This window comes from Vulpes vulpes, chromosome 14 (genome assembly GCF_048418805.1).
Source record: "Vulpes vulpes isolate BD-2025 chromosome 14, VulVul3, whole genome shotgun sequence".
Lineage (NCBI taxonomy): Eukaryota > Metazoa > Chordata > Mammalia > Carnivora > Canidae > Vulpes > Vulpes vulpes.
This window is the reverse complement of record NC_132793.1, coordinates 19,288,898-19,360,986: the sequence shown is the minus strand read 5'-3', so window position 1 is coordinate 19,360,986 and position 72,089 is coordinate 19,288,898.

Below are 72,089 nucleotides of genomic sequence, written 5' to 3'. Positions count from 1 at the left end.
CTCTTGTGAGCATTGAGAATCCATAGGAACAGTGATCGGTTTAAATCACAGATGCCATTTGGTTTGTGTAGGCAGAGCCTTTTTCTTTCATCCCTGGATTTCAAAGCCACGCATGGCCATTAATTAGTTGTAAGCAATTCAGGCCTGTCAACTTTTCACACCTAATCAAGGGCTGATGTATGTCACCCCAAGGGATCCGATCGATACCTCCTCTGCACTCTCGACCGCCCTTTACCCTTCTCCCAGGTCAGTCTTTATTGCAAGTCCGGGCCCCTTCTTTCTCTCACAGTATCTGATCCTCTTGCCCTGTGTCCACCCTTCCTGTTGTCTTCCCAGAGTTCCCCTTCCTTTTCATTTCCCTAGATGAGTTAACCGGGGGAATGTGCAAACCTAGGGATTTGAGGCCAGGGTACAGAAGTCAGTGAGCCCCAGGCTTTTATAGCAAAAAAGCCCAAATGAAGATGAATTTGCGATCATGATTTTCCATTTCTCAAGGGAGGTGTTGGCCTATGAGAATGTGTGAATCTGATTCACTGGTCAGATGAACCATGGTCAACCCTCAGGCCTCCATTGTGGAGATGTCCGTCCCTCTCTCCAGAAGGACCCCGGTTAGAAAGGGAGGTAACAAATACAGCTCTGTGTTCTTAAACTGGCTCAGGCCCTTCCCAGCACCCTCATAGGGATAAATCACAAGGCAAAGCTCCCTTCTCCAGGGGTAAATCACGTAAAGCAGGCATGATAAACCTATTGCACGTGTTTTGTCACCCATTGCCATTCCCATGCAGATGTCACTAATGGAGTGTTGTGCTTTCTCCTGAAACAATCTCAGACCCAGAATTCCTCTCCTAAGGAAACGTGAACCCTCTTTGCCGCCTTTGACCTGGACACTTCTATGTGGCTGCTCACCCAGCTCATAGTCCAGTCCCTTTCTTGATTTTAAGTTTAAACTGGATTGTTTTTCCCATCTTTTTACTGTAGTGTGTGCTATCCTTCAGTGTAATGGGTAATACAAAATTCTAACAGTTTTATAAGTCATGAAGCATAATCATGACATGAATGCCCGTTAACTTACTAACCTAAAATAAGAACTGAATATTAGCAAAAAAAAAAAAAAAAAAGAACTGAATATTAGCAATGATTTGCATCTATCAAAAATTTCCCCCTCATCCCAAACATGACCTCCATCTCTGAAATCATGGCTGTCCTGAATTTTGTGTTTATTATACTCATGCTGTTCAGTTCATTTTATATTTACTATATGTATACAGGTTCCCCCGCTCTCCATAAACTAGAACATTCCTATGAAATCTTGTAAGCTGAAATGGCACACAGTGAAGAGGCAGTTACCATAATTTATATGGAAAATTTTCTGAGCATACCAGACCCCCAAAAATCCTCTCTTAGGCTTTTCTGATACCTTTTGGCCACATCTTGCTGCTGGATGCGCAAAATAAATGGTGATAAAGCACAGATGCTCACAGACCAGCTCGGAGCTGAGGGCTGGGATGCTGTGTGTGGCTCCTGGGGCAGCCGCTGGGGGTGCCACTCACGCTGCTCCACTGGGTGTGGGCCTGGGCTGCCTCTCTGAAGGCTCCCTGCCCAACCAGAGCCAAATGCACTTCCACTTGTCCTGCTTTGTCATAAAAGCAAAAATCCTCTTTGGATTTCTGCGGGTTACCCAAAACTTGTCACCTATTAAAATAGGTCTGTCATAAAGGCCGAGTGGCCTAACGCAAACTTTCGAAAAGTGGAGCGGGTGAACAATTTTATCACAAAAGTATATAGTCTTATAGCAATATTTACTTTAGGTTTGCTTTCTTTTCTGAACTTTTAGGTTGTGGATACGGCAACGGTTCATGTATTTTCACAGATGTGAAATATTTCATTATGTAAATGCCATTCGTTTGGGGTTTTTTTTCGGGTATTAGTAGTGTCATTAGGCCTTTGCAATCATTTAGAATAAGAAATGGATCTGTAGTTCCTGGCTCACAGCTCCCAAACCCTTTGGAATTTCCTAACCCTTGGGAGCAATAAAGTTGTCCTTTGTTATGTTAATGAGGTGACTTTTGAACCACACCTTAGGTGGAGAGCTGGTTGCCAGGATAACCAACCAAGCCCTTAGAGTCCTGGGACTTTCTCTCCTCACCTCAACCTCCCCAGACAGGAGAGAGGCTGTGGGTTAAACCAATTGCTAATGACCAACAATTTAATCCACTGTATGTAGGTAATGAAATCTCTATAAAAACCCAAAAGAATGGGGTTTGGAGAGCTTCGGCTGGTGAATACGTGGAGATGCTGGGAGAAGGGTGTCCTAGGGAGGGCATGGAAGCTTCCCACCCCTTCCCCATACCTTGCTGTGGGCAACTTTTCCATCTGGCTGTTTCTGAGTTGCATCCTTTTATAAAACACTGGGAATCTAGTGAGTAAAATGTTACTTTGGGTTCTATGAGCTGCTCTTGCAAACTAATCAAATCCAAGGAGGAGATCCTCTTATAGCATGTCAGTCAGAAACACAGGTGCCAACATAGGCTTGGAATAGGCATCCAAAGTTGTGTAGGTGGAGAGACTTGTAGGACTGAACTCCCAGCCTGTAGGATCTGATGCTGTCTCCAGGCAGATGGTGTCAGAATTGAGCTGTCTTCTAGCTGGTGTCCCAAGAATCACTTGGTGGTCTGAAGGAACTTCCCACCTACACACATTCGAATTGGGTTCAGGCACCCAAAAGACTGGCTATGAAAATTCTCAAACATTTTTTCATGGTTCAAACGTACAAGATTATTTTTTTAAGGTACATACTTCAGAATTGTTTGGTTCTAGAATTAGAGAATGTTCAAATTTGCGTATTTTTTGCTTTGTTCATGCGTTTTTACTTTGTTCTTTTTTTTTTCTCTACTGATTTACAATTTATAACTTTATTTCTAGGATTTTACTAGTTACCCTTAGAATTTTAGCATCTATTCAGCTATATAAATATTAAAGGTAACCAATATATTAAGTCTTGCAACTAATAAAAGGATCTTAAAACTCCTGCCATCTCAACTTAAATACTGCTCTTGTTCATTATTTAAATTTGCTGTCTTAAACCCACAAATTTTGTTATTATTGCATGGAGATAATCATTGCTTATATTTTTATGCATATCTATCATTTTGTTTGTTCATTATTATATCTTACTCCGAAGACAGTCCTCTGGAATATTTTTTTCCCCTAAAGTGCATTCTTTATCAATTCCTTTCTCCATGGTGTGTCATGGTCCTCACTTGTCTGTGACTGTGTTTGTGTGTATGTGTGTCTTCTTAAAAGTACCTTTATTTTGTATTCATCAGCAGGCTGAGGGAAATGCAAACACATGATCAAATTCTAAAGGCAAAAATCAAGCCAGAGCTTGATATTTAAACAAGAGAATAAGGTACAATAAAAATAATGCGATTTTAAATAAGAAGACTGGGGTTAGGTTTAAGTTCTTCTTTTGGCCTTGGATAAATTATTCAGTAATATTCATTAATTTATGTGCGAAATAAACATATGGTGTCTATCTGCTAATTGCTTGGCTCTGTCCTAGGTGTTAATGATTAAAAACAGAAAGCATGGTTTCTGGCTACAGTGAGCTCAGTCTATAAGGAGATTCAATCACATTAATCAGATAGATAAAAGATTATTTTGTACACGGAGACCTATTTATAGGTCTTCCTATTTCTAGTGCCTTGAGAAAACATGCATGGGGACTTCTATCTAGGTTTGGGGTGGAGAGGATTGATGAGGATTGGCTTCCTGGAGGCCATATAAGTAAGAATGGGAAAGTCATTGCTAGGAGAGAAAGAAAAGAGAGAAGAAAAGAACAAAAAAAGGAGAAAGGCACGGCAACAAAAATTAGAACAACGTGTATAGTTAATTAATAACATGAACGTAGAGGCGTAAGTTTGAGGCAGGAAGCTGTTAGAGACAAGATTGGAGATTTAAGCATAAACCAGGTCACCAAGGGTCAGCGATGCTGTGCCAAAGTGTTTAGACTTTATCTCATGGGTCATGAAGGCTCATTACAGAAGTGAAATGGTAATGACAAGGTCATATTTGTGTTTCAGATGGCTGACTCCAGTGAGTGGGAAGAGGACACATGGGGGGTGGGGAGGCAAGACTGGTGTCCCATCTGGCTCTGAAACCATTTTATAGCCCAGGCAAGAGCTGACGAAGGCTTTCAGTGAATCAGTGATGTTGATGGACAAGGAGAATACAGATTTAAAAGTATAACTAAGAAACTCTGTAGACTTGACTGCTAAGCCATATGAGTGGTAAATAAACAAGAGAAGGGGTGAAGAGTAAGTCACTGATTTCTAGGTCTGGTATTGGGTAGACGGTGTTGCCACTAACTCACCATCTAAGAGAGTCAGGAAGAAAGGCAACTTGAAGATAAAGAAGTGGAGTTGAGTTTGGAACATCTTGAATTTTAGCTACCTGAGCACATTAAAGTTGAAAACACTGAATCTGAAATTCTGGTCTCTAAGGCTTCTGTTTTCGGTGTAAGAAACCATATAACATTAGCCAATCCCAGAGCACAGCTATGGCATTTGAATGTAAGAGCACACTGGAATTGTAAATTCTTGGTAGAATATTCCCCATGACAAAACCTAGAGTGTCAAAAGCCAAGGCTTAGGCTCTCAAAACACTTAAAATAACAGGGCAAGGAGAGAGGTATTTTGTCGGTCAACACAGAGGTAGTATTTTTTTTCTATCATAGTCTCTTTTCTTGGAGAACTAAAGTTAGTCCAGTTTAAGATCATTTCCATTATACACACTGGGGTCTCAGGCAGTGCGTACTCTCTCCGGTGGTTTTACAGGCAGGAGCTTTACCTGCCATTGTTGTAATTGGGCTTCATGAGGAGTCTTCACCCACCTGCTTGGGAATGTTGCATCATCAGTATAACATGGACAAAGAACGATTTTAAATGTCTGCCTTTATCTTCCCTAAATGCCCCTAGTCCCTGGTCACCAGGACAACTCATGCCATTTTTCTCTGAGACATTGAAAATATTCAATCAATCAATGAATACATCCCCCCCACACACACACTCATGTATACACAGGGAGTTACCCAGAGCCCTCCCTATTATATTGTCTGTATGCTTATTATGCTTATTAGACTACCTGAAATCCTTCCTCTACCCACAATTTCTTCCAGTGGAGTAATCCAAGACTTAGAAAAAGGGAGCGCTGTCTCTTCCCTCAGGAGCAAGTGCATAGCCCTTGGATCTTTACTGTCGTTGAAGCATTACCTCTGGGAAAATCTCTGTGTGCCTAAAGTCACTCCTGGACATGCTTTTCTGGCAAAAGCAGATATGACTCATTCTTATCTTTTGGAAACCAGAACAATGCAAAAGGAATGGGAATTTGATGCCCCAACTCATGTTTTATCAGACCAGCCTCCAAGCAAGGGTTTATCCACTTAAATATTGTGCTTTGATAAAAGCTGAGAATCTGTGATTATTGAAGTTTTTTACAGGGTACTTCATAAGCCATTACATAAAACACTAATTATCCAATATTTCTACCAGCGGGGTCTCTTGTACTAATTAAATTAACACTGAAAACTGCTAACATCATTGATTAAGAGTCCAAAGCACTGTATATCAGTAACAATTAGGACAAATTCATTTTGGGCAAAAATTAAATCTGCCCTTCCCTTATCCTGGGAGATTAATTATCATCTTTTCCTAATAACCAAGGGCCTCACCTGGGAATAAAGGCTTTTTGTGATTTGTCCCCATTTTGGCTCCCATTGTGGAGCCTAGTTTGAAGATGGCAGTCTTCAGTTTCAAATCTGACTTTAGAGTTAGCTGAACTTGTTCAAGCCCCAGGCCTGCCACTTAGCAAATATATAATCCTAAGCAAGTTAGTACCTACTATTGGGCTCAGTTTCCTTTTCTGTAGTGCGTTAACAAAAATAATCCATATCTTAGAGTCTATGACAATCACTAAATGAGGAAAATCCTATAAAAGAGTTACTTCTGAGCCTAGTACATGAAAAGCGCTGAGTAAATGGTGGTTATCATTATCATCATAATCAGCTATGTTTCTTATTCTCATGTGCTAATGATCTAAGACAGTCCTAGAATCTCTTCCTAAAACCGTAAAGTTGGAGAAGAAGATGCAGAGGATTGCCTTAACTAATCCTAACTTTTGCTGAAAGGCAAAAGTGCTGACATTAGTATGATCCAAGAGAGACTCCAGTGGTGGATCATTATATCTGGCTACTTCCCTTTCTGTAAAAGTTCTGTGGAGAACATTGCACAACAAATGACTATAGGGAATCTAGGGTCAAAGATTCTCAGAGCTGCTATGGAAAAGGAGAAAAACCATGGCGGTCACTTCCAACCCAGCCATTGTGTGGATAATGCTTATAGTCCTTTAAGACTTTTGCTCACAGATATGAAGAGCCCTTGGAGGTGTTTTGAAGTTATTTTTGAGAATTATCCTCATATGAAACATCAAAGAAAATAAAAAGCTAAGTTTAATAGATCATCCTCTCTGTGCCAGTGCTTGTGCTGAGCACAACTACATTATCACATTTTGTCTCTACAGGAAGGAAGTAGTATAATCGTTTCCAAGGAAGTATAATCATCCCCATTCTACAGATAAGAAAACAAACTCACAGAGTGTGAGTCTTCCAAGACCACCCAGCTAACACGTGATCAAGATGGGATTTAAATCCACATCTTCCTGAATCCAGAGTCCATGCCCTTAACCCTGAACACACACCTCCATAGGAGAAACCTGCTTCCTTCCTGTGGGTATCCCTAGAAAGCAACACATCTGGGAGCTCCTTGAGTACCAGTTCCATGGCCACCCTGATGCTCGTCTTTTTTTTTTTTTTTTATAAATTAATTTTTATTGATGTTCAATTTACCAACATACAGAAAAACACCCAGTACTCATCCCGTCAAGTGTCCCCCTCAGTGCCCGGAATGGGTGACGGGCACTGATGCTGGTCTTGAAGGAGATTCAGACATGCCTGAGCCAGTGTGAGACTCTTCACAAAACCCCAAGAGCTCTGCTGCAGAATTCAATGCAAATGACAACAGAAATGATCATTCAAACTCTTCAGCCCTACCCCTGGCCTTTATTCTTCTTGGAATTTGCTTATGAGAAGAAAGTCAGTATGTACCCAGGTTTGCAAATTATTGAGTCCCCTTCCGGCACACCCACTATTATTCTTTCAGGGACCCTCCCTCCTCACACCCCATTATCAGTTTCATCTGGGGCCTCCTTTCCAATTTTCTTTGCCCCAGAAACTCCAAGAGTCTCCTTCTACCTACCCCTGCCAGCCCCCAGTCCTCCCCTGCCCCTGACTTCCACCCCTGCTCCTTCCTAGGGCCTACCTTCCTCAGATGCCTTTCCCCCAGCATACAGCATACATATTGCACACTCTTACTCCAGCTAGCCTCCCTTTCTAGGCTTCTCTGTCCACCCCTCCCTTGTGCTCAGGCCCTAGAACTTAAGCACTCCATCTAATGGACCTTTCAACTCAGCCTCAATATTTGCTTTCCAATACATTGGATTTATAGAGTGTTTGCCTGAAATAAAATGAGAAATTTTAGAGCAAACCGAGGCTTCTTGGCTGCTAAGCTCCATCATGTACTTTAAATAAAGACAGGGGGGTAGTGTGTATGGAGGGGTGCTTGATGCATCCTCCTACTCCCCCATTACCATTTCATCCCAGGGTGCTCTCCTGCAAACCCAGCTGGTGCCTACCTGGTCTGGCTCACTTCCCCCAGCTAAGTTAACAAAACAGTCACCGCTCATCCACGGAGCTCTCTCTAATCAACTCTCAGTGAAATAATATTTGCTTTCCATGCCTACTTTGAATCCCACTCACTTTGTTAAAAGATTGCCTCTGGCTGTCTCTGCTGGCCTAATCTAATAGTTTCTAGTTTGTACAAGCAAAGTGTTTTCAACCATCTATATAAATAGCTTAAGCAGGAGAGGACACTTGTGTGGCCCCAACACAGTGGTATAGGACATGACAGATCCCAAAATGACGCCTTAGTGGAGCTCCTGGGAGAGCCCCCCTAGCTGAGTGAAAGCAATTACCATACTGTATCAGGCTGAAAGGACAGTCTGTCTTCCTACAGAAAGGCTGATGGAAGAAGACATTCCTGTCTGATTTCTCCAATGCCGGAGACCATCATCCCAAGTGACTCTACCTCTTCTGTGACACCCTATGCTCCTACATCTGAATAAGGAGAGGTAAAAGGAGCTGAATCAAACTATTTTTTCCTGTAAGATATATGATGCAAATAACTTCAGTTTTTAAAGAAATTGTGGCAAAATATACATCACATAAAATTTACCATCTTAACCATTTTTAGGTATATGATTCAGTAATGTTAAATAAATCCACACTGTTGTACAACCAATCCTCAGGACGTCTCATCTTGCAAAAAGAAACTCTATACCCATTAAATAACAACTCCCTATTCCCACTCCCTCCAGCCCTTGGGAACCACCATTCCAATTTCTGTTTCTGTGAATTTGACCTCTCCAGGGACCTCGTGTAAGTGAAATCAAACAGCCTTTGTCTATTTGTAACTAACTTATTTCACTTAGTGTAACGTCTCCAAGATCCATCCCTATTGGACCCTGAGTTAGAATTTCCTTCCTTCTTAAGGATGAATAACCTTCCGTTCTGTGTTTCTCCGTGCACCCATTGGGTTCTTGAGTTGCTTCCACCTTTTGGTTGTTGTGATGTTATTTAGTTGCTGTGAACACAGGCATACACAAATATGTCTTTGAGACCCTTCTTCCAATTCTTTTGGATGTATGATCAGAAGTGGAATTGCTGGATCATATAGTAATTCTATTTTTAATTTTTTGAGGAACTGCCATATGGCTTTCCATAGTGGCTACACCAGTTTCCATTCCTGCCCACAGTACACAAGGGCCCTGATTTCTCAACATGGTACCAAAGCATGTTACTTTCTGGATCTTGGTCTGTTTGTTTGTCATCATCCTGGTAACTGTGATCAAATTATTTCTTTATAAAGTCTATTTTCTTTTGGGATGAAATGACAAAAAATGGCAAACAGGTCAGGTTGAGGATATTGTTTGTGATGAAAGGGAAGGGGCATCTCTTCCTTGAGAAAGAGTCATCTTCTAAAACAGGGGTTGGCACACTGCAGCCCCAGCAGCCTACTTTAGTAAGTAAAGTTTTATCACAACACGGCCATGTTCATTTGGTTTTCTACCGACCGTGGCTACATCCACACTACAGGGTAGAGTAAAGGAGTTACAACAAAGACCGTATGTAGCATGTGAAGCCCAAAATATTTAACATCTTGTCCCTGTGTAGGAAAAGTTTGCCAAGCCCTGCTCTGGATCACATAGAATCTTGTCATAGACCCTTTGAGAGAACTCCCATAATTTCTTCTTGCCAGAGAATGAAGAGTAAAGTACAGCTCAACAGGATGACTCCCTTGACATTCCTATGTGTGTGTCCAGGAAACGCTAGAGGGAGAGTGGGAGCATCACCATCCAGCTGAAGGTGCGGAAGGAGAATCAGAGAGCCCAGGAAATGTTGGTGATGGAAGAGCAGTCTTGGGCTAGAAGAGTAGCACAGGCTTCTTGGGGAGCTGGAGCAACAGAGCTAGAGCTTGGGCAAAGCTGCCAAAGTATCATGTTTGGGTGGTTGGGGAGAAGCAGATCTGGCCCTTCAGGGTGGGATAGTGATGGCCTAGGTCAACAGACAGAGGCAGCAGCTCTCAGAACAGGACTGAAGAAACAACATGTGTCTGGGACATGTGTCTGGGACACGATGATGAGAAGACCACAAACAGTAGGCCGGCTCAACAGCGGTGGGGTGGGGGTGGAGGGGCAGCAAATGGCATATGTAGCATTAGGCCTTTGGTTTTGGCCTTGAGAGTAACTGAGTGTCCTAGAAGCTTTCATGATCTGTGAATTAGAAGGGACCCCATTTTAACTGTGGTCACCCTTCTTTTTGAGAGTCAAGACAAAGTGGTTCAAACCTCCATCTAATATTTGGTGGGAGATCAGTGTCCCTTCTGATCCCTCCAACACCCTGGGGTTGGGAGTAGGGAATTTTGACCTTTCCTAGCAGTTTGGACTCTCAGTTTATGTGTCCACTGAATTAGCTTCATTTGCATATCATCTCACACCCTACATGTTTAATCCATTTTTTTCTTGCATGGCAGCGCTCCACTTCTGACATTGCCAGTCCCCCAATTCTTTTATTCTCCAAAATACCATGTGCCCAACATAAGGCTGCATAATGACAATACAATAACAATATTTATGATAACAACAGTAATAGTACATGTCAAGAGTTGTTATATATTAAATCACTTCCAACAAACTGATGTTTGTCGTGTTTACCTAAATAGCATCGAGAAATCACTTAAAATTGAGTATTAGACAATTTGGTCACGTTTTTCAAGAGGAACTTAGCATGCTGCATGCCTGGCATTTTTCCCAGATCTTTTTTCTCCTCTTACATTTGCCTCTCTCCTTTTCTCCGCCTCAGAGATTCCCAAAATCTTGTTAATTTCTTATCAAGAGAATCTTAACTCTTTTTGTATAGCACGGTCTCCTCTCAACAACTTGCCTGAGGTCTGCCCTTCCACATCTAAACCAAGACTGGTCAATCTGTCCTTAATCCCCCAATGCCCCTTCAATAGGAGATCCAGGGACCAGCTGGATGATGGCAGATGTTTCGTTCCTGTCCTTACATAATAGAAGCTAGGCTTTTGGAGGATATATTTTGCAGGGTATATAACATGCATTAAAGACTAAGGGAAGTGGCCCCCAATTTCTGTGTCATTCGTGAGAAAGCAAGCACATGGCTTCTGCCAAATGGAGAGAAGAGGTCAGGGAGAGTGAAAAAGAATCCAACAGGTGTTAACTACTCACTGTGTGTCCCAGGCACTGTGCTACACTCTGTACGATCATTCTGTCTTCAAGAACACCCCATGAGGTCTATACTATCCTCCAAATAGTACAAGTGAATAAACCAAGGGTCATGGGGGTTAAGCAAATGTGAGCCCAAAGTCACACAATTAGTTAGCAATCTTGGCTCTTTCTGCTTTATCACGTTACTTCATCCAGATTCACAGGAGAGAAGAGTCTGCTTCAAGGTTAAGCACAGCCCTTGATCTGCTGTGGCTGTCACCATGACCCTTGGACTGCAAACATCAAGAACTCTTACTCTATGTGTGACTCAGACCACCACTCACACCAACTACAGGAGTGAGTCTATCAACCCTCCAGTGGGACTTAATAGCAATAATTTGCAACAACTTTTATTTTTCTAATTTTCCTTTAAAAAAATCAATAAGCGGTTAGTGATGCCATTAATAGAATGAAAGCAGATTTCTCCCTATTATGAGAATTGGTATTTGTAGCATTCATCACACACGCCAAAAATAGAAAAGACCACTGAGTTTGTGAAGCCCCACATATCTGAGTTTAAATGCGTGTAACCCAAAGAGAGGGTGATGTAGAAAAGAGCTCTAACACAAAGGTCAGAAAGGTCCAAGTTCAAGTCCTACTGTACTTCTTCCCATTTCAAAGGACTGTTTTGAAGAGTAGATTAATTAGGTCATTAAAGGCACAATGTCCTCTCCTGGGAGGTGGGAAATGCTTTACCAGGGTAAATCAGATGCAGGTCACCTGATTCCCTTCTCTGACACTTAACTCCTTGAGCACCCAGGCCATCTGCCCTCTTCTCTGAATTCCTGTGCCACACCTGCCCAGAGTGATGCCCGCGTGGCCAGCAACACTGCCACTGCCCAGGCCCCAAATCCTTCCTCCCCCCAACTCGCAGTTAGGGAATCAGTTCTTTCTACTTTATTAGTCTTCCCTTCTCATATTCCTTATTTCACTGAAAGGGACACCCCAGAAATGAGTTTATAAATCACCAAGCATAACTTCTTTTTTTTCTTAAAAGATTTATTTATTTATTTATGATAGATATACATATAGAGAGAGACAGAGACACAGGAGGAGGGAGAAGCAGGCTCCATGCTGGGAGCCTGACGTGGGACTCGATCCCGGGACTCCAGGATCATGCCCTGGGCCAAAGGCAGGAGCTAAACCACTGAGTCACCCAGGGATCCCCACCAAGCATAACTTCTAATCTTCCTAAAACAACTCTTGACTCAAGATGAGAGGCTTTCATTCCAATCATGAACAAAGCACCATCTTTTGGGGCTGGTTTTTGTAGTCTGGTTCTAGGAAAAGGCATGGCTTCTGATGAAACTTCAGAAATATTGAGTCCACAAAGAAGGTCAAGTGATTTCAAAGGGCAGAGCCCTCCCTGGTTATGGAGCAGCCTCTCAGCCACCTGGAGAAGGCTACACAGATGTCAGGGCTGGATCAAGCAGCAGGATTGTTCCTGAATGACCAGACCTGGGGAGCTTGTGTGTGGGGGGGAGGGGGGGAATACTGGATGAGAAGAGCCAAACAGGTTCAAAGGTCATAAAGCTTGAGGAACACGAACCATATTGGGGAAGAGAGCAGGAAGGAGGACACAGTGCCGGGCCCAGAGGAGGAAGATGGGATGAGATGGCTTTCATATTTTTTTTTCCACTCTGGTTAGAGTAAAACTGACACTCTCCCTCAGGCCTTTCCCTTCTCATACTCTTCAAATGCAGACAAAGAGCCCAGGAAACCTGGGTTTCCAGGTGAGGACTCAGCTTCTGCTCTCCCCCAGAAGACTGGACCTCCTTTCCTGGTCCTCTGCAAGGAAGGCACTCCTGAGTTAGCATCTACTGAAATGAAGTCATAAGACACCTGCTTCCTTCCCACTCAGAATCTACTGTTTCCTAGGTGTGGGGGAGGAAAGCAGGAAAATATCACCCAAGCCCCACTGGGAGGGATACATCCACATCTGTGATACTGTGATGAAACAAGAAATACGTATATTTGGTCTTCATCCCTGACACACAGCTTCAAAAACCCCTGCCCTTTACTAAATGATAGGCAGGAAAGGAACATCTTTTGCTCTCATGTTTGATTTTAGGCCCTGGTTCCTGACACAAGGGCTTCTAAGACCCTTCAAATCTCCAGGGCGATAAGAGTATTTTTTATGTGTTCTAAGGAGATGATGGCAGGTGGCTGGGAGCTGCTGAAGCTTCAGAATGATGCCTACCACTAGAAAGGCTAAGACATGATTAGAAGGATGGAACACTCAGTACCACCATCTGACCTTTAGGAAAGGAAGAAAAAGAAAAAAAAAAGAAAGAAAGAAGGGCTGAAGACTGAGCTCATCACCAACGACCAATGATTTGAACCCATTATGTTTATGTAATGGAACCTCCATAGAAACCTTGAATAGTGGGTTTTGGAGAGCTTCCAGGTTGGTGAGCACATGGAGGTGCTGAGAGAGTAGTGCTCACAGAGAGGACATGGAGATTCCATGCCCCTCTCCCAGTATCTTGCCTTATGCCTCTCTTCCTGGCTGAAATAAGACTCAACATAGCCAGTGCCATGTGGCTCCATAAGGACTAAACTGGAGCTATGTATAAGCTATGTGGGGTTAGAATGGGATGAGGACATAGGACATAGCCCTCTCAGGTACTGAGGGGAACAAATGTCAGGATGGTTCTATGGAGGTGACCCCTGATGTGAGTATTCAGTGAGTAAGTGTTGAAACAGAAAGAGGGAGTGAGTATTTTAGAGGGAGCAGAAGCATCAATAAATAATAGGCTGGACATGTAAGGGGCATTATCGGAAATTCAGGCTTACAGACCAGTGACCCTGAGGCCCCAGAGACAAGAGTTTAGAGAAGCCAGCATAAACCAGATCATGTAGGACCATATAACCTAAGGAAGGGTGTGGATGCTGTGATCAGGACAGTAAGGAGCCATTGCCAAATTTAGCAGAAGAACACAGTCAAGACCCTCCATCTGTGACTGGAGGGGCCCATGTCTGGAGGCCAGGAGAATATTTAGGCTAGTGTTGCTGGGTCCAAGTAAAAGATGGTATGGGCCAGGCCCAAGGAGGTAGCTGAAGGTGTAGGGAGGAGGGGGCAAGCCCAAGCGATGCAAGGAAGACAAAAAAGATGGGGATGCATGGTGGCTTGGGCATAGGGCTGGAGGTGAGAGGGAATTGATGGTGACATTTGGATTTCTAACTTGGGAGGCAAGAGGGTAAGACAAGGAAGGGGCACAGGTACCCCCATGGGGGTGACCAAGAGGTCGCCATTGCAGCTTTCCTCCACCTGTCCCCTGCCTTCCCTCCCTCTGCACCTTCTGCATCATCCTCCCTGCAGGGCTGCAGCCCGCCTGAGAGGCTCTGGGTGATGGTGCTTGCATAACTAACGATGCTGAGTTAGAGACAGCTGCAGCTGGGAGGCTCCAGCTGTGGCCCCAAAGGGTGATGGGATTGCCCGGAAGGAGAAGCTTCAGTGAAAGAGGGAAATTCGTCACGGGGTCTCAGGGACTTTCAGAATTTTCTGGTCTAGAAGTCCCTCTATCAGGCCTTGGCATGTGATCAGTTGACTGAGAGGACAAGGTCCCGAGGCTTCCAGATATCACAGGGAAATGTCCAAGAAATGGCTCCAGAGTAGCCCTGTGGGTTGTCAGGAGTTCTTTCTCTGGCAATGGGACATGGTCCACACTGAGAGGCAAACCCAGAAATTGGCCAAGGGGGACAAGAATGGGGAGAGGGAATATTTCTCACCTTCTAGTCAACCCGTAATCCTGAGGACATGGGCATAGTAAGGGAGGACACTTCCCTCTAGGGTCTCCTAAAGATCTCCAGAACCACTCACTGTACTGATCACATTGGGCTGGCTACTGCCCTCTTGTCTCCTGACTACTGGGTGGGTAGAAAGAAAGGAAGTCATATGGCACCCTGCAGTGAGCAGGGTTTTTTTTTTTTGACCCCATTTCAGACCAGCTCTGATACCTTAAGCAATAGTTCTACTCTCTGGGACTCAGGTGGTTTTGTTTGTTTTGTTTTGTTTTGAACCTGCTGGGGATTTACCCCAAAGATACAGATGCAATGAAACGCCAGATCACCTGCACCCCGATGTTTCTAGCAGCAATGTCCACAATAGCCAAACTGTGGAAGGAGCCTCGGTGTCCATCGAAAGATGAATGGATAAAGAAGATGTGGTTTATGTATACAATGGAATATTACTCAGTCATTAGAAACGACAAATACCCACCATTTGCTGCGACGTGGATGGAACTGGGGGGTATTATGCTGAGTGAAATAAGTCAATCGGAGAAGGACAAACATTATATGGTCTCATTCATTTGGGGAATATAAATAATAGTGAAAGGGATTAAAGGGGAAAGAACGAACTAATGAATCTGCAAAATGGGGTGGCGGCAGTGATCTTTGTTTCACTGAAGAAAATGTGTCTGGCAAAATTAGGTTCTCAGTAATTAATAATACAGTTATTATTCAGCACACATTGATTAAGTGCCTACTAAGATTGCCATCTATGTGGAACTTCTATCGTAGTATGTGTATGGAGGGAGCAAGGAAGGCAGGTAACATTCAATAAGAAATAAGAAATAGATCATCTAATTTGTTAGAAAATGGCGAGTCCTATGAAATGAAGAAAAAGCAGAGCAGGGAAAGAAAAGTGACCTTGAACAAGTCCTTCTACTTATCTAAGCATTTTGCTTCATCTGTAAATCAGATATAGTATCTACCTCCCAGGGCCATTGTGCAGAATAAATGAATACAAATCATCTAGAATTGTACCTAGACCTTGATAAATGCCCAAGAGTAATAGTTGATATCATCACGATGTTGCAGGATTGGTGGATTGGGTCAGACCTTATTGAGAAGAGGACATCTGAGAAAAACCTAGAAAGAGATGAGGGAATAAGCCATGGAAGCCTGGGGAGCATGCTCTGGGCATGGAGACCACCTATCACCAAGGCTCTAAGACAGGAGCTGGAGTAGCAAGGAGCTGTGCCCCTGGCGGTCCTCCTCGGGACCCCATCAGAGAGATTGGAGGAAGCTCAGATAGTCATTCCTCTAGAAAAAGTTGAGGAAGGAGAAGAAGCATTTGGACGAGGACAACCCTGAGAGTATAGTATCAGGACACTTGACTGTTTCTGCAGAAAAAGAGAGACAGAGAGAGAGAGAGAGAGAGAAAGGGAGCAAATTTCTCCCAGCCGCGGTGAACTAACACTGGAACTTGTCACCAAGCTAGTTGGGATGCAGGCCGCCTTCATGCTGGTGGACCCCAGTCTCTGCCCAGGTGTATGTGAGTGCTTCTTGGGCGTGCTTTTCTGTGTCTGAGGTCAGGCGAGCGTGTGAGCAAGTGTGTATCTCCTTTGTCAGTGTGCATCCTGTGTGCAGCTGTGTTATCTGCTTGTTATGTACTATGGATGTGTATCCCTGTTTGTTGATGGGAATGCACCTGTGTCTCTGGCCCGTGTGTGTGTGTGTGTGTGTGTGTGTGTGTGTGTCTGTGTGTGTCTGTGTGTATATACACACATATATGGAGAGGTGTGTGCATGTGTATAGTGATTTGTGGCAGGAAAATTCTCCTTGCTGGAGAGATATGTGTGCAAAGGAAAAGGGAAAGGCTGGATCACCATGCTTTATTTCGCATCCATATGTGACTTTCCACAGTGAAGTTTTTCGCCTTCGGGGGCCTCGTGCTCTACCCCACCACCCTCTCAAAAATGCAATACTTACCGGGTGCCTAAATACACTGCCAGAAATTTACATAGTCACATTAGTTGTCATTTATGGGACATTGGGGGTAATGAATTTCCTCTTTCATCCATTCATCATAGTATTACATGATGCTGTAGTGCTACACCCCATGTTAGGTTCTGGGAATGCAAAGGCAAGGGGCCATTGAAGGTTATAGGTTTTGGGGACAGGTGCAGGTTTAATTTCAGCTGCTGCCCTTTATTGGTTGTGTGACCTTGAGCGAGTCATTTTATTTCTCTAAGGGTTTTTGCATTAGATGCAAATCAGATAAAATGCCTGCCTCACAAGGCTACTGTGAGAAATAATGAATGCAAATATTTACAGTGGTACTGAGACCCCAGTGGATGCTCAAGAGTAACAGTCAATACCTCCACCACCATCATCATCATTTCTGTTATTTCTGACTGAAGTGTCTTCCACACACGGCACACGTATAAAGAGGAGCTACTATTAAACTGCCAGTCTCTGGCCCCGGATTTTTTAAGACCTGTATCTTAACTCTGCTCAGGTCATTTAGGCCATTGTTCATAAAACTCTCAGAAGGGTTTCCCTCACCACCCACCAACCTGCTTTATCCTCCTTCCTGTGCATATTGTTACCTGAAATTATACCATTATGGTTTTTCCCCCTTATTATTTATTGTTTATTTGCCTGTCTCCTCCAGTCAATGTTAACTCCACAGGAGAATCAGAAGACCTGATTTTGCTCCTTTGCTCTAGAATCAGGTACAAATTATATCTTCTGTGTCTAGGAGAGTGCCCAGGAAGTGCTCAGTGAGCATGTGTTGAATGAATAAGTGAGTGAATAAATGAATGGATGAACTAACAGAATCTGTGCCATTACAAAGACTACCTGCCGAAATTAATTCATTAATATGGAAAGCTTCTCAGAGCAGACAACATTTGACCTGAGGGGCTGAGAACTTTCTAGCTAATGAGTATACTAGGCAGAGGAAAGAGCATGTCCTTGTGACTGCATCATAGGAAAACAACCCAGAGTGGTCAGCCTTGCTTCCAATCACCCTGGTGATACTACTGAAACTCCACACTTGGCCTGGGAGTGCATAGAAAAGAAGAAACACCCAAAATTTATGACTCTGTGTGATCCTCTTCGGGTTCCAGAAGCTTTGGACAAGCCCTCATTTGCATATAAATGGTCATAATTTTTTAATCATAGATAAATGCCATTCTGTTTGCTTGTCCTTGTGCCTCCCTTGATGGAGAAATAAGAGTGACTTATGGTTCATGTGTACCAGCAATTAAAACATATACACACAACACTTCCTTGCTTCCTGTATCTCCCTCCTCTCACCCCGAGTGGTAAGTGGCAGAAAGAATGCTACCTTGGTTGAGAGGTCGTGGTTATAAATAAGGGCTCTGGATTTAAATGGTTTTCTTTCAAATTTTAGGTCCCTATTACTTTCTGTGCAGCTTTAGATAAGTCATTTCACCTCTCTGTACCAGTCTGGTCATTTGTAATACGGGCAAAATATAAAGGCACATAGGTGTGTTGCAAGGATTAAAAGTAGTGATGTGCCTTAAGTACTAACCTAAAGCAAGTCCTCAAAATGGAAATTATTATTATTGCCATTTCTTTAGTATTATAACCATTATAGCCATATTATAGTCACAGCCATATGAATGGAGATACAGAGATAGATATGCCTCAATTCAAATCAGCAAGAGCAATTGAAGATTTTACTCTTATCAGAGAAGAACTGAGATAAATGAAGGCACCATATTGCGATGTTGATACAGATTGGAGCTCGGTGATGCTCGTATTGAGAAAGTCAATATTTCACCCCTGGAGAAACCTTTATTTGGAAAACAGACTGGCTGCAACTCAAGAGAAGTTCTGGTCCCTGAATCTCACCAACACTTGACTCCAACAAGAACTGGACAAGCCCTAGAGAAATAAACTACCAGTGGACAGAGATCCCTTTGATGCTGGTTTTAAGGAGAATTGTGTTGGTTTCTGTTTCAGCCCTTTGCTTCTGTTCGGAGATAATCTGTGGAAAGGGGTGGATCGAGAGTAGAGATGGAATGGACACTTACTGGGTCCCTCTTGCAGATTTTTTTTTTTTTTTTGCTTTATCTCCTCTCATTCCCACACTACCCCATGAGGCAAGAGTTATTCTAATTTGCAGATGAGGAATTTGAGGTTTAATAAGGTTAACTAATTTGCTTACAACTGATGAGGAAGAACCTAGACTTGAAGTCAGGCTGCTGGAAATATGCCCGTTTGTAGCCTGCTTCCTGTTTTTCATGGGGATAGAAGTTGTGGAATTATTTCTTAGACCCAGTTTATGGACATCTTTTTTTTTTTTTTTTTTTTTTTTTTTTGCCAGAAATAATCTCCTAAGAATATAGAAGCATTTATCTGGCTGCATACCAGCCTTCTGCTCATGTGAGGCCCACCAACACCAAAAAGTCAACATGTCTAAAATGAAGGCCAACACCTCCCCACTTTCTCATTCCCACACACTCTCCTACCTAAGTCCATTCTTTTTTACATTTCTTACAAATCATCTGTCACTGTGAGTTACCCTTCGTCCATGTCCAAGCATCCCATTCCTCAGCAAGTCTTGTCCACTCTCCCTTTGAAGGTATGTCAAATTTGCTACAATTCCACCATCAAGCCCATCACCTCTCACTTGACCCAGGTATTTATAGTCATCTCCCTGGTCTACATGCCCAAGGTATTTATCCTTTCAGTCCACCCTTTTTGCTTTGCCAGGGATATTGTCATAAAAACAAATGTGATCATGCCCCCTCCCCTGCTCAAGAACCTTCAGTAGCTCCCACTGTCTACATGTTAAGGATCAAATACCATATCAAGGCATCTACAGTATAACTCAACATTATCATTGATCTCCTCTCACTCCCTCTCATCTACTACCACAGAAATGTCTAATGATTTCTCTAAAATGCAATGCCTTTCCCATCTAAGAAAATTCCTTCTCCAATATCTTGCCCTTGGACTCCCAGTTAATCTCCATGCCCACATAAATGTTATGTCTATCTCATTCAACTTCCTCCAGACAAATTCAGCCCCTGACTCAGCATTTCACACTGCTAACCATTGCTCTCCCCCCATGGTAACTCTTACACACACTTTCCTCCCTCAATAGAACCTGAGCCATGAACTGCTCAGAGATAAACATCTTTTCTTATTCTTCTTTGTCTTTTTAGCACCTAGCCAGAGAATTTTCAGACAGTGAGAATCGTAATGCAGACATCACTTTGCATGTTCACATTAAACATATCATAAACATATTTCCACCAAGCTATGCAGTCTTCCTAATTATCTTTTTAATTGCTGTATATTTCCTCCTGTTGATGTGCCATAATTACTTAAACATTCAATTCAAGTCATTAAATTTAACAAACATTTGCCAAGTACCCAACATGTGTCAGGTACCATGCTAGATGCCGGAGACCCCAAGAGGAGAAAAATATGGCCTGTAGCCCCAAAGATGTCACTTTCTAATACAGATAACATCAGGTGATGGGTGCTCTAAGAGAGGGAGAGACATGCCACCAGTGGGTTGGGAGCACCGAATAAAGGAGGACTTTTGGGGAAAAGAAGCTGGGGAAAGTAAAAGACATACATGATATTTTGTCTGAGTTTTAAGAGTTGAATAGGAACCTAAAAAATAAATAGGAAAAGACAGACACACTGAGAGAGAGAGGAGATAAATTAAGTGCTCACAGCTCTTGTGAAGGACAGAGCTAGTATTTCAACACCAACAGTCTGATTCTTGGACCCCCCTTGTCATCTTTTTCTACTGGTGAGCTCCTACTCATTCAACGATGCTTGGCTTTAGCCAGCTCTGTACTCTGTTAGTCTCAACTCTCTTTTTATGAAGCACTTACCCATTTCATGGAGCTGGGATGTGCTAGCAGATTTTCTCCAACTCATATTTTCCTTAAATCTGATAACTAGGGCTTCACAAGTATGATTTCTTTTTTAAGTTTTACAATATGAGTTCACTAACGCAAAGCATCTCATCTTTTGTTTCTATTTCCTTTAAGAATTGCAATGGTATCAAAGAAACAACTCTCGAGCAAATTTCTGGTAAATATTCGGGTTCTCAAAAGACATCGAGTAAATAAATAATCAAACAAAAGCTAAATCACTGAGTTGGCTGTGTGAAAGTGGAGAAGAATTAGTAGAAAGTGAAAGACATGGCAAGCTACATGATTACCTTTGCAGAAGTTAAAACAAACAAGAAGTGCCCAAATGAGGATCTTACTACCCTGCCAGCAGCATTGCTGCTTAAGGAATCAGCAGAACAACATTTATCCAGAGCTGTGAAATCAACCCCACTCTTGGACTCACCCCATCATCTAAAAAACTCATTCAAAAAGAAGAAAACAATAGATATTGTCTGCACCATTTTCTATATTAGTAAAAGTCTGGAAACAATAAAAAATGTCCAACAATAGGGAGTGGTTAAATAAATTACAATATGTGAACTGGAAGGAGTATTATGAAGTCATTAAAATGGTAATTAGAAAGATTATGTAGCCACATGGAAAAACATTTACTATATAATATTAAGTGGGGGGGAAAAAAAAGCAGAACACAAAATTGAATCGAGGCCATCATTGCAATTATGCAAAACTGTGCGCACATGAATCAAGACACCAGGGAAGAGGCATGCATGTGACCAGCTGTTTTAACTGATGTATATTTCTTTTACAAATGTCCTTCAATTTGTGGAATGTATTTTCGTGAGCCCTTCCTATGCTCTCCAGCCTCCAGGGGGAGCTCGGGGCTTCCCCTACCGGCCTCCTCTATCCACCCTGGGAAGATAGAGAAGGTCTGCAGCAAGAGCCAAGGCAAGATGAGGTGTGAAGGGTGGGGCTTCTGGTGCCCGATTTAATGGGATTAGGAATAGAACTGAATTGGGAGCAAAATTTCCCTGAGCCTTCTCTCTCTCTTTCTTTTTCCTGTCCACAGCTTTTGGTGCCTCTTGTGGAATCATTTTCTCTCCTGGCATTTTTTCTCTTCTGGGCACGTATATCTTTCCTGGCTTCTCTCCTTGGGACACAGCATTAAGAGAAATCTAGAATGTCCATCACCTGGGAAGCAAGTGCCATCCATGGCAGAAATTAAAAAAGCAGAAATTACCCTATAGATATAGTTGCACAAGCAAGAAAAATGTGCAGGGAAAAAAATCCACGTTTCCAATAATAAAATTCTAGTTGAATAATATAGGGTGCATCTTTATATTAAGTACTAGGAGGTTATTTTATTTTATTTTTTTTTAAGATTTTATTTATTTATTCATGAGAGACACATAGAGAGAGGCAGAGACACAGGCAGAAGGAGAAGCAGGCTCCCTACAGGGAGCCTGATGTGGGACTTGATCCCAGGACCCTGGGATCACACCCTGTGCCTAAGGCAGACACTCAACCACTGAGCCTCCTGGATGTTTAAAAAAACAAAACAAAACAAAACAAAACGACAACAACAACAACAAAACATGCCTCTGGGTTGATAACATACTCCAAAATATATACTCCAAAATATAATACTTAATGGGGGGGGGGGGGAGGAGAGTAAGACACAAGGTAATATGTATTAGTGTGTATATTTATAAATTATCCAATTAATCATAAGAAATATTTGTATATGCTGGAATGAATAAGTACTGAATAAGTAAAAAATTTCTTGAGTAAGAAATTGCTTATAATAATTAACCTAGGGGGAATAGATATTGATGAAATATCAGAAACTTTAACATTTTACTCCATATTTTATATGACTTAATTGCCATATGCGTATCATAGTTTTTGATTTGTCTTTTTAAAGTGGATTTGGGACAGGATCTAAGGACAAGGAGGCTGGGATGTGGGATTTCAAGTCAACAGATTCTATAACTCTGCTATGCATCTATGCTTAGGAGCTCATATCTCCCAAATAGATCCTCGCCTGGCTCACTACAGTAGGAAACCAGGTGGAGATTTGAGTCCAAAGCTAGAGCACACAAACATACTACCACCACTACTACTATTATTACTACCACCACAGAGGCTATTATTCATAGCGGAAAATGCAAGAGCAGTAAATAAATGTAAGGACAATACAAAATGTAATAATAATGCAATAATAAATGGATGTAAAGCAAAAGAACCAAAATTAAAGTACAGTACATATTTAATGTTCCATATTTAAAGAAAACTGCACATGATATTTGACTTTCTAAAAATGAGGGTAGGAGAAATTTCACAAACAATTCCATTTTAACCAAGTCACATTTCGACCAAGACAAAGGAAATGGAAAGTCTATTTAAAACAGGACAAGGTTAGTCCCCGCTTGTGGTTTCAAATTGGCTTCCTAATAAACTGTGACTAAATTAGCTGGCTTTGAGCTTCAAAATTTGCTTTTCTCAAATGTCCCTTTCTCCTTAGATCATGAGCCCCAATTTGCTTCTGTTCTCCGTGGAATTTCAAAGTCCATCGATTTTGCTGGTTTTAATTTTTGCTTCTGTGTGGGGAGGATGGGAAGAGAGGACAGGCTGTGGAAAACCAAGAGGCAGAGAGAGGGACAATTGCAAATCATTTATAGCTGAGGCCCAAGTCCTGATGTGGCCGTGTCCTAACTCAGTGCCTGGCCTAATCTCTTTTCCATGTGAAGCCTCATGGAATGACTGTGCCTTCTCAGGCTTTCTAAGGGAGTAGACGCTCCACTGAGGACCCAACCCCTATTTCTCCTCCAGTAGAACTCAATTATTAGAAGAGAGTGGGAATGTGACAAGCTCCTAGTATACCAACCAGGGATGCTTTGGGAAGGCAGTCAAAGCAAAAAGAATCACATCTTCCCTCTTAGTTCCTTTCCTGGCACGTGGGGCCCAGCAGCGGTTTTCAAAGCCACCCCCACCCCTACCCCCACCCAGAGAAGAACGTGATGGGAACCAAAGCTAATCTAGGCTTTCATTCCCTCATTGCCTACAGATAGATCCCATCCCTACCCAACCTTGGGACAGCGTCTGGAGGGAGAGAACTCAGATTAGATTAGCTGGCTCCCAAGTCCTGGTGTGTAAATCCACATGCCATCATGACTCATGGGTCACCACAAATTCATTGACAAATGGTTCAGTGTAGAGTGACTGGTACCTGACCTCCTTCACCCTGGGGATCTGGATCAAATTGGTCCTATAAAAGAAAGGTTGGTTCTAGCCAGGACACAAGAAGGCTTCATCTTTCAACATCTCTTGTTCAGAAATCAGAGCATCTCTCCCTGCTACAATGGGATGGTCAGAACCACAGTGTAGTCCAGAAAACCATTTTTGAGTTACCTTATTATATAGATGCATAGCTGTATGTAAACTGCAAGCCTGAGATGGAATAGTCAGCTTCCATGCTCTAATAATCAGCGTGATCTGGAACAAAATATTGAATTTCAATGTTCTTTTCTGCAAAAATGGGGTTGGTAGCACTGACCCTCTGAGGTCGTGGAAGAAATTAAGTAAGCTGATGTGCATTGCATGGAAGTGCCTGGGGCAGTGGTAGGTGGAGGTGTCCGGGGTGTTTTCCCTCACTGCCACATCTTCCAAGAATCCAGGTACTGGAATGTCAGAAATAATCCTAATTCCGGCTAGTTTATTAAATAACCAATAAAATGTCAGTGTTAAGGGGTACCTGGGTAGCACAGCCAGTTAAACATCTGACTCTTGGTTTTCAGCTCTGGTTGTGATCTCAGGGTCATGAAATCGAGCCCCTCATCAGCTTCTGTGCTCGGCACAGAGTCTGCTAAGGATTCTCTCCCTCCCTCTGCTCCTTCCCCTGCTCACAATCTTGTTCAAATAAGATATTTTTTAAAAAGTCAACCTTTTTTTGTGTGTGTTTGAAACTAATTTGCCATAAGTAATATCTTGCAAGCACCTGGTGCCAAGTGATTTGTCACTGATCCCACCCCAGATGAGAGTTTGCAAACCTCCATTTATAAAGTGAATAACTCGTTGTCATCAACTTGTTTAGAAAGCAACCCCATTTGCCTTCAAATAAATATATGGTAACTTTTATTTCCGTTTCCATTTTTCTGTAACTCTGTAGCCAAAAGACAACATGCTGACTTGTTACCTATCTGTTCTATGTGTTGGATAGAACTGCATAGAATACTTGCTCCAGGTGCTACTAGCTCTGTGATCTTGGGCAACCTATCTAAGATCTCTGAGCCTCGGTTTACATGTCTGAGGGAGGAGAGTAATCATATTTTCCATAAGGTTTTGTTGAAAGATGAAATTATAGGCTCTAGTCTATGCCTGGCTCAGATAGTTATCATTATTATTGCTATTGTTTTCGGGTTTAAAAAACTCACTTTCTGAGCCTTTGCTTTGTATAGTTTAGCATCATGAAGGATTTCGACTCTTACCTTTGTTTGATCATTTTTCCATCTATACCAAAGTCATTAGAATAATAAAATTATAAACACCTCCAGTCTCCAAAAACTTGAAACTACCTTAATTGCGTCTACAGTAGCTTAGCTGATAGGTGACTTGTGAAACTACTTTCTCACCACACACCCATGGCAGGCTGTGTGCATAGGTCAGGGCACCGAGACGGGCCCACAGCCCATGATTCCAGTTGGATTAGGAGCAGATCAGAGTTCTTTTGCCAAATACTAGAGAAGTCTGTTTTCCACTGAGCCATCAAGCCCCTTCCTCTCTCTGCTTCATTTTTGTGGCCCCAAGAGCCAAACATAAAAAGTCTGATTGTTTTCCTGCATGAGGTTGCTTCAGAGATCTGCAGGCAACTCTCAGTTTTTCAAATGCACCCTTGATAGGAAACACTCCTTTGCAACCACCACACACAGATTCCAGAGATGTGAGTAAGAAATCAGGGAGTTCCTCATGATTTGTTCGTGAAGAGGGAAGAGGAGAGGCCTCTTGGTCTCTGAGCTATTATTAAAATAAATGTCATTGGCTAAAGGGCCAGAAAAGTTTGGGGACCACCCAGGCAAATGACACTTTCTCAGCTCTACTGTATCATCACTAATTGGATATTCTAACACTTTCTGTAGCATTTCATAAAAATGTTTCAAGACCAAGTGATAGGGTGTCCAAACAAGCATATCACAGATGTTCACTCTGGCTGGTTCTGAGGAAACACCTCCAACAAAATAGCAAAATTTTTCCCCTCTAGTCCCAGATTGGTCTCTCTCTCTCTCTCTCTCTCTCTCTCTCTCTCTTTCTCCCTGGGAACACAGGTTTTGCTAGACCTCAGAATCTAGAAACCACCACTTGAAATAGCCATGGTTCAGGGTTTAAGGGTCAAATCCAGAGAGTTTCACTTGAATTTGTTTTGGATTGAACCCCTCCCCTGAGACATATAAAATTTCAGGGTCATTTTTTGTGGCTTTGCTTCAGGTTAAGTCAGGATTTGTTATAAATTTGACACAAAATCATGAGCTTAAACTTTTCCAGGAACTTGGAGCAGAAAGTGTCTTGAGACTTCTGGAAGATGGGCATTATTGCTATCTGTAAGATCATATACCCAGATAGAAGTTTTATTTACTTAATTACTTGAAAACCCAAAAGGCACTTTTATGAAATGAGTAAAGAAAAAAAAACTAGAGGTCCTTCAATGTTTAGTCTACATCATTCTGTTTGTTCTGCTTTGGAAGCCTCTGTCTTCTTGCCTACCAAAGAGGAATAATCCATAACAATCACTGTTCCTTCAGCCTCTTCTGAGCTCTTTTAGGAGGGAGATAGCCAAAGATTAGAACCACTTTCTCCAGCTACTCAAAGCACTTCCCGCCCAGCAGCCAGGGCATTGCCCTATGGAGATGCTGTACCCGTTTCCTATTCATGCTGTAGCAAATGAATGCAAACTGGTGGCTTAAAGCAACATAAATGTATTATCTTACAATTCTGGACGTCACAAGTCTGAAATGGGTCTCACAGGGCCAAAATCAGTATGTTGGCAGTGCTTCATTCTTCCAGAGGCTCAAGCAGAGGATCCATTTCCTTGCTTCTTCCAGCTTCTAGAGATCACCTACATTCCTTGGTTTGTGACCCCTTCCTTCATCTTCAGTGCCAAAAACAGCAGTTTCAAATCTCCTTCTTCCACGTACAAGGACCCTCATGTGACTACACAGGACCCAATCCAAATAATCTCAGCTAATCTTCCATCTAAAGATCCCTCGCTTCATCACATTTACAAAGTCTCTCTTGCCATGTCAGGTAATTTATTCACAGCCTTCCAGGATGAAGACCTCATTGAGAGGCCATTATTCTTTCTACCACAGATGCTTAGCCAAAATTGAGAGCTGGAGCTGGGCCGAGGAAATTGAGGAGAGCAGAGGGAGAGGGCCCTCGCCGTCGGTAGAGAGCTTGCTTTTTGCGAGGCCTGCTACTTTATCATCATAGAATCCAAGGGAAAAGAAGGAGAGGTGTCGCATTTTCAACATACGGAGACTAGGAGTTCACATGGCGTTTCCAACACACACAGATATCCCAAAGGAACCCAAATCCGAGTTCCTTCTGCAGGACCATGCCGTCGGGTTTACCACGAGTATCAGATGGCAGATGTGTTTAGCCAGGTTTTATGATTCAGAGCTGGGGCTGGGCACAAATATGAACTTGTAGTTGGTGACTTCTCCAAGCTAAAGGCAGATATTTTTTGATGTTATTCCTCAAAGGTGAGACTTACTTCGTGAAATCATTTTTCTCTTTAGTGGGAAGTAAGTGAAAACATTCCTGTATTTTTGGCTGAGCCAAAAGAAATGCTGTTTTCAAAGAGTAAGTAGTTTTCACCTGTGAATACTATATTACATTTCAGTGCTGTAGAGGAGGTTTTAAAGAATATCCAAAAAAATCAAAAGGTAAAACATTTCTATATGGAAAATTATTTTTAAATCTTTTCAATAAAAAGTTAGTCAGGGGTGTGAGAAGCTGTATGGAATTAAATGACCGGTATCCTATTCCCCCTGCCTTGTATCTCTGAGCCAAATTGTATTGAATTTTGAAGAAAGAGACTTGGCATTTCTACAAAATTTGGAAAAGAGGAAAAAACATCTCACAGAAATGCTACAAGAATAAATCATGCTTTGAGACTCCTGGCCAGAGAGAGCGGCCCTCTGCATCCACCTCAAATTAGCCTAAGAGATTTTCTTTGAAATAGAGTGGACCTTTGAAATTCTGAATTATTAGAGCAACTCAGATTACATCTTTAGAATTATGAGAAAGACCAACAATAGTTTCAGTCTTGTTCCCCCACATTTTTCTACCAAACCATGTGGTCTTCCACATGGTTCTGGGAAGAGCCATGATGAGCCACATTTTATAAAGACTCATTTCGCTTTAAAAGCTTCCCATCTTGTTTCAATGCCAATTTTATATTTGAGCATGGGAGAAAGGCTTCTCCCTTTGGGACATTTTCACTGATTTCACAAATAAGTCAATAATTCACTGATTTCTATAATAAGGCTGAAAGCTTCATCACCACCAGGCCCACTTGCTGTGTTAACCAGAACATTCAGCTTCTCCAAAGGCCAAATACAAATCTCAGAAATAAAAGAGGATATATTTTTTAGGCAAACAAAAATAGTTGAGAATAAATATAAGAAGGCATCAGAAAGATTAAGCCTGAAGGGTTATGATATCTAATTGCCCTCATCATTTAATGATCCTCACAGTCATGCTTTGAGATAGATATGATAACCATTCTAACAAATAAAGAAACTGAGGTTCAGAAAGCTTATTTGACTTTTCCAAGACACCTTATTAGAAAGTCGTCAATTAAATATTTAAAACATCAGTTTTTAATGCCTCCAATAAGAATATATTTACCTACTCTAGTAAGAGATGTGAGGTTAAAATCCATGAAAGGACACAGAGATTTTACCAAACTTCTTCACTTGGTACACTGAAATATTTCACTTGGATAAGAAGCATTTCTAGGCTGGGCATGAGGACAGTGATCCTGACATTGGAGGAAGCAGAGGGTCACATTTACAGGAATCTGGTGTTCAGTTGATGGTTGAACTGCTCCAATTCTTGGATCCCAGGTGGCTTTGGCACACAGAGCCCATGGCTTTGCCAGTACTTGCCGATGCTCCATCTCCCTCATTTGAACTCATAGGTTCCAATTAGTTAAATGTAGGTGGTGTTCAACTTGATGTGGAAAACAAGTTAAGAGATTATTTCAATCTAGAGCTGGGGTCCATCTCCGTACATGCTGATAAAAACAGAGAAGGTCCATCTGCAGAGGGAAATGTAGAGCCCAGAACCAGACACCAGGAACACGCTGTCCTATATCCCATATATGACAAATATGTACATATATACATTACTGTATATACTCATCATCTATATTAGTGTATTATTTGTGTATATATACATATGGTTATTTAATTATATACACCAGTTGGCCTCCATAAAGGTCAGTTTATTGTATGTATCATATACCAAAATATTGTATATAATATACAAGTTCTAGATATTATAATACAAATAAATATATGTAATTGAAACAACCTTTGTTAGGCTAGATGTTGTGATGCCCTCCCAAAAGACTTGTTCCATGATACTGACACCTGGTTGTTTTATTTAAAATGTTTACTCAGTGGGACACCTGGGTGGCTCAGTGGTTGAGCCCTACCTTCTACTCAGGGAGTGATCCCAGAGTCCGGTATGGGGTCCCGCATTGGACTCCTCGCAGGGTGCCTGCTTCTCTCTCTGCCTGTATCTCTGCCGCTCTCTGCATGTCTCTCATGAATAAATAAATAAAATCTTAAAAAATAAATAATAAAATGTTTATTCAAAATGTGAGATGTGGGGAATCCCTGGGTGGCTCAGCAATTTAGTGCCTGCCTTCAGCCCAAGGCGTGATCCTGGAGACCTGGGATCGAGTCCCACGTCGGGCTCCCTGCATGGAGCCTGCTTCTCCCTCTGCCTGTGTCTCTGCCTCTGTGTGTGTGTGTGTGTGTGTGTGTGTGTGTGTGTGTGTCTCATGAATAAATAAATAAAATCTTTTAAAAAAATGTGAGATGTGACCAATAGTAACTACTTCATTGAGTTGTTATAGGGTTAAATAATACCATGTGTTTCAGTTAACTTTGGCTTACTAATTCCTACTACTCGTTATGATTCTGGTCAAGTATCGGCTCTTCTAGCAGCTTCATGTGGTTCCTGCCCACTCCTGGGCTTTGCCAAACTGTGCTAGGCACCCTTTTTTGGTGGACTTCCTGTCTCACTAAATACACTGCATCATGCTTTAATTATCTCATCAGACAGAGCTCTTTGAAAGCAGGAATAATGTGCCATTAATCTCCAGAACTTCAGCAACCATTCCAGTCCCTAGCACACGGTCTGTGTTGGGTGCATAAATGCAAACTGCCTCTCGCAGAACCTAGAACATAATATTAATGCTATCTTATTTTATGTTCAGAAAGTACTAAAAATGCAGTGAGCATTAACTACTAAAAAAGAAATGTTTTAGTTACTTCAAGTTATGGAAGGTTTTAAAATGATTAAAACAGTGGGTGTGAAGAATCTCATGTTTCACTTTTATAATGACTTGTTATTTTTGAAATTCACAGCTTGGATAGTAAAAGAAATGAAAGCATTTGAGTTCCAGTACTTTCCATGCTCTGCCACAACATCACCGAATGTAGAATTCATTTGCAGGCTATTCTCCTTTTCCAGTTTTCATGACCCAAAAAAGAAAAATGTGAAGATTATTTTTTCCTATTGTTCCTATTTACTGGTTTGGGGGAAACATTAAACATTATTTTCGGGAATCCAAATGGGAAGTCCATGTCCACTGACTCCAGGTGAAACCCATGTCTGTGTTCACATCTGCAATCTAAGCCCTGGAATATTCTCAGCAGAGGGCAGATGTGGGCACATCTTCATAACAAAACTTGTCTTTTCATTGAAAGCTTACTTTTCACCTGTTACAATGTATCTATAGACTTTCTCTTTCCCCCAAAAAAGGTCCAAGTCTTCCAAAGAAGTCTCATGGTCCCAATGGATGCATTCCCACTTGACTTCCCAGATAACTCCAAAGATTCACTCTTAATATTCATACCCCAGGTAGACTTGGTAACCGACAGGTGCAGAATATAGTTAAATTAGCATTTTTTATTTCCAAGTCTAGGGGCCCATATTCATGGAAAAGTTTCTGCCATTGGACAAAGAGAAAACACACTGTGGAATTCTATAGCCTTAAAGGCTCAAAGGCACTGGTTCTCAAGTTTGGCTTGAAGTCAAGATTGGTGTCATTTAGGGAAATTTGAAAACTATGGATGCCACCCCAGAGATTACAGTGTGATTGGTCCAGCAGCCTGGGCATCTGGACTTTTAAAAGCTCTCCAGGTGTTTAGAATGTGCAGCCAAGGTTGAGAACTGCTGCTCTTAGGGCAATAGCTGTGGCTCTTATCCCTGGGTGCATACTGGAAACTGGGAGACTTTGAAAGCATCCCAATTCTGCATCCCTTCCCCCATGAAACAGTAGTTCTTAAACTTTGGCACATATCAGAATCACCTGAAGGGCTTCTTAAAGCACAGACAGCTGGCCCCACCCCCAGAGTTACTGATTCAGTAGGTCTAGAGTAGGGGTTGGGAGTTTGCATTTTTAACAAGCTCTATGGTGTTATTGGCATGTGTCCTGACACCCACTTTGAGAACTGCTGCCATAGATATTATCATTTCTATAGTTTAGGGAACTTTGTATTTCTCTACCGAAAAATATCTAAAATCCACACATAAGTGCTCTATCTCTTCATTTTCAATTAATCAACCTTACACTGTAATGGAGATTTTCCATTCTTATAGATTCTTATAATCCCTTCTCCAAGGCTTTCCAGAGCAATAAGGTAGAGTGGACAGAGCACAGGACAAATCTGCTTTGAATTCCTGGCTATGCCCCTTAGTAGCAGGTGACTACAAGCACACTGCTACCCTTAGGCAGATCAACTCCTCTGTTTTTCCAGGACTCAACCAGTTTTAGCACTGAAATTCCACATCCAGGATATCCTTCAGTCCAAGGAAAACCAGGATGATTCCCTCCCCCAATCCTCCACTGCCAGAGAGCCTCCATTTTTTAACCATTTTTTAAACAAGGAAAACCAAGCAGACCTTGAAGAGTCTCTTCATGCATTTGAGATAGTATATCTAAACTGCCTTGCACAGATCAATTGCTTTGTAAAAAGTGATCGTGATTATACTCATGAAATCTTTGAAGATGAATTGCATTGAGAAGGGAAACACTATGCTTAAACACCAGGACACATTTATAGTAAGGATAATTGTAAGGCCACTGGTTTGGCCAATCCTTTTAGAGCAATTCATCTGAACTTAGGTGCACATTGAAATCATCTGGGGACATTTTAACCACCTCTCCCACCAATACCCAAATTGTACTCCAGGCAATTAAATCATAATCTCTGGTGTTGGAACTCAGACACCAGTATTTTTGAGAGCTCCTCAGGTGATTTCAACGTGCAGCCAGGGTTGAGTACCAATGTTCCATGCAGTTTGGCTCAACATGGTCTTGGAGAAACTGACAGCATCATTATGACCCAGGAACTTGCTAAACATGCAAATTCTCAGCAGTCTCTCCCTCCCAACTAGCATAATTAGAATCCTTGGAGTTGAGGCCCAGAAATCACTACTTTGTCCAGCTTTCCCATGCATGCTAACAATCACCCTTTGAATATAACAACATGATATTTCCTTGTTGCTCTAATAATGTGCTAATATTTATTGATTTGCTTTCTAGCAACCCTAGAATAAGCCATTTTTTATGGGATATTTTTGTTCTAATGTATTATAAGATTCTATTTGCAAGGATTTCAGTTAGGATGTTTGCATCAATATTTAAAAGTGAATTTGACCTGTAGTTGTTATTTTGTGCAAATTTTCCCAGGTCTTAATGTCAGTGATATCCTAGTTTGGTAAAATTCATTGAGAAATTCTTCTTATTTTATGTTTTAGACCAGTTTATATAACACTGAAGTTATGACTTCCTTGGAAATTTTAAATTCACTAGTGAAAACACACACAGCTCTGTCAACCATTCTTGGAAGTGAATCTATTACACCTTTTTAAAAAAATAGGTTTTGGTTCATAAAAAATATATTACTTCTGTTATTTCTGACCACTTATTTCACCTAGAAAACCATCCACCTTGAAATATTGCTTTCAGAAATATTGGCCTACATAAAAATATCATGTTTTTAATTGTTTCAATATTTGTATCTATGTTTTTTCTAAACCCTAAAACTGAATGTTCAGTACATAAATGTATGTTCTATATTATTTAACATTAAATACTTGATTGTATAAATTTTCCTTAGAGAATAGCTATGACTAATATCCAAAAGTTTCAATAAGTTCTATTATGAATTTCTGCTTATAGAAGGTGGTGTGATAGATCATTTAAAAAATTTTTTGAAAAAAAAAATTTTTTTTGAACAATGAAAAATAAGATCTTTATTTTCACAGCACATGATATATATATAACATATTATATGTATATATATATATATATAGTATCAACTTATAAATGAATAAATGTTTATCAACCTATAAGTAATGTCCAAGTTGTACACGTTATTGTTGTGAATTTTATTAATGAAGAGAGTTTTGCAGAATTCTTCAACTGCCAAAACCAGAAAATTATCCTCCTTCTTTCAACAAAAATAAACTTGGTTGTTTCTGTTGTGGAAACATTTGCTTTTATTAGTTTAAATTTTTCTTTGCCTAGTACTTTGAAATAAAGCATTTTATTCTTTATTATTTTAAAAATAATTATTTGTGGAAGTTAAAGAGTACACATCATGATAAAGAATAAAATTTAAAAAATGATTATTTTTCTTTCTTTTCAAAATTCATGCATGCCAAATGTAAAAAAGTTCGGGAATACAAAAAAAAAAGTAGAGAGAAGAAATTTTTAAACATCATGATTCCAACCCATTGATACAGTTACTACTTGGATAAACTCTATAATAACCTAGTTCTCTTCTTTTCATTTAACAATGTATCATGAACAAATGATTATATATTATAGTAAATAAATTTCTTGAAGTTATTTTATTATTATCTATTAGGAGATTAAAGTTCTTATCACAATTTTAATGACTTCAGAGCATTTCACACTGCAGATGTTTATTTTCATTTAAGCCTCTTGTATACCATAATATTGTTTTAAACTTCTGATATTTTAAATAATGCACAATGGGGGCACCTGATTGGCTCAGTTGGTTGAGCGTCTAAGACTCTTGGTTTCGGCTCAGGTAGTGATCTCAGTGTCATGAGATTGAGCCCCCTCCAGCTCCATGCTTGACAGGGAGTCTGCTTGGGATTCTCTCTCTCTCTCTCTCTCTCTCTCTCCCCCTCTCACCCTCCCTCCACTTGTGCTCTCTATCACTCTCTCACTAAAAATAAATAAATAAATCTTAAAATAAATAAAGCTACAATGAATATTCTTAGAAATTCATATCTGTGTACATACATAATTGTTCCCTTGGGAGAAATGTCTAAAATGGAAAATTACTGAGTTAACAAATATGAAACATATTGATAAATTACTGAGATATCTTAATTTTAGCTGTTTCTTTAAAGCAGAAATAATTAAAATTTTATATTGACCCAAGTCGATTTTTTTTTTTAAAGGAGTCATTTGCTTTGTATATATTGTTCTAGCCAGATTTTTCACTTTTGTTGTTACTGTTTTCTGGTTCTGTGTAGTTTTGCTTTTGTCTATTTTGCATTTTGTTTCCTTTCTTTCCTGGTTCCCTGTGATTTGCTAATTAAACACTAAACCCTTTTATCCCCTAGTAATTCAGAAGACATTATTTCAAGTATTTACACACTCAATTAATCTTTAGTTTTCTGATTTCTAGGTGTAATAAACTAATAAGTAACTGTCGATTCTCCATGTAAGACAGAAAAATTAATCTACCTCATTGTCCCCATGCTTTCACCTAATTTTCAGGATGTTCTTAGAAATTATGGAATTTTTAGAGCAGGCAATTATGCCACATTTTTGTTTTTATTATTTCCTTAGTTTTTTGTTTTTATTTCTCTATGATAGTAGGTGTTTGTGAAAAGTCCTTCTTTTAACTGGTCTCTCTGATTGCCAGGATACTGTTTAAAGGAAGGTTATATGAATAGTTTATTTTACTGAAGTTTGTCTTTCAGCCATTGCTGAAAATGAACAGTAGATCAGAGGAACGTCTGATCTGGTTTCTTGATCACAATCTTTTTTCCTCAAAACTGTAGACAGTTCTCTTGTGCTTTCTCATGGGTAATACTTTGGAGAATTTTGAGTTCTGTGAAATGCTTTGTAGGCCATTTTCTGTTTGTTTCCTGTAATAAATCATGCAGGAATAGTTTTCACCCCTCCAAATAGTCAGGTTTATTTATTTATTTGGATCAGGTTTTATTTAGATAATGGATTTTACTTAGTAATTGTTCCTAGGACTTTTACCCACAGACTCAGCTACTTCATTATCTTTCTTTAGAAATGCTACAAAGTCATCATACCTCTTTCACCTTCAATGTATTACATTCTGTTTTCCTAGAGTAGATTACAAAGAAGTCTAACTTCTCTATTAGACTGGGGGGTAGGTAAAAACCAGTGACCAGATCCCATTTTTTTAAGGTTGGTGTTATGGAAGGATAACTGGAAACTTTAGAGTGAGTCTCCTGAGGAGTGTTTTAGCAAGAAAATATGGGACTAAACAGATCATGGGTGAGGTTCGGCAAAGCCTTCATCCGTAGAAAGATTCTCTAGCCCTCTTATCTTCTTCCTGTGGCCAACCAGGATGCTGTTGCTAAACTGCCTTAGAAAGAGCTAGAGGGCTGCTGCCCCAGTTCCCAGAGTGCAGTCAGGAGCCATGTGCACCAGAATCATTTTGGAATGATTATTAAAAATGCAGCTTCCTAAGCCCAATCATCAAACCAGATGAATCAGAGTCATCTGGGGGCATGGTCCAGGAATCTGCAGTTTTATAAGTAACCCAAATAAATCTTAGACACATGGAAGGCTTGGAATCCCTGATTTAGATTTTCTTTCTTTTTCTTTTTTTCTTTTCTGGAAGGATATATGAAGATTACATGGAGGAATTAAAGATAAATCCCTTCTAATAGTGTAGGCAGCATATGCAGTGGTTGTATTGTGCTCTGATTACTTATCTGAACAAAATTAGACAGATATTTGGGGGATGGCTAAATGGAAACTATGAGCACTCTGTTTCCTTAGTGGCTTTTAAAGATATTCTGTGTCTTCTTAATGAACCTCTATGAATGACCTCAGTCCTCAGGAAAATTGGGCTGCTTCAAACCCACCACTTTCCTTACTTATCCTGAAGACTAAGTAACTATTAGAGCAGACATTAAACCCTAACCACCAGCAGCTATACGAGATGACTCAACTCAGGTTATAATTAGGGGAAGAAAGAGCCAGAGGGAGACCGGTGGGGGTTAGGGCAGGGCAGCTGGTTGGAGGGAGGAATGTTCCAGGTCTTCCCCAGAGAGACAGAGGCTCTCCTCAGGGACCAGCCCTGGACAGTCTCCACAGTTACTCCCTGAGACCCCTCTTCAGCCAACCAGACCCTTATGTATCCAGAAATGCCTGAAACTTAGAAGAGCAAAAAGAAATCTACTCAAATATTATGATATAGTCTAAGGTTGGATGCTCAAGAACTGTCCTGTGGATCACATTAAAGGAGAAGTGATAGAGCCAGGATTTCCAGTGTTTGAGGAGATTCAGGAGGGAGGAACCATTTTTAGAGCTAGTAGCAGTCCTAGGATAGGAAGCCCCATAGATAACAGGGGCAGAACCTGAGCCCTCGGGTTAGACTTCTCGTTGTCTCTGCTGTGCTCTGAGCCGCTCTTCTATACAACATGTGAATGGATTCTGACACCCTCTTTGGTGAATGCCAGACTCACGGACATAAAAGGACACAAAATCTCATTTTTAAAAAATACTTATTTTGAACTTTGTTCGTGAGAACCAACAAAGATTTTGGTTTGTATCAGGGAACAAAACTCAGTTCTTACTTTAACCAAAGAGGTTTCCTTATCCTCAAATACTAGTCTGGCTTGGAATGACTTAAATTGCCATTGCAAAGGGCCTGTGCCTTTCAAGAGCAACATCTTCAGGAAGGAGCCGGGGCGTGACGGACGACGGTGAAAACACAGAGCCCTCTGCCTGCAGCCGAAGCCAAAGCACAGGGCCTTCCTTTGTAAACTTGTCTCTGTGAACTTGTGTCAACTGTTCCCTGACCCAGAATCACCCAGTTAAACAAACCAGGGATTACCCTTAAACTCACACAAAACCAAACCTGCCAGGCCCTTTATAATCCTTGAGACAGTCTCTACCTGTTCATATTCATTTAGGCTCCGATGAGATGGCAATGAATGCCTCCTTTTTAGGATTCTCAGGATGCAGAGATTAGCTCAGTTTTCCCTTCAAAATGACACTTTCCAAACCATATGAGCAAAGTTTCCTTTGCAGTGGCCCATTGAATTGCAAACGAAACCAACCAGTGGTCCATGTCACTCACAAGCTATTCTAACCTCAAATCGTTGCCCTAGAAATCATGGCTGGACAAATTTGAAATACCCAAACCTGGATTAAGCCTGTAAGCTTCAATTGACTTCAATTCAAGCCCAGCTCCCTAGTTTTATCATGTATGACATTACATCACTGCATTGCAATGAAACGTATAATCAAAAAGCCAGACTCTACTTTCCTCTGGGATTTTGGAAGAGCAATTCCTTTTTAGGGGTAAAAATATGAGCTGTGACCTTTTTCTTTATGTTGTTGGTCAAGTATCAACCCAAACATTCATCCTTTCAAAGAGAGGATGCCATGCAATCAAGCCAATGCCTGGCCTGATGATTCATCCCCCCACCGCCCAAATAGCTACTTATGCAGGGTCACTTTGCAGGAAATGTCTTGGTGAACCAACTTCACTCTTCTCTCATTTGACCTTATTGGAAAGTTCAGGCAGGAAGAGACAGACTTTGACGGATCATTTTTCAGGGACTCTGAAGCTGGATGAAGAGTCAGAGGCTGGGAATATAAGAACCCAGTTGCACAGGCATGGGACTAGGGCTATGGAAAATGATTCCCAGGGTATGTAACCTAGGAACAGAGTGTGAAGTTCAGATTTGAAGATAGACACACAGGAAACTGGGTGCCCAACATAGAACTGCAGTTAGAGGAAACAAAGTAGGATTATAATTGGGGCAGATCCCTCTGGTCACAGGAGAGAGGTGAACCACAACAGACCCAGGGAAAACCACAGCTCTTGTGATTGTGAATGAACCAACATCTTCCAGACATCCAGTTCAGGGCCAGAGCTGGGATGTGTGCCTGGGCAGGTCTGAGGCCACAGGTTTGAGCATGTAGACCCATGTGCGTGGAAGACAGGACTCTGGGGCAGGGAGCCAGGCTCCCAACACAAGCTCAGACAACAAGTGCTCCCTCCCTCCAAATGTGCATCATAAAGCCAGGCCAAAGCCCATCATCTTAGTAATCCTTCATGATTCGCAAGGAGAAAAGGTGTTTTGAAAATTGACTAGGAAGGGAAGGTCTTAAAATATGCAAATCATTCCACTTGCAAACAGTTAATAATTTATAATAATCCTTATTTGCTAATAATTTGAATATTATGAACTGCAGCATGCTGGAAAGCATACTGATCCCCTTCTCTGAAAGCTGTACATGTATTCACTTTGGAGTTTTATCTTATTTTACTTCTCAGAAAAGGAGCAACCCACTGAAGGATGATAAAGCAGGTTGCTCCAGCCCACACTTTTCACTTCAATAGGAGTGATTCTGCCTTAGTCTAGGTGGATAATGAAAGACATATTGAATTTCTAACCAAAGCTCTGGGGCTGCTAGGACCACCAGGATGACACTGACCCAGGTCTCCAGGTGGTTCAGGCAATCCCAGGCCACTGGCACAAGCCAGTAAGTCATGGCTGAGCATCTGGCACCTGCCTTTGAGACAAGCAGCATCTTTTCTCGTACTGAGACATGGGCACGGTGAGAAAGGGACAGAGCTACATTACTGAATATCTACCACATACAGGCTCTGTGCCAAGTGTCTTACATCTATAGCCCCACTTAAATCTCATCTCTGTCAGGCAGGCATTGTCATTATGTCCATGAACACACATGCAGCTGGAGGCACAGGGGAGTGAAATACCTTTCCCATGGATACTAGTAGGTGGCTGCATTCATTTTCTATTGCTGCTATAACAAATGATCACAACCTTAAAACACAGATTCCTTGTCTTCCCATTCTATAGGTCGAGAGTCTGACATGGATCTATGTGGGTTCAAATCAAGGTGTCAGTGGGGTGGTGTTCCTATCTGGAGGCTCAAAGACAGGATCCATTTGCTTGACTTTTCTAGCTTCCAGAGGCCACATTGCTTGGCTTATGGGCTTCTTTCCTCCTCCTTTCAGGACTGACAATGTAGCATCTCTGACTGCTCCCATCAGCCCATCCGTTTCTCTGACTTTGACCTCCTCAGCCCCCCTCTTCCATTTTAAGAGCCCTTATGATCACATTGGACCCCCCTGGATATTCCAGGAGCTTCTCAAGATCAGCTGTTTCTAGCAACTTTAAATTCATCTGTGACTTTAATTCCCCTCTGTGGTGAAACCTAAGATGGTCTTGGTTCTAATGAGAATGTGGCCATCTTTGCCATTGTATTTCCTAACACAGTGGAACAGGTAGGATAGGCACTCAAGCAATCTGGCTCCCGAACTCACGCTTTTATTCAGAAGACAGTACTGGTAACTTAGCACATGCGTGCTAAGCATCAACATCTGTCCATGTAATGTGTGCAAGGTACATCTAAATGAAAAGTTACTCTTTCAACACTTACTGGCTTTCCTCAATGGATTCATCTTCATTTTGATGGAATCAACCATGCAAACTAACCAATATTGTTGAGACTAAAAATTATTTTAGGCTCAGATGCCCCCTCCCCATTCCTACCCCAATGACTCTCTCTCTCTCTCTCTCTCTCTCTCTCATACACACACACATCTCTAAGAGCAAGAGGTATGTGTGAAAAAACACTTATTTAATTGTGCTTATGAATAAAATATTGTTGCATTACTCAATTATGTATACATGTAACTATCCATGTGAATGTTCTTTTAATGCCATTCTCCTTCTGCTAGACTGGAAGGGCTTTGAGGGCAAGGGCTTTGCCTGTTTTTCCCTCATTATTGTGTTCCTCACACCTAGTACCTGACCCACAGATGTTCAATAAATGTCTGTTCAATAAATTCTTTAGAGATGGTACTCCATCACACCTATCATCACACTGCCACCCCGCCTTCCTCCTCATCATATCATGATCCTCATCCTCCTTATTATCATCCTCTACATCATCCTCTACATCCTCCTCCACATTATCATTCTCTACATCATCACTCCACCCCTGCTGCCATTACTACTTGCATTTCCTGCTTTCATGTCTTATACAGAAGAAAAACTCATATTTACATTTCATCATAATACTTACAGGTGGGTAGAAGAACTATCATTCCATGGCTATGTAAATTGAAGCTCAAAGAGAAGGGTGCTACCCCTAGGAAACACAGAGAAAAAGAATACGTCCCAGACCACACCTGCTGGGGCTCTAGATCCTCAATTCTAAGAAGTGGATGCCCTAAGCTTACAGCCAGGAGCCAAGAAGTGATCACAGGGAAGGGCAGTAGGGCTCCCAAGACTCCAGAGGGAAGTACTAAAAAACAAACTTGGCTTTCTCTAAGAGTTGATTTTCCTCTTACCAGTCATGAGGGGCAGGAAAAAGGTTTGCTCAGTTGCTCTCAGGACTTTCATGAGGGCATGGTAGAGTGATTATGAATGTTTGCCTTCTATGAGTTTCTGAAAGCAGGTTGACATCCTCCTGCAGATGAAGGTAGATGGGAAAGAAAAGACATGAACACTTACCAGAGTTTTTCCATAGCCTCAATGCCCTGCATGTCCTGGTCCCTGCCAATACCTCCACCTCCATGACCTAGCATATTCTTTTCTCTCTCTCTTTTCTAGCCCTGTGAGGCTTTCAGATCTCCACCTGCATGAACTCTCTCAGTTATACACTCACCAGGTGCCTTTCATTTATGAATATGTTTGCTGAGTTGTCTTTGGTTTATCCCACTAGAACAGGGATTAGCAAACTATGACCCACAGACCAACTCTAGCCCTCTACTTGTTTTGTAAATAAAGTTTTATTGCAACACAGCTATGCTCACTCATTTATATCCATTGTGGCTGCCAACAACAGAGGTGAGTAGCTGCAGCAAAAACTGCATGGCCTGCAAGGCCTGACATATTTACTATACAGTCCTTTGCAGAAAAAGTTCCTCAACCCCTGCTCTAGAATATAATAAATAACTGTGTCTATGTCTACAGACTGTCACTGATACCTAACAAATGGCCTGATCCATAGAACAGTCAAGAATTATTCTTATAATAATGAATGAGCACAATTGTAGCATGCTAGGCTATTGTAAAAAATCTCATTTCAGTCTCCCACCTTGCACTGCAATGTTTAAATGTTATCTCTATTCAGAAATTTTTTCAAAAAAGAAGAAAGAAAAATTCACGTTTGGAGAGATTTAAAATCTCAAGCAAAACTATGTATCTTACGGGCAGGAGGAAGAGGAGTCCAAGTCAGTGGGTTCTTGACACCAGGTACAAAAGGCAGCCTACATGGCGGCCTGGAGGAGGACCAGATTGTGGTGCTATCAGTGCTCTCTCTCTCAGCCAAAGGTAGGCTCACTCTGGTAGCTTCTACCTGTTGGAAATTGTTTAAGAACTTTATGTACTTTAGGAGAAACTGGTAGTTTTGTCTTCCTTATATGTATATGAGGGGCCAAATTAACCTGTCTTCCCTTTTTTGATTCTGAAAAATCCTTTCATTCCAGCTGCTTGCAATACTGGCGGGTTTCTTTCTAAAACATTGGATGTATCTAGGATGGGCCTGGTCCTAATCTCGTATCATCAGTGGAAGATGATGCATGCCTACCGCAGAGTATCATAGGAAGGCATAATTAGTGAACACCGGGTTCCAAAAATAATAATGTAGCATGTGTAGACCAATCAGAGAAATGAAAAGGTACTTGGATGTACCACCAGCCTGTGATTAGGAATGCAGAGTTTGGGGCTAACTTTTGATGAGGTAAGATGAAGAGTATATAAATCATATGATTGGAGTCATGGTTTATGGAATGTGGGAATAATATTTTACTCTAGACCTTAAAATACACCTAAATCGGGCAGCCCAGATGGCTCAGCGGTTTAGCGCCACCTTCAGCCCAGGGCATGATCCTGAAGATCCAGGATCTAGTCCCATGTCAGCCTCCCTGCATGAAGCCTGCTTCTCCTTCTGCTTGTGTTTCTGCCTCTCTCTCTCTCTTTCCTGTCTCTCATGAATAAAATAAATAAAATCTTTTTAAAAATACACCTAAATCAAACAGAGGCCTTTCTGGAATGATATAGAAAACACAACCTCTGTATGCTCCTCCTATCTTCCATCCAGCAGGTGCCAAGAGATAAGTTTAAGTAATATGAGTGGCCTATAGTCTAGTTTCCTAGAGACAAAAATTGGAAAAAAAGTGTGGTCAATATGAGGCCTTTTTTATGGATACTCAGGGAATCTCTGACTTAAACAATTTAATCAAATGTCTCAAACCCTGCAGAATTCATATTTATAATCCTTACACATACTTGAAAGAGGAACTCATCAATGCATTTGGCTGAATTAACTTAACCTGTAATATAATTTACTTATTATTTTAGCAATTGCCCATGCTAGGCACTATTCAAGACACTTTGAATGCTTTAAAGGAAGATAAAGGTTTCGTCTTCCTTATTTGTTGCGTTTGAAGTCTCTGTGGATTTCCAGATAAAGATTCTTTTTGCAAACGCTCATTGAGCACCTAATGTAAGTCAGGGCTTCTGCTAGGCACTGAATAAACCGAGGTGGAAAAGGTATGGTCCCTGTACTATAAGAATGTGCAGTCTGCTAGAAGAAAGAGACACAAAAATGATTTTAATTGGGGTACCTGGGTGGCTCAGTCAGTTAAGCATCTGCCATTGGCTCAGGTCATGATCCCAGGGTCCTGGGATTGAGCACCACATTGGGCTCCCTGCTTGGCGGGGACCATGCTTCCCCCTCTCCCTCCACCCTTCCCCCTACTCATGCTCTCCATCAAATAAGTAAATAAAACCTTTAAAAAATGATTGTAATAACATGTGGTAAGCTATTCTACAGCAATGACAAGGACAATGGCAATAATATTGATAATAATTGTTGTAAGTTATGTAGCACTTACTCTAATATAGACACTTTATAGAAATGAACTCATTAAATACTGTTATCAACCCTAAAAGGTACAGAATCATATCCTCAATTTACACATAGAGAAACTGAGACTTGAATAAGATAAGCAATTTGAAAAAGACACCACAACTAGTCAATTACAGAACTTGGACCTGTCTGACACCAAAGCCCATGCTCCTTGTTGCCATCCTACATTTCCCCACCTTCTCTACCCACTGTTAAAGTCTCTGAGATATGGATACAGTACAATGAGAGTGCAGATGATCTGTGAGATAGAAGGGGAAGAAAGGAAAGGCTCCATAGAATGGTGGATTTGAGTCAGGCCTTAAAAACTGAGGTGTCATTTGCTCAACTGTGAAACTTGGGTGCTGAGTAGCAATGGGTCAGTATAGTAAAGGTTTGAGGTCAGGAGATTTACTGCCTTTTTAGGGAATAAAGAGATTAGTACAGCTGAAAGGTGGAGTGCACTGAAAGAAGAATTGTGACCAAGGAGATATATCGGAACCAGATCATCATTGTTTCTGAGGACCAGTTATATTAAAGCCTTGTGACTATTTGCTAGGGAAGGTCCACCAACCCTTTCTAAGCAGTAGAATGACAGTGGTCAATAATATTTAAAGCTTGTAGACATATCCTCACTGCATGTATTTCCATAGTGCCTGCTGTAGTGTCTGGTACAAGGTAGCTACTCAGGAATTGTTGCATAAACTAATAAACCACATATTCTTAAAATAGCCCATTGGACAGCAATAGGGAGGATACACGAGAGAAGGAGAAGACTAGTTGGCAAAATATCCAGGAGCTAGTTGGGAAAAATAGCAAGGAAAGATCAGCAATCATGAAGAAGTTAATGTGAGAGAGACATTGGGAAGAGAATCAACAGACCTTAGTGATAGAATGACCCTATGGGCTCAGACAGACAAAGTAGTTGAGAATAATTTCTAGATTTCCTATATGTGTCTGAGGCCACAATGTGGAATCCAGAAGGAGGAAGAGAGTTGGTAATTTTGAGTCTCAGGTGCCTTTGGAAGGTTACCACACAGACTGAGGCCCTGGGAGGGAGCGACGGAGAAGACACATTCAAATGACTGCCAACAGGTTGCTCCCCTTCCTGGAGGCCTCAGAGCATCCTGGAGGCAGGGACGGCCACCCCTGATTAAAGGTAGTCCCCTGCCTCAGTGTCACACAGTATGAACAACTGTGATGGAAAGACAGAAAGAAAATCCATATCAGAGAGCCGGAAGAGCAGAGGACCAAAAATCAGCAACCTGACCATTACTGGCATGTAGTTACACTCAGTAGGAACTTCAGGCAAAGCCAGGGCAGATTTCGTTGCCTTTTCCTGTGGAAAATTTATGAAGCCCAGATTGGAGAAAATGTTCTGATAGTTTTAAGGCTGGCATTTGAAGTTGGAATGCCGTCTTGAAGTAGCACATAACGGCACAATTCAATAACTCTGACCATTGCGGAAAAATGCCATGTGCCAACAGCGATTTTCCATAATTTTGTTCAGAAAATCTGAAAGAAATGCAGAAAATGGATTTGCAGCCCTGGCAGCAGGCAGAGAAACAGTAGCAGAGGGCTGCAGGCCAGTAATTGATGTTTCAAATATCACTGAGTGCTTTGCCTGTAATTTTAGGGGAGAATGATAATAATTAAAAGCACAAACTTACAAGTCATTTCTGAGGAGGGAAAATGCTGAATGCACTTAAAGTGAAGGGGGTTTGTTGAAATGTTTAACTTTTTCCAGAGAGCTTTCAGATATGCAATGATTAGTTTTATGTTCACAGAGTGACTTTCTCCCCCAATGTTCCAAAGTGCCACAAATGGAAGATGATTAACCCATGGGATTCTCTGGGAGCCAATGATAAAGCTATGTCCATATGATATTCCCAAACGCTCGGACCTCACCTGCTTTTTGTCACAAATAGCACCCTCTTTAAAAAGATGAAATCAAGCCTTTCCCCATCCTCTAACTGTAGAATCAGTTGTTACCATAATTCAGCGTAAATTAGATTTGGGCCTTTGCTACATGACAGGTTGGAGCTGGAATCCACATTCACCCTATTAGCTCTGTAACCTCAGGCATGGTCACTCAATTGCTCTGAGCCTCTGTTTCTTCATCTGGAAAATGGGTGTAACAATAGTCCTTCCTTCTCCTAGAGTAAGTATTGAGGATGACCCAAGACAATAAAACAGCACGGTTCCCCAATTATTGGTGCTCAATAAATATTAGATGCTACGAGCATTATTGTTGCTGCTAAGATGACAAAGGCACGCTATTTTTCTAGATCTACTTATTTTTGTTGACAGAATATAATTTCCTCAACTACAATTTGACTAAATCTGTTTGACATTGCACTAGCAATAGGTCAAGACTGAAGGGAAACTCATATTCCTTTCCTAAAGGGAATCCCTTTGGTTACCAAATGCAGATACTCAGTTTTCCATGTCTCTAACCAAGCACATGGTGAATATTCTATAAATGTGCATGGAGCATACATATGTCTGCATGGGCAAATGGTGTGATCTTTCCATTGGGATAAAGGACACGGATTCTGGTACCTACTCAGATTCTGATGGCTAACCTGTGCTTCCACCAACACCACTAGCTGTGATACCTGGGTTTTTCTCAGGTGCAAGCTCTCCCTTCCTTCCAACACTGCCTGAGGGTGACCTTCTGTAGCCTGAGGGGGCTGATGTGGTAACATGGGTTGATCAGGATGCTGTGGTTAACAGATGAAGCGAACACACTAAACAAATGCTCTAATGGTAGTGGCCCACCATTAGTACTGCAGTAAATATAGTCGCTTTGTCATTTTCTTTAGCATCGTCAACCTCTTTCTGGTTCATCAGAGTGAATTTTGTTCTCCAGATCATGTTTTCTTACTTCTTTAGGTTTTCACAGATGTAACTCACCTTACCTGGTGGCTCATGATTCTGAATGTGGACTAACAAACAGCAGGAAATGAGAGGCAGGGCTTTTATTTCTTTTTTTCTCCCAATTCAAAACAGGAACTTTGATGCCTCCAAAAAATAATTGACAGCAGGTGGACCCCCTGCATAGAGGCAGGTATGTTGTTAGGCTGGTGACTCCCATCAGCCTGAGAGGTATCTCTGTCTTGACCAGCACGGCTTGGAGGCAGAACAGGAAGTCATCATGAAAACATGGTTTCTCAGCTCCTCCCTAAATGATGTGTTGACAATCTAGTCCAGCTGTATTCTTGTGCAAGAAATACTTCTATCCAACAACAAAACCAAATTTTCTGAAAGTATCTACAGCATTTCACTAATCCAGAAACTGTAGGCACTGAGTTGAGGGGAAGGGCTGTATTTCCTCTCTGGAAATGGTCTAGCATGAATAAATGAGATTGGATAAATATCCAATTCAAAGAATTTAAGGGCCTGCCAAGCAGAAGTGAGACAAGGTAAGAGATACCAGACGATCTCGTTGATTTCAATTTGTTGTGCGAAAAAGCAAATAGATTTATTTCTAATTGAACTTTCCAAGTTAAATTCTGTTGAATTTTAATCACAACTTAGTGTCAAGATGAAGGTGACTGAGTACCTATAAGGAATTAAGAACATTATAAGTAGTTTTTTTAGAAAGACAAAACATAGAGCAGAGCTATATAGGAACTCTCAGCAGGGAAGGACTCCCTGATCAGTTTACCCTGGTGACTTGGGATGGCCTAGGAGTATGTGATTGGACTGGTATCCCTGTGCCTACAAGAGTCAGAATCATTAAGTTCCTGCTTGGGCCCCTCCTTTAAATGGATGACAGATTCATCCCAATCCTCATGTGCTGAGTTTGGTGGTAGGCAAGAGGGAGGGAGGTTGTTAAATGACTCCAGACTCTAAAATACAGAAACTGAGGGAGTGAAAGGAGTACAGTGCCATTAAACAGGGGTCCCCAAACCTGGGTAGGTACCAGAGTCACCTGCTAATGTGGTATTTATGAAGCCCTACTCCAGACCAGGTAGATGTAAATCTCTTTTCTCCATGGAATTGTCTTTGAATCTTTGTCAAAGGTAGTGGGCGTATCTATGTGAACTCTAGTCTGTATTTATCGATCTATTTGCCATACTGTCTTAAGTGTTATAGCTTTATAATAAGTCTTAAAATCACACAGTTTTCACCCTGCAACTTTGTTCTTATTTTTCCAGTTGTCGTAGAAATTCTAGGTCCTTGACATTTCTGTATGGACTTTAGAATCATTTTATCAATTTCTACAAAACATCCTGCTGGGATTCCATAAAATCTGTAGCTCAGTTTGGGGAGAATTAACATCTTAACAGAACTGGGTCTTCTGACCTCTGAGCACAGCATGTCACTCAGAAATGGTATTTTAGCTTTTAGCTTAGAGATCTTTCATATCTTTTGTCAGATTCATATATGTGTGTATACATATGTGTGTATATATATATACATATATATGATGCTTTTATGAATTATATTGTTTCATTTAATTTCTGCTTCTGACTGTTTCCAGTACTTAGGAATACAACTGATTTTGGTACATTGTACTTGTTTCCTACAACCTCCCTAAACTCACCTATTCTAGCAGTCTTTTGTAGATTCATTGGATTTTTCTGCTAAATCTTTATTCCTTTTTTTCCCTATTTACTATGAGTTCAATTGCTCTTCTCTTTCCATTTTCTTAAGTTGAACATTGAGGTATTGACTGTGGATCTTTCTTATTTTCCAATAAAGGCATTTAATCCTATGAATTTCCCCCTCAATACAGCCTTAGCTACTGGCATTCCAAGAAATTTTTTATGTAGGGGCTTTCATTGTCATTGTTTGCAATACAATCTATTTTTTATATTTTGTCATTTTTACATGGATTTTCTTTTTTAGAAGTGTCTTGTTTAGTCTAGAAATATTTGGGGATTCTACAAAGACCCTTACCATCATATTTTGACTTAATCTCATTTTGGTTTACTCTATATGATCTGAATATTTTTAAATTATTAAGACTTGTTTTTTGGCCCAGATAGGTCTATCCTAGTAAATATTCTGAATGCATTTAAAAATAATGTGTATTACATGGCTATTAAGTAGAGTGTTCTATAAATGTTGATTAGGTCACTTTGCTTGACAGTTATTCAAATTTCCTATATACTTACTGATTTTCTATTTTGTGCTACCGATTTCTTTTTTTTTTTTTTTAAGATTTTATCTATTTATTCATGAGAGACACACAGAGAGAGGCGGAGACACAGGCAGAGGGAGAAGCAGGCTCCATGCAAGGAACCCAATGTGGGACTCGATCCTGGGACCCCAGGATCAGGGCCTGAGCTGAAGGCAGTGCGAAACCACTGAGCCACCTGGGCTGCCCGGTGCTACCAATTTCTAAGAGAGGAGTATTGATATCCTCAACTATAATTGTGGATTTGTCAATTTCTCCATGGCGCCCTTGGCTACTTTTTGCTCCATGTGTTTTGAAGCTATAGTCAGTGCATAGACATTTAGAATTGTTATATCCTTTTGAGGAATCAGCCACTATACCAGTATAAAATTGAAACATGTGCCCTGTTAATATTAAATTTGAAATAGACTTTGTCCGGTACTGAGGGCCTCCAAATTTCTTTGGGCTGATGTTAACATGTCACGTCTTTTTCTGCCCTTTTGTGTTTTTCCATTTGAAGTGTGTTTCCTTATAGGCAAGATAGAGTGGGATCCTCTTTTTTTAATCCAATCTGACAATCTCTGCCAATTGAGATATTTAAACCATTGACATTTAATTGTGTTATTGATAGGATTAAATTGTCTTCCCTTTGCCTTCTTTTTCTGCTTTCACTGAATTAATTGGATGTATTTTTTAATGATTCAACTTTCTCTCCTTTTTTGGATTACCATTAGCTATAGCTCTTTGCTTTGTTATTCACTGGTTACTTTAGGATTAATGGTGTATATCTTTAACTTGTCACAGTCTACCTCCAAATCATATCTTATCACTGCATATATGGTTTAAGAGTCTTATAAAAGTATACTTAAATTTCTCCCCTCTCATTCTTTAGAATATTGTTATCATACCTTTTACTATTATATTATAATAAACATAACATTACATTGTTATTATTTTTGTTCACAGGGTCGATGATTTTTTAAGAGATTTAAGATACAAGAAAAATCTCATACATTACCCATGTGTTTACTCTTTCCAATAACCTTCATAATTCGTGTAGATCCAAATTTCCATGTGACATCATTCTCCTTTGGTCTGCAGTGAAGGCCTTTAACCTTTCTTGCAATGAAGATCTATTGGTGATGAATTGTTTTCACATTTGTTCATCTGAAAAAGACTACTTTGCCAGCATCATTTTTAAAAGATCATTTTCACTGAGTATAAAATTTTAGATTGACTTTTTTTCCTTTCAGTTTCTAAAGATACTATTTAGCAAGTACTACCACTATCTTCATTTTATAAACAGGTGAATTAAAGCTTAGAAAGGTAAATTAACATTCTTAAGTTCAGAGAACTAGTAAGTGCTAGAGCCAGGATTCAAATCCAGGCTATCTGAATTTGGATTCCCCAAAAGTAGAAACATAAGGGGAACCTGTAGCTAATGTTTAATTAAGCTCCAGCTACACCAGGCTAGTTCTGTGTATCTGGTACCATGCTCCTGTGATTTACATACTTTTTCATAATATGCACCTTACAACTAGCTTCCTTTTTTTTTTTTTAAGATTTATTTCATTATTCAGAAAGAGAAAGAGGCAGAGACACAGGCAGAGGGAGAAGCAGGCTCCACACAGGAAGCGTGAGGTGGGACCTGATCCCGGGTCTCCAGGATCACACCCCCTGCTGCAGGCGGTGCTAAACCGCTGTGCCTCCGGGGCTGCCCTTCCTTTTTTTTTTTTTTTTTTTTAATCCTAAGGTACTTCTAACACTGGCTTTGTCATTCATTAGCCAAATAGGTTTTTTGTGAAGCCCAAATGAAATCTTCCATGCAAAGCCCTTGGCACAATGGCAAATATTATTTTTCCACGTATGAGTTACCCTAAATGTTAAGTCTAGCATGTCTTCAATAAAATTTTTGCTCTGGACCCAATCCAAATGAGGCCCTTTTTCTTTGTCCATCTTGACTTTAAGAAATTGGTTTTTTCCTCTGTATATTCCTGAGACTTTACACTGGAAATGTGAACTAGGCAGATTTTCCAAAAGCTAACTAGCCTATCTGGTCTCCATTTAAAGTATCAATGTGGAGTGTTTCTCCTTTGTTGGTCAACAATTATCCCTTTTAAAAATCCTTCTTTACTGGTCACTTCCTATAATGTCCACCCAGTCAGTTTCTCTGAGGTCCCCATATTGGCATTATGTCTGTCTGTCCTCATTGAAGAACTGTATAATTGTTCAAACTATTTTTTCCCTTACCCATCCCCCTGAAACCACACAAATGGCATTCTTCTAGCAGACTCATTTGAGTCTCCTTTCAGTTGCTTCCCAATGTTAACATGAAAACCAGAGTTGTATTATCATTTTCCCCATTCCAGCCACATGGAATGAAAGTCAAATTCACATATGACTTTGTTTATGTGTTTTCATTGCATCAGTCCCTGGCATTGATCTTAGAAGAAAAAAATCATTATTCTTGATTCTCCACATATATTTGGCATATACTGTGGCTTCTTTAAAAACTTGGAGGACAATGAACAGTAGAGAGGAGATAGAGGACATCAATCCATCCATCTGAGATATCTTCTCTGAACAAGAACATTCAATGTCAAAGAAAGCAAGATCCATGAATTAGGGGTTAAAGATTTCCACCATGCACAAGGCACCTTTGGTAAATGATCTCATTGAGCAACCATCACTGGGAAATCACACCCTGATTTCACACATCTCTCTCACCATTCACTGAGCCCTTGGGCTGTGTATTGACTATGTCCCCAGAGAGCAAAGACTTACATGCAAAACTGCAAACAACTCAGCAAAGTTGCTAAAAATAATTATATTTCAGTAAATGATTCTAAGCAAACAGGGAGAAAAATGTATTTAACAAAACCAGAATATCCAACAGACAACAGAGTGGAACTGAACAAAATCTTACACAAAAATAGCATTTGGGTCCCATCTGAATTTAGCAATAAGGACTATAACAATACAGTACAAATGTACCTTTTGTAGCATTTGTCATCTAACTCTGGCTCCCAGACACTTTATGGCATTAGATAATGCAGTTACAGAGAGATTTCATAGCAGAGGGACAGGAAATTAAAAGACTTAAAGTCAGGCAGGCACAGCAGTATGTCAGATGAGATCTACACACAAACCCATAGACTGACAAGGCCCACGTGATTCCAAAGGGCAGGTTGAAAAAGAGAATATTTTAGAATGACAAAGACTAGGTCCAAAGAGCATCAGAAAGGGACAAGAAGAAAGCTGCAGACCCTACAGCTACGTGTGGGACACATACCATTTTCCACCATTGCTCCAATCACTTCCACATGCTCCATTGCATTTTATCTTCACAGATCTCTCTGATATCAACATCACCCTCTTACCTTACAAGAGGGAAAAATGATGCTTGGAGAATGAAAGGGAATATCTCAAAATCAGATATCAAATACCAGAGGCAGGATTTAAGTCAAATTTTCTGACCCGTGGTTCTTAAACTTGAATGTCTATGTGGGTGTGAGAACACACATACACATCATCATCACGTGGGGAAACTTATAAAAATTACATTTCTAGCCATCACCTCCCATATACTTCTGGGGTAGGAATGTCAGGGTCTGAGGGATTTGGAGCTGATTAAGGGAAAAGGTACAACCATGGGAGTCAGTAAGACAAAACATGCTTTACTGAGCAGCACGTGCACAGGGTTGCATGTAAAGGGAAGTCCCTCACAGCATGATATCATCTAGAGGCTTCAAAGGGCCACCATCTAGAAGGGGAGGAGGGCAAAGGAACCCTCCGAGGGAGGGAGAGGGATCTGAGAGGGGGCTTGAGTGTCTAGGTGGTGTCTCTCAGCAGCAAGGCAGGAGAGTTGGGTCAGAGTTTTCCCAAGGGCAGCAGTGACTTGAAGCCTTATAACTACAAGGTCCTGTCTTATCAATAAATACAAGCTGTCAGGTGAGATTTCCAGGAGTATGCAAAGCAGGTAGGTTCTGTATGGTTAAAAATCTGCTTCTTTGGACCATTTTAAAAACAATTTGGTGTCTAAAACCTTGGATTTGGCACTGGCAGGCTTCTGAGCTAGTGAGTCTGAAGGGATGGCCAATATACAGATGCCATCTTTGGCTCCTTTATATAAGAGAGTGGGAGCCCCATTTGAGATAGATCTGTTGCAGTGCATTAGAGACCGTATTTTGAGAAAAGAAAATACTTCATATCTCATGTGTTGGGCTCTCTTCACTGCACCACAGAAATCTGAAATAGTGAATGGGCATGACCATCGATTGTCTCCCAGAAGACGGTTTGCTGAGGAGCCCAGCAGAAGGTGGTCAGTGCTGAGTCCGTGTCAGCACAGACAAATGCTGGTTGGGCCTCAGGATCTGGCTTGGGATGGGCAACATGCCCTCATCATCTTAATGAGGACCCATTCTCTCCATAGGAGCTCAACATCTGCATTCCTTCCTTATGACCCAAGTGAGAACAGTGTGCTTGAACAATGAACTTCCCAATCCAGTTAGGAGCAAACAGTGCTGTTTCGTGATTCAGTCCACCATAATCATGAAACTTTAACTATAAGCTCTTTGATGTCAGGTACCAGATTAGTTTGAGGTACAATCACATATTCAGCATTTAAATCATAATCGTACCTCCCTTGAAGGCAGTTAGTAAAGAGCATTGACTAATGAAGAAGATAGGAATATTCGGTCAGTGGGTTCCACGTATTTAGGTGGGTGCACTGAGAAATCCACCCAGAGCCACAAAACTCCAATCAATTCCCCTATCCTTGGTGTCAAATAGGGAATTAGGATTCTGTCCTCACCATGGAGCTGAGTTACAAACTGAGGCTGCCACTGGGATGTGGCATTTAAGATTGTGCTCACCACACTTATAAAAGAGTTTTTTTCAGGGTGGTGGGGGGAGTTGGAGGGAGAGGTAGAGACAGAAAAACACTGATTGGAAAAACAAACAAACAAACTTGAGGGATCAGGTAGGGGAATGGAGGAAATCTAGCCCTTCCCTTAGGATGTTGCCTGTCTCCACCTCATTCTTTGTGACTCAGTCAGAACCTCCCCTCTTTTCAAAATCTGTTCCCCAGCACCCACAACTCACCTCATGGGACGCTAGTTTGTGATCTTGACACTAAATGCGCCACCCCACCCTCAAATTTCTCAACCCACAGCTCCCTCCAAACTCACTCAGATTTCAACTCACATCAAAGTGTCCCAAGTCTTGGTACCATGGTTAGATAGTGTTATACCTGCTGGTGAGGTTATGGTTCTACTCATCTCTACCCAACCCTCAAATGAAAAAAAGAAATATAAGAATTCTAAATTGTGGTTGACAATATTGTGTCACAGTAACAAAAACACAGTTTCTTTCAAACATCTGATCTGAAAGTTTTGCTTTCTTTTTCCTGAATTGGCCCTTATATAAAAAATAGGGTTCAGCCTTGCCCTAATTACCCCCCACTGCTAGGGGTTGCATACCCCTATATGTAACTATAACATGTACAGAGGTGATTTTAAGACAGTGTGCATGCTTGCATTTCCTTATGTCATCCATGGTGTTTCTTACTCAGGCAACATTGCAAATGTCCTTTCCTCTTCCAGGAAGCTCCTTTTGCCCTGGATAATTCCTGGTCACTCTTTAAACATTACCTCCCAGACACTTGCTTTTCAAAGTGTAGTCCTTGGGCCAGCAGCACCCACAGCACCTGGAAGCATGGAAGAAACACAGGCTCTCAGGTCTTACCTCGACCTCCTGAATCAGAACCTACATTTTAACGAAGTCCCCAGGTGCTTTGTGGTCATGTTAGAGTCTGAGAAGTGCAGTCCTGGAGGGCATCTTCCTGGCAGCAGTGGCTAGTAGCAACTCACTTCAGCCTTCCATTTCCTCGCACACATTTTTTGTTCTATTACAGTGGCTTTAGGAAACGCTCCCAGGCTTTTTCAAATTACCTGCCTGTAATTAGTTGTGCTAATTGCAACTCATAACCCGGATAGTAGAACCAATTTAGTGAGCCATAACTAGATTTTTGAATGAAATAAAATAGATTAATCCACTCAGAACAGAATGGAAAATGCCACTCAGGTGAGTTCATAAAACTTTTGTTTACGCATAACAGATTGTCTCTATATATTTATTGTGGGTCATGGTCGTAAATGCTGGAGCCCTACTCCTCTAGTGTCTACAATCCTTGAACTTAGGGACTATTTGATTCATTTGTTGTATATATAACACCTAACACAGTGATGATACAAAGTAGAGACCCCAGAAAGGTGGAATAGTGCAATAGAAGGCTATAGATTTTCCAGAATGGCAATGGCTATCTCTACATACAACAGCCAAAGAGAGGCTGACTAAAGACAAAGAGGAGGAAGGGCCTGGCACAGCCCAGCACAGAGAGGAAGCAGGAACTTGCCAACAGACCTGGGTCCCTCTTTTGAGAGAGACCTGAGTCTGGTCCCTGCATGCAATTCATGCTAACCCAATCACGTGACTTTTAACGAGAGCCCTGTCTTGACCTGACAAAGAACAGCCAGTGGTCTAAGCCTTACTAACTAGAAGCAGAGATGTGAAAAGAAAGCAAATGGAACATTGTGTGAGAAAGATTCAAGTCTGACCCTTACCTTGTAAGCTGGAAAAACAAAGATCAACGGAACGCCTTCTGAAGACCAGAATCAGGTATCTACCCATTCATTCAACAGCTACTGATGTAGCGCCCACTATGTGCAGACATTGTTCTGGAGACTGGAGATGCAGGAGCAGACAAAATAAACAAAATGGCCCTGTCCTCATGGAGCTGCCACTCTAGGGACAGAGGGAAAAATAAAAATAAAGAAAATAAAAATAAAGAAAAGCCTCACGTTTTATCTTTATGTTGTGTTTATATTATACTATCCCAGTTTCTGCATTTTCTTGATATGGTGTATTCCATAACAGTGATTGCAGGGACACGACAGTGGAAGGGAAATGAGACAGTGGCCCAGCCAGGTATCTTAGTCCTCTCACCTGTGAGGTAGGAAAGAGCAAGATGAAGTGAGAGCTACCCCAAGACTGTAAGATCCAAGTCTGATTTAGATCTTTTGGGTGATTTAATTTATAAAAAAAGGTTCACTTCTTTTGGGTTTAAATCTGATCATTTGAATCAAAGATGAGCAGCTTTAGAACAGTTGAACTTCTCATTCAACCAGGACTTCACCACTTAACATCTGCCATATTTGTGGGGGTGGCGTGGACAGCTGTGCTTGGTACAACTGCCCCGGAGCCGGATAACTTAGACAAAGCTCCCTTGCACCTTCAGCTTTCAGACAGAAAAACTAGGATTTATCAGGATTGGCTGACCTGATCAAGATCACATACTGAAGAGAAGCTGAACATATTATTACGAATCATGCTCAGTTTTCTCCAATGTAGGTCAATCACCCCCGATGTTGGTCAATTACAGAATAACACACTTTCTGCAAGATTTCACCCTCGACAGAAATTTTCCAGGCTCTGTTTCCTTTTGCAGGCAGAAGAGCATGACCCTGGCCAAGAATCACCTGCCTTATTTGGCATTGCAATTCCTTACCTGGTGGTGGAACACACACACACCTCACAAGAGACAACCAACAGAGGCTTAACTCTTTGGAAATGTCATTGTTTACAGGAACCCTACCTTGAGGCACACCCTCTGCTCTCAACTGGTCTCTGAAAGTCAGGGCGTGTATTATCATTTCGTTTGCTTGCTCTCTCAAAGCATTGCCAAAGCTTTGAAAGCCAAGTGTCCATTCAAGTTGACTGTTTTGAACTCCTTCTTCACGCTGGTTCCATTCACGAAGATGTCTTTTATTATCCTTTCATCTGCCAACTCCAGGGAGGACTTTTCCTTCTTTGTATTCAGAGTTCTTCATATGCCAGGACTTTCCCGAATGAGCTTTGCTTTGGCACAACCCCATTTCTCCGAAACAGAGTATACACTCATTTCAATACCCAACCCTACGAGGTTTCATCCCGCCGGGTCGAGGTCCTCGTGGCAAACATCTGTTGACTTTCCCCGTTGCTTTCTTGCCTCTTCTAGAATGGTACCTAATTTCCATCGGCTGTTTGTTTGCCGACCTGTGTTTGTTACCAGCTTGAATCGAGACCATCAACTTCCTACAGGGTCTGATTCTGGTTTTTACACTTACTTCCCACCCTCTTTTTTTTTTTTTTTTTTTCCATCTAAGCACTTTAAATACACACGAACAGATGGAACTGTTTTTAAACACAGTTGCTGAGTTTTTCCTCACAGTCGCATATCCACACATTCTGGTAAGCGAGTTGGGTGACCTGGGTGATTTGTCAAAAGGTTTCCTGACAGCCACTTCCCAACCCACCCAGCGCTGAGATGATTCCAGTATGGTCTGTCTCAGGGGCACATAGTTTTCTTTCTTTCTCTAACGGAGTATCCTAGCCCAAGCCATTCCACTGGCTCCCCTCACGCCAGACCACAGCGAAGTTTCTTCCAACTGCCACCCATAAATTCTCTGTGGCCACACTGGGATGGCAGCTCACCGTTTCACGGCCACTCATGCTAACCCCCTCTGTAATTCTGCTCCCCAAATACCATCCTCTGTCCTTCTGGGGCTGGAACTAGAAACATCACGCATCCCCAAGGCGGCAACAATACCCGTGTTTACTTTAGAATACATTTTGATAAGCACCCAAGTGCTTTAGCTGAAACTGAAGGGTATTTGTGGGAGGTAGCAGATTGTGGCGAAGTTTTATGTTTCAGCATACTCCAGGGAAAAGAAAAAAAATATTATTTTCTTTCCTGGAAGAAAAGAAAAACGGAAAGAGGAAAAAAAAGAAAAGAGAAAAGAGAAAAGAAAAGAAAAGAAAAGAAAAGAAAAGAAAAGAAGAGAAAAGAGAAAAGAAAAGAAAAGAAAAGAAAAGAAAAGAAAAGAAAAGAAAAGAAAAGAAAAGAGAAAAGAAAAGGAGAGAGAGGAAAGAGAGGAAAGAGAAAGAGATGCGGGGTAGTGAGGAGAAATACTAAGATTAAATGCATGCCACAGAAAGACAAGCTGAGGGAATCCCAATAGCATGGACTTTTCTGGAAACACTGGCACCTCCTCTCTCCCTCCACCAAAAAGGAAAAAAAAAAAAAAAAAGCCCACTCTCCAAGGAAACTGCACTGGTGGTGTTGGAAACAATGCTTGTTTTGTGTTGGGGGGATGAACTGCCTGTGTTCTGGAGGAGGCGAAACCCCAGCAGCAACCATGTCAAAAGTTTCTGCTTTTCTGAGCGGAGCAAGCTCCCCAAAATGAGTGTGAAGGGAGAAGAACAGCTGAAGATTCCAGCCCACGGCTTCAAGTTTTCCGAAGCCTGTTTGCTTTGGCCTGCCTCTGCCATTCCTTTGTCTTTTTTCAGAAGTGTGAAATGGGTCGGTTGCTGGTATTTCTTCTGTGGTTTCTGCTAACTCTTCCATCTGTATAAACTCAGCCCTGCCAGCCGAGCATTTCAGCTGCACTTTCCCTTCAGCCGCCTCGAAGGGACACGGAGGTCCTATTAAGTGGTATTTTGAAGGCTTGCAAATGTGTGATTCTGGCTGTGCAATCGAGGGTGTGAGGCTTAGCTGTGCTGCCCTCCCAGGGCCGGGCCCTCCCTCCAGGACCCAGAGCTCAGCAGGATGAAGACAAAGCGAATCCAGGGACCATGTGCTCCCTGGGAGCCCAGAAGCAAGTGGTGGAAGGTGCCCCTAAGGTGCCCACAAGCCTAAGCAAAGGAAGCTGCGGTCTCGCCCCTCGCGGTGTCTTTCTTTCTCTTTTGAAAACTATTTTTTAGGAGATGAAAAGAGCCATTGGAGAATCTCGATTTCCAGATTTTCCAACTTTCCTTCTATACTTATCTGTATCCGGGTTGACTCGTTATTATTCTTTCAGAAGCAACAGGTTCTCCCTGCAACGAGATTTTTCTTTCTATTTGTCGTATAACAGCTGGGCCTATTTAATTAACTATTTTTCATGAGTTGCTATTACACAGCAAAAATATCATCAAATGGGACAATTTGCCTGGAGGTCAGAGGCTAAAGCTGAAAAGAGCTGATGGCCTTTGCCAAGCCCAACAAGCATCCCTGTGAAGTGTAAGCAGCAATTAATGAAAAGAGTAGCCACAGTTAAATAAACCATGAGGTGGAGAACACTGTGCCAAGGGAAGAGCTATTTTTTGGCCCATCTGTTCTAGCTGTCTGAGGCCAGACCCAGCTCAGTGGGGGCTTCAGTGGAGGGCAGCTGAAACTGAAAAGATGAATCAGAGTGAATAACCACTCCAAAGAAATGGTTTGAACTAGTGCCCCATTCTCCAGCGTGACATTAAAAAAAGATCTCAGCTACATCACAATTAAATCCCATGAGCCCTTTGTTGAGTTCCCTGAGCTAGAGATGGCAAGCTCTAGCCCAGGGCTTCTTGGTGAAACTAGACTTCAGTTGTGAGCCATTAGCATGAACTTAAGTTCACGAGTCTATGAGCCCAAGAGATGTTTTTAACATATATACCAAAGCATGCTCACTGTTTCAAGGCAGAGCCATCAGCATGAGGTAAGACCCATCAAAAGTCAGTGTAGATGCTAAAATTTCAAGACTGCCTCCTCTTCGTTTCCCTAACCTAGATAATTTAGTAATCTACTGAGAATGGGGTAATCTTAGACTTCATAAAATATATTGTGAAGTTGTTGGGGTTTTTACGTCTGTGCCACAGAGCACATCGTATGTACCTTCCACAGTCGTGTTAAATAACGTTTATAGAATTACATTTATAGAATGTGCAATGAGTTATTAAGAATAAAATGAGTCTTCAAAAAATTCTTGTGAGTGCTAAAATTAAAAAAAAAAAGAAAGAAATTCTGTGAGCCTACAATGATCTGGGTCCGGTGCAACACTATAAGGAAGAAAAAATATGTTTGTATTTGTATCTGTAAATGACATCCGCTATGATAATGATGATGATGGCGATGGTGACACAATCTATGAGTTGTTTACCATTAATCATTCATTCCTCATTCTTCCTAAAAAAATCACAATTCCAACATCCAATACAGAAATCCTATTCCCGGGACACTTGGGTTGCTCAGTGGTTGAGCATCTGCCTTCGGCTCAGGGCGTGATCCTGGAGTCCTCAGACAGAGTCCCACATAGGGCTTCCTGCATGGAGCCTGCTTCTCCCTCTGCCTATGTCTCTGCCTCTGTGTGTGTGTGTCTCTCTCTCTTGAATAAATTAATAAAATCTTAAAAAAAAGAGAGAAAGAAATCCTAGTCCCCTTTGTCTGAGATTGATCCAGCAAGTGTCCCAGTTCTAGACAATGAAACATAAGAGGGTTGCTGCTGAAGGTACCTTAAGCTAGTTCAAGGTGTTGAGCCCATTTAAAGCTAGACTATAATCTGTACAAGGACTGAAGCTTATTTTCCTGGTTACCTTTTCTCCTGGAGCGTGGCCCTTCCATATGTCAAACCAGACCATGGCAGGGTGTTCCTAGAGCTTCCCATTGTTGACCAGCCCTGGACTCCAGATTGTGTTCCTCCAGCACCGTGGTTATGAAAAGCTCAGCTCAGCTTTCCAGCCCCCAGCTGCCTATTCGGGTAGCTCAGAAGGCTAGTGTATTTCTCTGAGTTTATTTATTCTCCAGATTATTAGCACTGTAATTCTTTGATTTCAAAAAATGTTTCTGTTGAGCTGTTCTAGTTGCTCCTGCATGTTGTAGCCCAGCAGAGGCAGAGGTCAATGTTCAATATTCTTGAGGACTCTGTAAAGACATGCTTATAATGGAGTTTTTAGATGCAAGGATCTCTGATACGTGGGATAATATAAAACAGGAAGATGAACAATAGTTCCTGGGCAGGAAAAGGAAAGCAAAGATAGAAAGAGAGAAAGCAAAGAAAAGGATGAGAGGAAAAAGTCAAAGATCTCATAGCAGAGGTATTCCCATCTCTATTTTATAGTATGAGGACCGACATTAAAAGTAATGTGCAAAATGTAGCAGATCATAAATAATGAAGTCAGTTGTGAACTCAGGACTTTCTGGCTCCAGCCTGGATTTGGTTCTCTTCTCAATATGCCTATCTGGCTTAATATTTCTGACCCTTCATAGTCTTCTAACCCTTGTATCCTGGAAACCAATCAGAACAATTCGATCCAGCTGAAAACCTTGGCTAGTGAACATGACCTTTTAATCTCTCTCTACTCTGCCTTGACAATATAGAACCTCCTTGCTCCACCAATAGTGATCAGTACATTCTAACTGATCTCAGCTCTGATCCCCATGCCCCTCCAATTGTTCTCTCCCACAATAAGAATGAATATGAAGAATTCATTGGATTATTAAATTCAGCCCTAGAGATCATTAAGTAAATAGAATCCTCTCTCTCTCTTTCTCTCTCTCTCTCTCTCTCCTCTGTTTTTATTTTCTCTCCTTAACAAATATTGGCTTAACAGGGTTGTGTGCTTAGGGCATTGCCAAACACTGCATATACAACAGTGGACAAATGGTACCATTCCTACTCATCTGGACCATACAGGTGAATGGTCATAGATGGAGGCTGTGTTTCCAAGTGTATTGCCCTGGGACAGAGGTGCAAATCCATAGAAGACCAACAAGGAAGGAAAGAGACCTAAATCATGGATAAGACAGCCTAATGAGTGCTAAAGCCAGCCTAAAGTTGTCAGATTTTCTAAAGAGGTATCCACACCATACCACAAAAGAAGAGTTTTGTCAATGGCTCCTATGCCTCCTTATTTGTTTGAGTAACAATGTCACTTTGGGCTGAATTGACCTAGTTCCTGAGACCCCATTCCACCAGAACCTTCCAGCTCTCTATGTCCCTTGGCCACAACCCCAACTGCATAGAGATGTGACAGCTGAGTAGAAGCCCTGCCAGTTAGAGGAATCTGCCCTTCAGCATGCCTAGCCCTGTAGAGCCAGAACATTTGACCCAAGAAAGAGATCCATCCAAGTCTTTGAAAATGTATGCACTTTTTTTTTTTAATTCTGAAAACAGGTTAGAGCCAAACTGATCAGATGACTAAGCAAGGATTGCATGTCTTCAGATGCCTGGATGGAACCAATTGAAACTGTATCTGCCCCTGGCCTCCCCCACCCCCCTTAAGCCTCCTCATTGGCAGTGTCCAGTCTGTGAGGGTACCCTTGAAGGCAAGTCATTTGTGGTTATAAATAATTAGCCTGATTTAGTCTTAGCACCAGCGTGCTTGCATTTGTTTTTGAAGAAGAAGCTCTGTCCTTTGGTCATCTTTCTTTCATTAATTCTCACTAAGGCCAAGTGCAATGTAATTACATCCCAATGTAAGCATTCCAGTGTGAAAGTGACTTCATCCCATTTGATACTATCTTTGACATAAAACCATCCATATTTTAAACTAAAACATGGATGTATCCCTTTAATGCAAACAAAATCTCCATTGCTTGAAGAGAAACTTCAAGGGAAGGAGAATATGAATTTGTGGGAGAGTTCTTTCTTGGAATAAGCACCCGATTCTGGGAATAAATCTGGGTGGGAAGGAGGGGGTATGCATGCGTGCAGGGCTTGTGAAGTAGTGAGGCTGGCTTTCTCAATCTTGGAGCTGAAATTCATTCTGATATAATGTGGATTCATTGTAGTCCTTTCCTCTGGAATAATGCCAAACAACTTTCTTTCCCCATAACAACCTTCCAATTAACGGAATACAGAGCTCCTGCCCTCTTATTCTTTTCTTGTGTTTTCTCTTCCCCAGGTTGAACTCTTTCCATTCTTTCAACTATTCCTGATATGGCATTTTGGCAGGAAGAAACAGGGGTGGAAAAATTGTGTGAATAAGTACTTGGTGTACGCTTCAGTAAATGGCAAATCTCTCTCTGACCTCCAAGCCAACATTCTGACACCAGATCAGAGTACACACTTGGAGTGGCATGTCAGCAGGCAGCGTTCCCAGCCTCCTGCCAGTGAGAGGAAGCAAGAAAAACTGGCCAAAATGTTTTTGCCCATATTAATTAAGAAATGTTTTCCCTTCATTGATTCTCATATGGAACTGACATTTTTTGTCACTTGTGAAAATTATTAAAAGTTTTATATTTTAAGCTCTTAATGAATCTTTCCTTAAGTTGCATTTGGAATTATTTTAGTACCTAAAACAACTCTGCAAATGTGCTTTAAAGGCTCACGGTCTTTTATTTATTTTTATTTCCTGAAATAAAAATAAACAACTACTCTTAACAAATGTCTCTATTTTCTGAAACTGTGGAAACCAGGAAAAAAAACAGACATCAACATGGGCTCCAAATCAGGCACAAGTTAATATTTTTTATTGAATTTGTGGACTAAAGCTCAGAGTCTAAGGCCTGCTATTTTTCAGCCTCCAATGGCTGTAATTATAATGGCACACCTCCACCTGCTTTCTCTAACTTGTTTAGCCTGAGACAAACCAGATGAGGACAAAAAATAGACCGATTACACTTGTCCACTATTAGGTGGGTTCTGGAATTTAATTTGTAATTAATCTTGTAATCTTAGAACCAACTCCTGTGTTCATGAAGGGTAAGATTAATACATCTGCTAATATTACTACTAATTATATCAACAATGGAAATAGTTATAATGCTTCTGATTGTATGAAAGTGAGTTTTGAGGGGCACCTGGGTGGTTAAGTGGTTGAGTGTCTCCCTTCGGCTCAGGTCATGATCCCGGGATCCTGGGATTGAGTCCTGCATCAGGCTCCCTGCAGAGAGCATGCTTCTCCCTCTGCCTATGTCTCTGACTCTCTCTCTATGTCTCTCATGAATAAATAAATAGCATCTTAAAAAAAAAAGTGATTTTGGTATTTCACTATTAATTATGATGATGGCTCCTATTTTAAGAAAGATTTCTTAAATAGTGTTGAAAATTACCCTCTAAGTTTTCTTTTTTTCCCCTCTAAGTTTTCTAAGAAAGCTGAAGACATTTTAAAATGTCTTTTCAAATTTTATTGATGTTTCAAAATATAATTATTTAAATATTATTTTATTATTGGTATTACTTATATATTAATGGCATAATGGTGGTATAATTATGACGGTGGCATAATTTTTAAAAATCTACCTAAAGCCCTCATAAAGACAGTGAAGCAATATAACATAATTGTTTTTGTTACATATAAAACCTGATACATAGCTAAACCAGGTGGCCCGGTAAGCCCATGGAACACAAAACAAAAATAGATTGGGCACAATACAGGCAGGTATGACTGTTGAATGGTATCAACATCAGCACAGGAAGAAAAAGAAAAAAGAAATAAAGAACACTTAGCAAACCAGAAAAAGAGAGAACCCAAAAATGGCCACCAGGGACACCCTGTAAAGTACAGTGAGCTATGGATTTTGCTAACTTCAATAGCATATGAGTGCAAGAAGCACAGACGCAATGTCTGCAGGTAAGGTCTGAGGAATTCTGGGCATTATCAACTGGCAAAACTAGCCAAGCTCCCCTTGAAGACAAATGCCCACAGAATGTCTGGCATGCAATCCTCATTGAGCAGAACAGAGACAATTGAAATAAAGAAAACAGAAGTTTCAGATAAAAGTAGAGAAGATGAACAGAGCCAAGAGATAGATATTAGAGACCAAGCCAGTGTATCTTGTAACAACTGAAATGGATATTGTGAAATTAGGAAAACTACCATGAATGATGATTGCCTCTAAAAGTTCAAGAAAACTGGTTTCACATAAAAATGGACAAGGACTTAAAAAGCATTTAAAAGTAACTCCATAGGGGTGCCTGGGTGGCTTAGTTAGTTAAGCATCTGCCTTTGGCTCACGTCATGATCTCAGGGTCCTGGGATCGAGCCCTAAGTCAGGCACCCTGCTTAGTGGGGAGTATGCTTCTCCCTCTAGCTCTGCCCCCCTCCCCCTGCTTGTACTCTCTCTCTCTTTCACTCACTGTCTCTCTAAAATAAATAAATGAATAAAATACATTTTTTAAGTACCTAAAAAAAAAAAGAAAGTAACTCCCTAAAGACAACAAATGTACACAAAGGACACAAAAACAACATGCCCACAACAGAGTATTCCTCAATGAGCTCAAAGATATTAAGAGTATAATAAAGAAAATTAAAGACCAACAAAATACTGCAATTAGAAAAAATAAGTCAGAAATGAGGTGGGAAAGAACTCAAAAGAACTATAAGTAAAAGAAAAATCATTTCCAAACTGAAGACTAAAACAGAAGGCATACAATTGCAAATAAATATAACAGATAAAGGTTGAAGTGAGATATAAAATGAGAAGACAGATCTTTTCTAGTGAAAAAAAATTAAGAAGACACAAAATGACCTAAGAAAAAGTAACAAGCACTGAATATACACAAAGAAGACAAAACAAACGTATAATAGCAGTTCTTGAACAGGAAAAACAAAGCAAAGGAACAGAAGAAAAATAAGGACAATAATTGAGAAAATTAAAACATATAAGATATTTTACAATAAAATACACACTATAAAATTAAAACTGCATACTGAAAAGGCACAGCACATACCTGAGAAAATTGACTCAGAAAGGTCAACACTGAAAATTGCTGGACTTCAAAGAAAAATAAACACTCTTTTCAGCATCTAGGCAAAAACATTATAAAAAATATTACTAGGCTTTTTGACAACAATGCTTTATGCCAGAAACAAAGGCATGAACTAGCACATATTATGGTTTCACTTATATGGGGAATACAGAAAATAGTGAAAGGGATTATAGGGGAAAGGAGGGAAAACGAGTGGGAAAAATCAGAGAGGGTGACAGAACATGAGAGACTTCGAACTCTGGGAAATGAACAAGGGGTAGTGGAAAGGGAGGTGGGTGGGGGGATGGGGTGACTGAGTGACTAGCATAGGGGGGCACTGAACGGGATGAGCACTGGGTGTTATACTATATGTTGGCAAATCGAACTCCAAAAAAAATCGAACTCCAAAAAAGAAAAAATAAGCTAAATATTTTTGTATCCATCCAAAATTCTACATGTAAAAGCTGAAGACAAGCTGCTATCACATTTAAGAACTTAGGTAATTCTGTTCCCAAGCACTTTTTTCAAGAAATCCCTGGGTGGCGCAGCGGTTTGGCGCCTGCCTTTGGCCCAGGGCGCGATCCTGGAGACCCGGGATTGAATCCCACATCGGGCTCCCAGTGCTTGGAGCCTGTTACTCCCTCTGCCCATGTCTCTTTCTCTCTCTGTGACCATCATAAATTAAAAAAAAATATATCTACTCAAAAAGAAAGTTAAAATATATGAAATTATTATAAAGATGTTGACATAAGGATTGATGGTGAGCAATATATAGTTACATTTACAACTAAAATTTTGAAAGAGTTTGAAGACAGGATAATATATAATGGTTTTAAATACTGACAAGTACCACTGTTTTTAAAAAAGGAAAAAGAAAAAAAAAAAGGAAAAAGAACTGAGGAAGCATTAACAACATTTTTAGTGGTTTGCAGTAATCATAGGTAAAGTACTGTTGATCCAGGTATTCTGAGACTCCTGTGAGTACCATGTAGGATAAAGTAAGTGAGTAATTGTTGAATATTCAAATTCTAGCATCCCTCTCTTCTTGAGAACTAAAATCATCAGTGTAGAATAAATGACAAACAGATATAACCTAGAGAAGTCAAACAAATCATAATCCTGCATGTGAATTGTGCTTAATAATATGAACTCATAAAGCATTTTAACTTAAAAAGTTACAAGATAAAATGTTGATTTTATAAAACACATAAAAAGTGTTAGTGTATCATAGTTCTGTCCACTGAGGAGACCTAGAAATTAATCAGACCAACAACACACAGATATTCACATTGTCTACAAATAATGGTAGTTTTAACTCTTCTTTTCCAATCGTTATCTCATATTGCCACATGGGATAAGAGCTGCACTACTGATGTTAAATAAAAGTACAAAAATAGTCATTATTGTCATTATCTCAATTTTAGGTGGAGAATGTTTAATATGTATATGTTACAATTATAAACTTTTTGGTGAGGTGGTATTTTTTCCTTTTCTTTAAAGATTGCATTTATTTATTTATTTATTTATTTATTTATTTATTTGAGAGTGTAGGGAGAAGGGGAGAGGGAGAGGGACAAGCAGTCTCTGCACTGAACACAGGACCTGACATGGGGCTCAATCTCATGACCCTGAGATCATCACCAGAGCTAAAATCAAGAATCAGATGCTCAGCCAACTGAGCCACCCAGGTGCCTCTTAAATGATACCTTCATTGAATAATATCAAATTACTTTTTGCTCTAAAAGATGAAATTCAAAAATATGGAAATACTTCTGCCATCTCATTTCTCCAACATCCAATTTTTGTTATATTTATCATACTTTAAATGATGCCAATATTTATAACATTATATTATGTGCTATAACCTTAATTATTAAAATTGTTTTGGTTTGTCCTAAATAAATGTATTTTGTACTCATCATCCTTTATTTCATTTGTAATTCTCATGGTTTTTACTTTCTATTCATATTTCAATTTATTGTTTAAAAATTCAATTTATATTCTCATCATTGCCTTGATTTTATCATTGCTCTTTTTTCCCAAAAGATACTGATGGATGCTCTATTCCCTGACTTTTTTCATATTTGAGAATGTTGCTTTTGTAGATGAACTGTTCTGATATTTTTAGGTCTAGAAATTTGTTAGTGTTTGGCTCTGCATAGGAACAAAAAAAACTCTGATTTTAGCATTTGCTGATTCTCCTGAGGTGAATAATCCAACATCAAGCTACCAACATGATGTCACTGAATGCAGATTTGGGGAGAGATGCTCAGAAGCATACCATTATATTACATTATATAGTATCTGCACTTTATGGAAACAAAAGACATAAATAACCTCAAGATTGCAAAAATACTAAATATAGTAAAATAATTAGGAAGTAATGTCCTTCTATTACTTCTATTTGTTAAAAAATATTTATTATTTATTTACAATTTTGTGTACTTTAGTTTAAAATAATGTCTGTTTAATAACTTGCCAGTCATATTCTTAAAATTTTGATGATCTGCTCTTGGAAAGTCAGTATGAGCTGGGTCCAATGCATGGTCAAGCTTTAGTTATTTTAGAACTCTAGTGACAATGTTCAATTGTTTTCCTGCACTAAATATTACCGTGGAAATATCTGAAGCTGACTTTTTGCAATATGACAGCTGAACTGATACTTTGTCCCACGTCATACTACAAGTCCATAGAAATTCTGGATTAAGTGGTAAAAAGTAAATCAAAGTAAAATGAGAGAGATTTCCATGTGCAAGAAAAGAAAAATGAAATCGATGCAGAGCAATAATATGAAGGTGATTCAGTGACAACATTCAGGTATTGAAAGAAAGGTAGATCCTAGGAGCTGGATGCTGAGGCTCTAATGCCCATCCAAAAACAATAGAAAGTGAGGCAACTGGAATTCAAATCCCATCTTGTCCTCATGGATTATGAAGGCTCTGTCCATCAGCCCAGAACAAAATTAGTCTTATGTCTAGGGCTTTGATTCAAGAGAAAGAAAAGTTGTTGGCAAAAAAAAAAAAAAAAGAGAAAGTCTCCAAGCTCATACCAGGAATGAATATGTGGTCCAATTTTAAAGTGGATGAATAGAGCAGTAACAGCAAACCCAGAAATTAACCCAAAAACTGGCTGGCTCCTGGACATGAAAACCCTTGAGGTTTCTCCTGGACATCCTCATCATAAACAATCTTAAAATTATATGTTAGCAACAGTTTCACAAGACAAGACATACAGAACTTCTATAGAATAATCCCTCTAATCCAAAGACAAACTCAATGTCAAAAAGAACAAAGCAATAAGTAAATATTATATCCAAAAGTCTTGATGAACCAACAAAAATAAAACTTAGCAACTCAAGAACTAGAAGTAATAGGATAACATGGAAATATTTTTTGTGGAAATATTTAAATATCAAAAAACAATAAAAGTACTATGTGTAGTTTTAAAATAAAAGAATGTATTAAAAATAGATGAATTTGAGAAAGAACCAGCTAAAATTGCTGGAAATAAAAATAAATAGTTCATTAGAGGTTTTAAAAAAATGAATAAACGAATTAAGTAGGAGGTTAGATGTAGCTGAAGAGAGAACTGATAAGGTGGAAGATGGAGAATAGAAATCATTTCCAAAAACAGAGGATATTTATTTATTTATTTATTTAACAATAAACATCAAAATTACTTCTTAATTAAGTACCATAACTTCACTTTAGCTGATGACAATGTAATTAAAAGACAAATAAATAGTCAAATAGCAACTAAAACAATCCACCTATATCTGTACATTTTTTTAAAAATCTAAATGGATGTGTCAAAGAAGAGATAAAAAATGAAAATGGTGAAGGAGTTGGCCTTGGATGAAAATGAAGGAGCACCAAAGAGATCTATGAGAAGTAGCTGGAGTAGGTGTCAGAAGAAAATGAGGAGTTTGAACACAAAGAGTTAAAAGAAAGGATGGTCTAAATGTTCAATGTTCAACAAATTGGAAGACAGTATATTAAAACTAAAAGAATTAGAAAGTGGGAATGACAAAAGATCAGAGGAGTTAACAAAATAGAACACAGAACAAGATCAACAGAATGAAAGGCGAATTTTCTGAATGATCAGTAAAATAGGCACTGGTCTATCAAGACTAATGAAGCCAAAAAATACTAAGGCACAAATAAACATGGTAAAAACAAAAAGACATAAGTATATGCAAGCCAGGCATTTTAAAAGAACATCATGAACAATATTTTCCCAACAATCTTGAAAAGTTACATGACAGACTTTTTAAAAAATATAATGAAAAGAAATACGAATTTCAGTTGATTTTAAAGATGACTATCCTTTAAAGAATAGCTAATACAAACAAGAAAAAAGGTACAAACCTAAAAACAGACTCTTAACTATGGAAGACAAATGGATGGTTACCAGAATTGAGGTAGGAAAAAAAAAAAAAAAAGAAGGGAAGTAGGGGTGGGCAACAGCTAAAATAAAAGATGGGGATGAAGAGAACATTTATTGTAATGAGCACTGAGCAATGTATAGAATTGCCAAATCAATTATATTGTACAGCTGAAACTAAGATAATTCTGTGGGTTAACTATACTGGCATTAAAATATTTTAATGACTGGGTGATGGGCACTGAGGGGGGCACTTGATGGGATGAGCACTGGATGTTATACTATATTTTGTCAAATCGAATTCCAATAAAATATATATATATGTAAAATATTAAATAAAAAAATTTAAAAAGAGATAAAAATAAATTTTGAAAGAGAATAGGTGATCCATATATTATATAAACTGTTTTAGTCAAAGAAAAAGTTTTTTTGCAAAAAAATGAGGAGACACTTTCTAAAATTCTTTTATAAGATGGATAACTTCAAAATTTTAAAAAAATTAACAAGGGAAACATACGAATCAGAATAAAAATATTAATGATAATCACAACATAAAGTTGTTAGTCAGCCTTTTAAAAGTGGCTTACATGTATAAATTCTTCTCTTGGTAAATCTGTGATGTCCAGAATATGAACTCCTTCACGTTACAGGTAAAGAAACTTGAGCAGAGAAAGGGCGACCAACTCTCAAGGTCCTCCAGACAGAATCTGCACAGTCCCCAAAGGGAGTCCAGACAGTCTAGTTTCAGATCCTCTGCCTTTAACCACAGACTCCAAATTTTTAAATGAAATATTAGCAAAACAAATGCAGCAAGTATTTTTAGTACAAAATGATGATGTAGAGTTGGCAAAGATGTCCAGGGCACAATTTCTTAGCTGCAGATTCACATTCCTATCCAATCTATTGTCCACATCTCCAAAAACATCTCACTTACTGGCAAATATATCTTCCTTCTCCAGCAACTGCTCAGTCTCAGATGTGTTCTCTACCCATAGCTTTCTGCTGCAGCTTTGTAGAGTTACGTCGCCCCTTCCACCCACCCTATGTAAAGCCATTCTATGATTTCCCACTGTTTTTAGCACAATGAGCAAATTTCTCATGTTGGCCTACAAGATCTGTCCATAGCTACCTCTTCAGCAACTTTGAGAATCATTTTCTCCCTTCTTCCCTGTACCTTAGCCACGCAGCCTTCCTTCTTACTTGACCAAGGGTGTTCACTCATGCTGTTCCCTTGCCTGGAACTCCCTACTCTGAGCTTCGCCTGGTTGTCTCCTGGTCTTCTAGGTCTCACTTCAATCATGATTTCTTGAGAGAAATCCTGCCCAGAGCTCACCACCTCCCAAGACTAGGTCAGGCTCCCATAATCAATTTCTTCTAGCACCCCCTACCTCTCTCTGGCAGCACTGCATGTATTTGTTTCATTAATCTTTCTCTTCCCCACTAGAATGTCAACTGCAAGAGGGCAGGAGCCATGTATTTTCTTTTGTAGCATTGATTCCTTGGTGTCTAACTCAGTGTTTTTACTTTATTAAAATAATTCATTATAATAGTAAATAATAATTTGTTTAATAATTTAAGAGAGAAAAAAGGGAAGAAAGAAAAGAGAAGAGAGAAGAGAGAGGACAAGGAAGGATGATAGATTATTTGAAAAAAAAATGGCTGCAATTATTCTCCTCCCTGTATCCATGCCCCTTGCAATATGATTTTGCCACTCCTCCCATAAAAAGGCAGACACTCATTCCATAAACCCTTGAACTCAGGCTAGCTTTGGGATTTCCTCTGCTCGGTGAAATGCAGCAGAAGAAATGATGTGCTGGTTCTGCACCTATGTTTCCAAAAGTCCTGTGGATGATTGCTTCCTCTTTTAAATCTCTGTGGCTGCAATGTGGACAAGTCAAGGCTAGCCCAATGCAGGATGAGAGACCACGGACAAAGGCACAAGTCTTGCCCATCCCCAGCAAGGTCATCCTAGAACAGCCAGCCCCCTGCCAACCTGCCAGCCGACCTCAGGCATGAGAGCAAGGCCCAATCGATGTCACCCGAGCCTGGCCCATAGAACCAGACTCTCCAGCTGGTCCTTATATCCAAGAGCAACAAGAAATGGTGTTGTTTTAAGCCAACAAGTTTTGGAATTGAGGGGGGAAAGATATAAGTTAAGGGGAAGAAAAGATCAAAGTGGACACAGATTCAATGTTAAGCTCCAGGAAAAAAAAAAAAAGAAAGAAAGAAACTAACAAATAACTTATACCCTCCAAAAAAGGTCTACGTTTTTATTCAGGCTTGACTTTCTAAAAATTGAGGTTTCCAAAAGAATGAATGAAGCCCCTGTCATGGGCCAAGTGATGTTCTAGGGGGAAAAAAAAGACGAGGAGTATGGAGTTAGAATTTCAAACCCCAGCTTACTTTGCTAGTTCCATGTACATAGATAATTTCTTTTCTCCCTAAGTATGTACAATGGAGCCGACAGTTACAGTATCTACTTTGGGAGGATGTGGTGATATGGAGGAGATTGCACTTCCATGAGTACAAGTGAGTCAATTCTTTACTTGCAGGTGAATCTGAGATGTAATTACTGCTCAGACCTGGGCTGACGTGTCTCCAATGGGGCCCTAGATAGATGCCCCTGTGCCTGTGGGAGTGCATATTACCCCATACTGTACCACCCACCTGCTCCCATGAACTATCTCCCCACCCCCATCCAGTTGAGCCTGGTTGCCTTGAGTTCATTGTCTTTGGTGGAGACTCTGTCTGTTAATCTGCTTCCTACAAGCAGTCTCTGAGAGGGACTTTCACACCCAACTTCTCTTTATTCTCATCTCGATCTAGACAGTCTTTCCTGCACTGGATACCAGTGCCATCCAGCTGAGAACCTAGAGTCTGCTCAAATATGCCACTCATGATTCAGCTGAGCCCTTTGAACACCAAAACTACACCTGATTAGTGTTTATTACCCTCTAATGACCACAGTGACTGAGACTCTTCCCTGGGGTGTCACAGGGAAGAGTCTCAGTCAC